A 72,089-nucleotide genomic window follows, 5' to 3' on the forward strand; every position below is an offset into this window, starting at 1 on the left:
TGATTTTTCCCAGGGGTTTGGGCTTGTTGTATGGGTTGCCTTCCCACGGGTTTGGATTTACACAGAGCATGAGAGCATGGGTTGCAGTAAAATTAACAAGATAAACAAGGAAAAAAACACAGCAAATATATCACAAGACATGCCATTATAACAACAGAAAAATAAAAAAGATGAAAAACATATAAGATAAAACATTTGAGGAAAAAAAATTACCTGAAAGAAAGCTGTGAGAGATGCTTCCAATTGATCTGGGTAAATTATTTGGGAGAGAATGAGAGTTTAGGGATTTGTTGTATTTTAGGAGAGTGCACGTGTTGTTAAAGAGAAAGGAAAGTGTTTTCCTTAGAATAAGGAAAGGAAAACACTTTCCTGGCATAAAGGCTTTTGTTTTCCTTTGACCAGAATTGAGTTTCCTTTGACCAATTTTCTTTTGTGCACCAAACATGGGAAAGTGGGGAAAATAGTTTCCAGGAATTCATTTTCCTGGAAACAAACAAGGCATTAGGCTTTTTTTATTTGCACTCGATACGTGATTTTGATAGATGTGCGTGTTGGTTTCCTTTTTGGCTAAACTGTTCAATCATTCCTATTATAACAAAAGTTAAATATTATGAGAAAATAATTGTAGATCACGAAAAAAAATTATTATGAATGGTAATAATAGTTTTATTTTTCATTTTTATTTTAATTTTTTTGTGATAAGTTTCTTTGGTTTTTTTTTCTTCCCTAGCTACTGGATGGCAACTACACCATTAAAAATGCATGGATCAAAATAACGTGAGTTTGGTAATGTGTTAAACTCAAGTAACGAATTTATAATATTTATCAAATTTAAATAATACATAAATATCATACCCAAGTTTAATTGGATCTAGCAATAATGTCTGACTCAAAATTATTTTGGATTAGATATGGTTGTCAGACTCGACTAAACTTTGGGTCAGACATAGTTATTATTGTTGTTGGTATTGTTGTTGTTATTGTTGTTGTTGTATTATGATTATTTTTATTTTTATTTATTGTTGTTGTTGTTACTTTTATTTTTATTATTAGTATGATTATTATTATTGTTATTATTTTTAGTGTTGTTGTTGTTGTTAGTAGTAGTAATAGTAGCAGTAGTAGTAGTTTTATTCTTATTATTAGTTTTATTATTATTATTCTTATTTTTATTATTATTGTTGTTGTTGTTTTTGTTGTTGTTGTTGTTGTGATTATTGAAGTAAACTTGAGTCATACATATTTGTCAGACAAAAGTAAGGTGGGTCTGATATATTTTCAGATACAAGCATATTGGATCTGGGATGTTGCCAGACCCAACTAAACTTGGGGCAGACATGTTGTCAAACCCAAATATTTTGGGTTTGACAACCATGTTTGATATAACATTTAGTTGGGCCTAGCAAACATGTTTGATCTAATGTTTAGTTGGGTCTGATGATCATGTTTAACCCAAAGTTTAATTGGGTCTGACAACTATGCCTGACCCAACTAAACTTTCGATCAGGCATGATTGTCAAACTCAAACACCTTGAGTCTGACATGATTTGTCAGATGTTGTTATTGTTATGATTATGATTATGATTATTATTTGTTTTTATTATTATTTTTAATTAGTATGATTATAATTGTAGTTGTTGTTGCTAGTATGATTATTGTTATTTTTATTATTATTCTTGTTGTTGTTATAATTATTGAAGTAAACTTGGGTCAAATATTTTTGTCAGATCCAAGTAACGTGGATCTGGCATGTTGATGTCTGGCCTAAGTTTAGTTGGGTCAGACATGAATATCAAATCTAAACGCCTTGGATCTGGCATTATTGTTATTATTATTATTGTTGTTGTTGTTGTTGTTGTTGTTGTTGTTAGTATGATGATGATTATTATTATTATTGTTGTTATTGTTATTGTTGTTGTTGTTGTTGAAATAAACATGGGTCAGGCATGTTTCAAGACCCAAGTAGACATGTTTGTCAACCTAAACAATCGCATGGACCTGACAAGGCTGTCAAACTCAAGGCGCCTTGGTCTGGCATGGCTATATGATACTATTAATATTTTTTAAAAAAAATATTGACTCATTACGGAGCGCGGGTCACTGTCATAGTTATAATTTAAATTTAGTTTTACACTTCCTGTTGATATATTAAAAATCTAAATCTCTTGAATTGATTTTTTCAGAATTTCATCCATATTTTATTTAAAATTAATAATAAATTAAAACTTAAGCATCCTTAACTTCAATAACTCTTAACTTAATTGATCAAATTTAGTTGTTTTGATATAATTAATTTTAGATTTTGAAAATAAACTATAATACCATAATTTTTAATTTTCTATCTAGAAATTTTTATTATAAATTAAAAAAGAGAGAGAGAGAGAGAGATTTTAAGGGAGAAAGGTTATTTAGGTTACTGTTTTCTTTATATAAAATCTTTAAAATGAAATCTTTTAGATAAAGATGTGAAATTAAGCTGGAGATTATTAATATTGAGAATATTTAAATCATTTCATTAGATTTTATATGTATAATATGGACAAAATCTTAAAAAAAATAACATGAAGACTTGATTTCAGATATATACTACATTAAATTATAAGAAGATTAAAACTAAAATTGAGAATATAGAGATTAATTCTATGACTTTAAGTTCAAGGAAGGTTTCATCAATTTAGGTTTTTTTATTAAAAGAATTAGCATATCATAGATAAAAACTCATATTAAACTGTATACTACAAGTACAAAACATTACAATTATTTAGTTTAACACATAAAGATAAAATATTAAATAGATATAAAAAACTAATCTTGGTATGATCCATAAGAAAATTCACATAAAATATACTATACTGAAATCAATCAACTTACATGAGCTTAGATCTATAAAATCATGTAATTTCTATAGTGATTATAGTTTTGTCACACAATATTTTTTTTTCTACCCAGATATTCTCACACCCTTTTTAAAAAGTGAGACTAATCTCGTTTGGGGTTCGTGGCTGCCCCTCCTAATAAGTGTGTTTCCTGGAAATCGAACTTGTGTTCTCACCCTTGCAGGTATATAACGGTGCCTTAACCGCTAGACCAACACTTCGTTGGTACGCAATATCTTTAATTCCTCTAGTAGTTTCAAAAACTCAAATTATTTAGGAAGCTATTTAGAAACATTTTATTTATTGTCTTCTTCTCCATCAAAATACCTCAATATACTCAAGTTATGGTATCTTATCTTCAAAAACAATATTTGTAAATAACAAAAGATCAAACTCATAATAAACATCTAGATCTAAGATCTATATTTAAGAAAAAATAACTAAAATTTGTTTGAAACCAATTCTATATTAGAATTTATTTTAATTAAGTAGATTAAATTAATTTGATTTGCTAATTGAATTCTTATGTTTGAAGTAATTTTCAAAATTATAGGATTCATTTTATCTAAGTTAGTGAAAATACATCATTTTGTAACTTTACCTCATCATATTTATAAAAATCTCTGGTTTTAATTGGTTATGAAATTAATTTTTGTTGTTTAAAGATTTCTAAACATTGAAATTGGGTGAATGATGTTAAATAGATTTAATTTATATCCAATTCTTAACTTTCAACGAACTATAAAGGAAAAATAAGGCAATTAAGAGCTGGAAATCTTGTGCTAGCTTTAAAAAGAGAGTATGTATTTAATTGCTAGTGCTGGAATGTGACTATTTGTGCTTGATATAAAATGAAAATTCAAATTAATTTAGATAAAAAAAATAATTGAGATAAAAAAAAAACTAACTTAAAGAGTAAGTTATGATCTAATATGAAAATATAAAGACTTAACATTAGATATTTTAAAACAAAGGGATTGATTAATTATTTTATCAAGAACACAAGGTTCAAATAACAATTTACTCTAAAATAAACTAACATATTAGAAAAATATTAAAAGAAGAGATGAATTTATTGTCCAAGAGTACTATTCATTAGAACCGTACTTGGGTGTTTCTTTTTTTATTTTTTTATTTTTATTTAGTTTATTTTTTCTTCTATTTTATCCTTTAAGAAATAGTAATTTGTTTCTTTTAATTTAGTATTTATTTCATTATATTTTTTAATATTATATTTATTGGAGATTGGTCATTATGATCTGTTTTTATTTATTTTCTATTGGATTATCTTGATCTCATGATCTAGTTTATAATTTGGCGTGTTAACATAAATTGACTTGGGTTTTATTTGTCTTTATTTTAATTGATTTTTTTTAATTTCAGCTTTCAACATTAGGTTGATTAAAAATTGAGTTTCATAATTTGTTTTGATTTGTTTTTTATAAGGTTATCTTGACCACATGACTCGAGTCACGGATTTGACAACTTAACCCGGGTTGACCGATGTCATTTCTTTTATGGTCATTTTTTAATTTATTTTTTTTCAATTTCATCATTCAATGTTGAGTTGATTGAGAATTTTACGTTATAACTTGTTTTAATTTATTTTTTATAGGGTTATCATGGTCTCATGACTCGAATCACAGATTTAATTGATTAATCTAGGTTTACTTAGATCGATCCAATATATTGTCTTCTCAATGTTTAAAAAATTATTGTCTTGAAATATTTTTTAGTTAAACTATGTTTTTACAAATCATTTGGGTTATCTCTAGACTTGTCAAGTTAACCGAATCATATTGGATTAACCCCCCCCCACATACGCACATACACAGTTTCAATTTGTTTTCTGTTATGTTGTTAAAAAGGAATAAATATTTATTTATGTTCAAAAAACTTTTTATCCGACCCACAATATAGCTCATTACAACAATCTAGTATCTACTAAACAAATAAAAAACCATATTATATTAATGATTTTGATATTATGCTTAAAGCACTCTTTGTTATTATAAGTAAAAATAAATGTATTTTTAATTTTCACATATGCATGAATGTATGCGGGCACTTTTTTATATATATATATATATATAGAGAGAGAGAGAGAGAGAGAGACACACACACTGGATATTTGACTTGTGTTTCATAGCAGGACATAAAAACTTATTTAAAAAATAAATAAATTGGGTATGCAAGCTATTTTGATGTGTTTTTTTACATAAAAAAATTCAAACTATAAATAAAAAAGCTTATGCAAGCATCTAATTAAATAAATCGATAATTATCTTTGTAAATAAATGAAAACAAAATTGTTAACAATAACTAAAAGAGAAATTGAAAAAATTAAAAGATGGATGTAAATCAAGATATTTAATCATGCAAAATGAAACATTTACCATGTTATGCGTACTTAATTTATTTTTTTAAATCAATAAAAATAATAAAAATAAAAACAAATATGAAAATAATTGAATAAAATAAAAGGAAATAAATATTATGTAAGGCCGAACACATTAGAAATATTATTTAAAAATAAATATTTTTATTTAAAAAAATAAATTTCATTTGTATAATAAAAATATTGATAAAAAAATATCTTCAAAAATTTAAAAACAAATTAAATCATGAGACTAAGATAAACTAATAGAAAAAAAAATTAAAGATAATAACAAAACCAATTTTATTTTAAAAAAACTATTATAGAATGATTAAATTGAAAAAGAAAATGAGAAAACAAATATTGACCCACATTAACTTTTCAAAACTCTAACTCAAGTTATTAGATCAAAATCACTATAAATAAAAACAAAATCACGAAACTCAATCGCTAATAAATCAAACGTCAAATGATAAAACTAGGAAAAAAATAAATTACACAAAAAGATCTAAAAATATATAATTAAAGGAATGAGGGTAAAAAATGAAATAAAAAATAAATTAGAGGGCAACAAAAAAAATTTCAATTAGAGGGTTAAATTAAAAAGAAAAATAATTTTAACAAAATTAGAAACAAATCAAAAGAATAAAGCCAAATTAAAAAAAAATAAAATAAAACAACATAAACTTTGATTGAAGGATAACATTGAAAACCAATAATACTTTAACAGAAGGACTAAGGAAAAAAATTAGAAATCTATAGAATAAGGATCTGAATGAAAAAAATAATATATGACAAATTGTAATTGAAGGATTAAATTGAAAACAAATAAAATTTTTATAAAAGGGATAAGAACAAAATTAGAATAAGGACTGAAATTGAAAAACTAAAAAAAAAGGACAACTATATACTTTTTTGGGTTGGAGAGAGAAAAGAAAAAAAAATAACAACCGCTACCGATAAACCGCCCATCATCTATTGCCACACGCAACACCAGGAGGAAGAAGAAAATATCAAAATGCCTTCCATGACCCTGGTAATTACAAAAAATATGAAATATGTTTTTTTTTGTTTTTTCATTATTCATTTACAGTAAAATTATGTTTTTGGCCTTAGATAAGAAAAACAAATTAGGTTTGTATTTTTTTTGGTATTTGTGTACTTTCACACGGTTTGTTTTTGGTAATTACTAGGGTCATGAGGGGCGTTTTGATATTTTCATGTTGACTTTTTAATTAGAAAAGTTGTTAGCGCGTGTCATCTTGTCCTCTCCTATATGGTGTGACGCGTCACGATGTATGATGGTTGGATTGTCGTCGATGATCATTTCTTCTCTTTTTTTCCCTTTTTTTCTCTCTCTTGCCAAGTAAAGTGCATGATTGTCCTTGTTTTTGGTTTTTCAATTTCAATCTTCATTCTTTTAATTTCTTATTTTGTTCTTATTCCTTTTGTAGAAGTTTTTTTTTTCATTTTGGTCCTTCAATTACAATATTTCATATGTTTTGTTTTTCATTTCGATCCTTATTATTTTGATTTTTGATTTTTTTTGTTTTTCATTTTATTAAAGTTTTATTAACTTTCAATTTCATTCTTCAATTAAAGTTTTTGTTGATTTATTTTTTCTAATTTGACCCTCATTTTTTTTATTTATTTTTTCTTTTGTTAAAGCTATTTTCAATTCAATTTAACCCTCCAATTAAAAATTTTTGTTTGCTCTTTGATAATTTTTTTTTTATTTTCACCCTTATTTTTTTAGATCCTTTTGTGTGATTGATATTTTTTCTTGGTTTTATCTTTCAACGTTTGATTTGTTAGGGATTTGACTTCATATGATCTTATTTTTCTGAATTAGTTTTTTTTAATATTAATTTTGTGATTTATTTTCAATTTCTTTTCTATTAATTTATCTCGGTCTTATAATTTAGATAATGAGTTTTGCATGTCTTTTTAGAATATAAGTTTTTTTTTTAATTTTTTGTTTATGTTTGATTTTTCAAGATATTATTCTAATTCATCTATATTTTCTTTTTTATTTTATACAAATGAACTTTATTTTTTAAAATAAAAAAATATTTTTTTAAAATAATATTTCTGATGTCGGCTCTATGTAATATTTGTTTTAGCGTGTAAGTTTATTCAGTCAGTTTCATTCGTGTTTATCTTTTAAGACATAATGTTTTTACAATATGAATTTATCTTTTATTAATTTAAATAAATAAGTTCAGTGAACACTTTCAGTTGAATATCTCATTTTGTGTGATTGAATATCTTGATTTACATTCATCTCTTAAATTTTTTAAATTTTCTTTTGGTTATTATTAATGATTTTTTTTGTTTATTTACATAGATTATTATTGATTTATTTAATTTAATACTTGCATAAAATTTTTAATTTATACTTTGATTTTTTTTATGTAAAAACACATCGAAGTAGTTTATATATCCATTATTTTTAAAAAAATATTTATAATCCGCAGTGATAACTAATATATATATATTACAGGTAACCCGGAACCTACCAGTGAACCATCAATTGAACAAAAGAACTAATGAACCAGCGCTTGTTCAATTTATGGTTCGGTTTTGACGTCAGGAACACTGATATGGAAGGCAAATGTACATTCGACCAAGAGGTCAGACAGTTAAAAGACAGTTAGGATGGATGTGTCTTACATTAAAAAATAGTCGGTGTAGGTTAAGTGCAGATCGTTTTTGCAGTTGAGAGGGAAGTTAAAAGTGAGAAAAAATCGGCCGGTATATAATAAGCCATACGCCAAAGCCTAAATTTTAGAGAGAGAAGAGAGAGGGGAGGGGAGATAAAGAGCAAGAAAATTTGAGATTTCTGGGTTGAATGGGGCATTATTGAGCGAGAATCAGAGAGAGAGAGAGAGCCACGGCCATGGCTGAGTCAAACGATTCCGTTTTCGTCGATGTGGAAAAGATCTACCTCGGTGGAAAGGTTTTTTGCTTTTCCTTTGGATTTGTCTTTTTTTTTTTCCTTGTTCAATTTGGAGTTGTTTTGCCTTCTGTTTCGATGGGCACCATTCCAAATTCAATATTTTTTTTATGAAGGTTGGTTTTGATTTCATTTGGGATTCTGGTTTTGTTTTATATTTTAAAAAGAAAATAACGAGACCCATTTGGATATTTGTGTTTCATTTTTTTCACAAATGGAATGACAAATATGGGCTAGAAATTCTTCTTGTTCTTCTTCTTCTTCTTTTTTTTTCTCCCTTTAGCTGGGCTTTTTTTCATATTTGGAGATTTGAGTGTGTCTATAGATCTGTGCTTTTATTGTTTCTATAAATTCATTTGTTTGTTTACTACATTCATGTACTGATGGGAATTTTGTATTTTTAACCACTGGTTGTGCTGCACCTGTTCTTGACATTTTCTTGTTTTCTCCTCCTCCTTATTGAAAATGGTATCGTTTTCTGTTCTTGTGCAAGGTTGTAGCTTTCAATGTTTTCCGGATCTGAAGTTCTGTCGAGAAGTTGTTTTTGGATCGTTTATATTTCATTGGAATAAGTTTTTGGAAATTCTGCTGACGCTGTCAATATGTAAAAGAATTAGGCTTTCTTTTTTCTTTTCTTTTTTTATACTTTTTATATTCCTTCCTTGTTGTTTGATGATTTTGATGTCAATGTTCATTGCTTGTGTTTTAGTCAAAGTCTGTTGCAATTCATTGAAGAAACCTTAGCTATACTTTGGCTTGTCTTACACTTAATTATTATTTTAATGTGTAGCTGTCAATTTTATAAATCAGTTTTGTTTCTTCAATCATTCTTGGTGAATAACACACAAGTTATTAGAATATCATGGTAGTGAAGCACTTTCTAATTTTATCCTCTTGTAGTTAATGGATTGATGGTCATTGAAAACTTTCTTTCGTCTGTTCATGATTTGCCTTGTTTGAACCTATTTCAGGAACATCATGTAAGAACTGGTTGTGGTTCCGTGTCTGTTATAGTGTATGGAGACCAAGACAAGCCAGCACTAATTACTTATCCTGATTTAGCTCTAAACTGTAAGTGCATAATGTCATATCTCTTGTGCTGTTTCTGCATGTTATTATATAACTATTAAGAATGTATCTGGCATAGGCCTTTGGATTTCAGTTCATATTTACTGAGTGGTTTATCATCATGTGTTTTATTTATCAGTTTTTTCTCAGTTAGCATAATTCAGCGTTCTAACAATGTTTGGATTCCTTTTTGTTTATACTTGTTTATCAGATATGTCTTGTTTCCAAGGCCTATTCTTTTGTCCTGAAGCGGCATCTTTACTGGTACACAACTTCTGCATTTACCACATTAGTCCTCCAGGTCATGAGGTCAGTTAGCTAGTTGACTTGAGTGCATCTACATAATGTATCCCTTATTTCCATGAATCATTTTGTTTTTAGCCAACATTTTGCATTACCAACAAATTGTTCACAGAGTTTCTTTTCTGGCACTTTCACAAGAGTTCTTGCAGTTGGGAGCTGCTCCAATTAGTCCTGATGATCCTTTGCCTTCCGTAGATGACCTTGCAGATCAGATCATTGAGGTTCTCAACTATTTCGGGTAAAGTTTGATGCTTCAATGTTTTCTTTGTTAGTTAACTCATTGTGTTTTGAACTCTTCCATCAATTGGTTTTCAGAATGAAATGCAAGCAATTTATCATCCTTGTATGCAGTTGATGCTAATTTAGTTTCTTGTTCCTTTTTCAGGCTTGGTGCAGTGATGTGCATGGGGGTGACTGCTGGTGCCTACATCCTAACCCTATTTGCTGTATGTTCCCTTCTGGAATGTTATAATATTTTCAAATTCACTCCCACCTTTTTTACTGATCAAGGTTTTGAACTACAGATGAAATATAGACAGCGTGTTCTTGGTTTGATACTTGTGTCCCCTTTATGCAAAACACCCTCTTGGACTGAATGGTTATATAACAAGGTTATTTCCGCAAATCCTTCCATAATTCTTTTACGGAGATTTCCTATAATTTTTATAAGCATGTTTGAGTTCATTTATATTTTTCAGGTGATGTCAAATTTGCTATATTTCTATGGCATGTGTGGTTTACTTAAGGAGTTTTTGCTTCAGCGGTACTTCAGCAAGGTATTGTAATGCTCCATGTCCTAGCCATTTATGTAAAATGTTTTACATTCCATATCCCATCATTAGTTAGGTTGAATGATGAGAATAGCTATTAATTTTAACAGGATGTTCGCGGTAGTGCAGAAGTTCCTGAGTCGGACATAGCTCAAGCATGTAGAGGAGTTAGTGCTCAACCTTTCATTTGTTTATTTATTTTTCCCTGAATCACATTAGCTTTAATCTGACGTTGCTTCGTTTAATAGGGTCACACTGTTTTGATTCTTGTGACTTGTTTGTTTCTTCAGTTGCTTGATGAGAGGCAGGGTATAAATGTTTTGCGGTTTCTTCAAGCAATTAATCAGTATGAAATTGTCTTGTGGTTATTCTCTGCTCTTCTTCTGCACATAATTTTCTACTTGTGCACTTCAATTTAGATACTTGAAGTTGAAATTCTTGCTTGTAAACCTGCAGGAGACCCGACATTACTAGTGGGTTGAAGAAACTAAGATGCCGCACTCTTGTATTTGTCGGAGATAACTCTCCTTTCCACTCAGAGGCTCTCCACATGATCACGAAGTTGGATCGAAGATATAGTGCCTTGGTCGAGGTGCGTGGTTTAGAGTCTTTAGAATGTTCTATAAGAATTTGTAGACAAAAGGAGTTAACTCTATTTTACCGATGATATTTCTCAAGTAATTGGTGAATTTCATTCCATGTCATTGCGTTGACTGCAGCAGCTGAGCTTGAAACTAGTCACTATGTGCAAAACTAGCTCTACATGTTACAAACAAACTTGATGGTACTTGAAAGAAAGTGAAAATGGTTTTCATGCTTGCTGTGCAGGTCCAGGCTTGTGGATCTATGGTAACAGAAGAACAACCACATGCAATGTTGATACCTATGGAGTACTTCTTCATGGGGTATGGGTTGTACAGGCCATGCCAACTCAGCGACAGTCCAAGGAGCCCACTCAGCCCCTCTTGTATCTCACCAGAGCTTCTCTCTCCTGAAAGCATGGGTTTGAAGCTTAAACCAATAAAAACCCGTGTTTCGCTTGAAGGTTGAGTTGGAGAGGATTATTATTCGACTTATTTATTCACCTTTTTGATTGAAAAGCTGCCCAATAATTTCTTGTTTCTTTATGAATCCTCCTTAAAGAGTAGAAGCTGTTGGAAGAGGTGTAGATAGAGGAAGAATTGTCAATGGCATAGGAAGATGACCTGCATTTATTCATTCTTTCGGTTTCAGTCATAAAAGAGTCCTTGAGCTGTCTGTAAATTCTGAAGAGGGCTGGCATTTATTTTATGCTGACGATGATTTAATAATAGAGACAAACTCGACTGTTACATGCTCTCATATTTTAGCACCCCTCTCTTCCTTTTGGCCATCCCATGATCTGTTAACCTATAATTTTAATAAATCCCACGGAAAACTTTTCCTTTTATTTTAAATAGAAAAAAAAAAACTCCCTCCATTCCAAAACTCAATTTCAATCACCAAACAGGTAATTCAGAGGGTCAAGAACTAGCGTGGGAAGATCTTCAGCCTGTTTGTTCACGAGACAGAGCTTGTTCTTCCTTTTCATTCTCTACCGAACAAGATTTTTCTCGAGCTCCAACTGCTAGTCAAGCATGGCTTTCTTGTGATGCCCAGAATAGATTTGAATAAAAAATTGAAGACAATACCGGTGCAGGAGGGCTTTTAATGATTTTTAAAGTACCTTTAGAGCATCTATAATCATATCCTAGAAAGTGATTTCAGCCAACTCCTTACAAATTATCATTACATTCATGCTTTCTAAAATTATCCCGTGTTTGAAGATAGTTCTCATGAAGTTCTTGCCCAACACATCTGTTATTATAGGTTCTACCAACAGTCTTATGTTCTTAACAATATCTCTGACATTGCTAGACCATGCATAGCCACTTCTAATTAAGTTTTTACTCGTAAAAACATGTATAGTTTTTATCTAAAGACTTGATAGCCCATTAAACTCAGACATAATGAAGGCTAACCTTTGCAAGTGTAAGAGTACAGGACGAGTCCAGCTTAACTGCATGGTTCTGCAACAGTTTTAAGTGAAGATTCTCTAGTAGTAAAAAGGCAATTAACAACATCATCATCGTAAGAACAGGTAATATTCCAGTCTGTAACCACATTTACACACACAATTACTTTGTTTATGCTTCTGTTATTGAGAATGTTAGAATAACCTTTTTTTAACGTATTACAAGTGCACAACCGTAAGGTTTATATTCTTTCTATTTGTTTGTGTTGGAGTTCTTGTCTTCTACGCTTCGAGCTATCTCCCACTTGAGGGAACTTATAATCTGACTCTGAGTTGCATGGTGATAGAGTTCACTATGCCGAGAGCAGGTTTTTAAGGTTTTTTTTCCAATTGTAACCTCATGGTTTAAAGACCTTTCTTTTGGTTTTCTGACATGTTTTGTGGCTGTTGTGGATTTTGCATTCTTAGAACTAATTCTTAATCCTCACTTCTTGTCCTATGGATTATAGATCTGCATGTTTATACAGACTCACTGTACCAGCCCAAAAATATCTTTGAACTCTTAACACTAAAAACACAACTAGATCTTCATGTTAGATTCTAGGTTTTACAATTGCACCTTTAAATTGTCATGTATTTCTTAATCCTCACTCTCTGTTGCTTCGTTTCATATATACTTGTGGGTTTTATTAAAATCTATAAGATTATTTCTAGAGGTTTATCTTAAGGCAAAAACATTTAATTTCTCTTTTTTTACCAAATATTTTGCTGATATGAATAATAAATCACAGACAGAGTGTGTCCAGAGAGAATATGATGCGGAACAATAAATAAAAAGAATTAAAGCAGGAAAATAAAAAAGCTTTTAGAGAAGAAGTTAAGAATTAAAAGCAAAGAAAGAGCAGAATGGGGGATTGGAAAATATGTAACTTTGCGATTCTTATTTCATTCATCAAAAGCTACATAACGTTTAGAAAAATAGAATATAAATATTAAAACCCTAACTAGAACTAGCGATTGGGTTTATGGCCCGCTAAATAAAATACCCAATAATAATTAAATCAAACCCGACAAATAAAATATAATTAATAAACATCAACTAAAAGTTCATCTAAATTAACCTAAAACATAAGCTAAAGCTCAATCTCTCAATGATTTGAGTTATCCTCCATTGTCTATGATTATATGCTTGCGTAAACAATGTTTCAAATTCGGTGTCTCCACCAGAATATTAGTTCATTCAACAAGTTTCTATGCAAGAAGTTTATGCCTTTTGATTTGTGGTTGCTGCAACAAGATTGGTTCCTTTATTTGTTGCAACATTTTTGTGTCCATCTTAGCAATTCTTTTTAGACTTTTGGGTGGCATTCTTGCAATAAATTTTATTTTTTGAATTGTAAATATTTTGAATATAGATTTCTATTCTATTAGGCTTATTGTATTACGCCAATGCACATTACATAACCATTTATATTGCGTTAGTACTTAAAACAATTCATTGTAGACTAAAATGTTTCCTAAATAGATCACATCATCACTAGAATTGCAAGTAAGAAAATAAATAAATAAAAACTATTCTCTTCTATTTAAATATAAGCCATTAAACAATTAAGATCAACTATCATGATAAAGCATGAATAACAAATCTAGTAATCCCTATAGTCTAAAGAAACAATTGAGTTCTTGGGACCTTATGGTTAATTATGATTGAAGTGAAATAAATGAGGGGCATGTACTACCATGGACCAACTTGTATTTATTTCCCACATACTTACACCGAATGAAATAGTTAAAAGATTTATACTACAATTGAGTCACTTTTATCCATCACCCATACACATATATATGTTATTGCATCATCCTAGAAGGCTACTATTGTAAACCCCCCACATAAATATAGAATTGAAGATAGTAAGATCTCGACGAGTAAGAGAAAACTCGAAATAAAAAGAGATAGAAAAAAGAGGGAAATAAAAATAAATGTGATGTATAATGGGGGGGGACAAACTATATAAATAAATTTAAAGGTATATTAAAGTTAAAATGAGAAATAAAAATAACGATATTGCAAGACGATAATAAGTCTGTAGATAAAATAAATGATATGATTCTACTTACACCATTGATTGGGCTTAATAAAAGGTCTAAATTGAAGAGGATCCAATAAGAAGAAAATGAGCTAAGTTCAGAGGTTTGGGTTAAAAAGGGGCAAATCTATCACATTAGACCTTTGGATGTTGTTGGGTTTATATCTCGAGCTTTAGAGGGAGTTTCATTTCATTGCTAGTTAGGTTGGAAAGTAGACATTTGTACATTCCTAGTAATATATGGTAGGCTCAATAATTCATTCATACAAGAGAAAATGACGTGTTTGAAGTTGGGTCTGGAATCAGATTTGGGCTGTAATTCCAATGCCGTCCAGTTTTGCCATTTCTAATCCTTTGCTTGAAATTGGGTAGAATTGTGTGTTTAGAGGGGCAAAGTATTATGTGAGTAAGCATGACAAATAGATTCTTAAATGAAAGATGGGGTGGAACTTAAGGAATGATTAATACTTTGATACGTTTGATTTTTCATGGAACTCTGACAATCTATTTGTTAATTAACTTAAAAATATGAATTGAATAGAAATTAGAATGAGATTCTTATAGTAGTTGATATCTTATAATGAAGATATTCCTGTTGGTATTGGAATGCCAGTCAAGATAAGATAATAGCAGTGAGCATCAGATATACAAGCTTCAGATAGGTGTTTAATACCTCATTGCATATTTAAAGTCTTAAATATTATAATTGTAATGTCTTTCTATGCATGGTTTGAGTTTGGATAATAAAAATATTGTAAAAAGAGAAAAAAAGCAAGAAAATAATGAAATTAAATATTGGACGGAATGTTGGTAACCTAAAGGGTAGTTGGAGTTGTTGGCAGTCCGTAAGGAAATTCCCAGAATGATTAGCAACCAAAAAGTAGCTTGAGTTGACATTCCGTAAGGGAATTTCCAAAATGATTGGCAACTAATAGGGTAGTCGGAGTTATTAGCATTCCATAAGGGAATTGCTAAATTAAGGAAATTGAAAAGGTAGCCTGAGTTATTAGCATTCTGTAAGGGAATTGCTAGATTAATTGGAAACTAAAGGAGTTAGTTGGAGTTATTGGCATCCATGAGGGATTACTAGATTTATAGGTATCCATAAGGATTAACTTGAGATGGGAATATCCGTAAATGATGGTTTAGTTTGAATTGATTTTTTAAATAATTGGATTAATGATTAATTGTGAAATGGAGAAACCGTTTGAATAAAAAGAAAAAGAAAAGAAATAAAAGGGAAAATTGAATGGTATATTGAAAGATGCTTTGTATATATGAATCACTACTGATAATGGTGATAAGTCCTTGTGCGGATAGTCGGTGTCATAACCCAAATTTGGATTCATAGAAACTATCATTTTCTTTTAAATAAAAATAAAAAACAAAAGGGGAAAAGGGTTGGAAAAAAAAAAACAGGACGACAAGCGACTTGGTTGACAAGAACATATTAAAAAATGATCTACATGCATAAATGAGAGATGAAAGGACCAAATTGGATTTTCATTTATAAATTTACTACATAAAGCCTATGAAAGTATTTTTTCATAGTATTTTATGTTGTAAGCAATAAAGAGAGGGCAATTGTCATAACAAATCAACGAATTAAAGGATCAATGACTATGATTTTCAATTTGACATGATTTAGGAGGTTCTATTAATCCAATCAATGACTTAATTGAATAAACATTTTACTTTATAACTGGTTCTGACTTCAATTAAAAGGGTTTTGGAATCCAATGGTCTTTTTGAAAGGTGAGAAAAATTAAAGGATTATTTTTAAATTAGATTAGGAACCCAATCAAAATGTTTTCTTTGTTTGGTTTCAATTATAGGCTCATTTAAAAAAAATACAAATTTAAGAATATTAACTTTAGAAAGGCATTAATTAATAAGGTTTATTTTGAAGTTTATCATGCCTATACAATGCTATTTTTGGTAGCTCATATATAACCGCCTCTTCATTTATTTGCCTTCTTTCAATAAAACATTTATAACCATAGTTACGCCTATTATCTAATTCTGAACCTAGCCTTATCGCTATCATCATTTTTCCCAATTTCAATGTCACCTTGATCAATTTAAAATTCATCCTCTTTAAACTTTGGCATCGTTTATTCTTACATTGAGTGAGTCTCTAAGTTGTGCATCTGTTTATGGTTTTAGTGTTCTTGTCACGATTTATCGTTATACTTTAGTTTTGGCCAAGAGTATTTTGCTCACATATTGACCTAGCTAACTTTGTATGTTCTTTTCTTATCTTTATTTTATGGACAACCATATTTGGTTGTGGATAATCCTATAAGGTTGTGTTTTTTCTTTGACTCGTAGGTTAAGTTAGTCTCTATCACACAATAAATAGACCAGAGTTTTTATAGTGGAAGAGAAAAATAGATGGATCTATAGTGAGATTAGGAATTAAGAGAGGATAATATGAGAGAGGAATTCTTATAGAGAAATACATGAAAAACTAATTTAAAAAAAATTGGGTCTTTGTGAATCTACGGTTCTAAGGGTGAGAGATTTTTGAAGATTTTAGTGTGGGAAATTGAGAAATTTAGGTTTCAAAGCAAGAAACCTAGGAGTCCTAATTCACATTTCAGTTCGATTCAACCATTAGTTGCGTCTAGTTTAGGTATATTTCCTTTGTGTTTCTCTTTTTTTTATTTACTTTTTTTCTAAATGTTTTAGTTTGCATGTTTGTAATAATATCTTATGTAATATATAATTGTTTGTGTGGCCTATTATGACGTGAAGTTATTTGTGTTCATGAATCTTATAATGTCATTGAAAAAGATGTCATTGATATGGTTAGAAGAAAATATTTATAAACTTTTAGACTATTGAGTTGGATTCTAAGCTATTATGAGTTATTATTTTGGTGTGGATGGTTTCATTCACCTTGTACATGCTTATAACAATAGAAATTTTGAATTAGGTATATGTTAGCTTTAATAGTTGCTTGTGATAAACAATTATTAAATGATAAAGTCTATCGACAATAAAAAATAAGGGCTCGAAAGTATCTTGGAATTTCATATTGCTTGAAAAGATTGTTTTGTGTTTGTTTATCTCTTGTTTTTAACTATATGCAATTGTGGAGGAGCTTGTGGTTTTTCTATTGATATTTCTTACATTGTAGATTCAGTCTAGTTTTATTCTTGTTCTTTAGAGTTAGTGTAAGCCAACCAAAGTAGATTTTTAAAAAGATCTATATATTTCTCGAGTCCTATGTTTTATAAATTGCTTTCTTTTGTTTTTTAAGATAATTTTTTCATCGGGACTCATTAATTTTTTTTTCATATTGCATTTGGTGTGTCTTTGGTCATTTATATATTTTTACAACGTTAAGCTTCTATTTAAAATGGAATTTTCATAAAAACAATGCCATTTTTCGATTTGTTTGCTCTTAGTTTCAGTTCAAAACATATCAAAGTAACTCATTCCTACATCATTAGACATTGGAACAAATTGGCAAGGTCCATTAGGTTTTGACCGACGACATTAATAGATCTAATGAGCCGACATTCAAATTTTTCAAAACAATCCATCTTTGTTTAAAAAAATCATAAATCACATCTAAAATATTTTGCTGTTCACTCTTAGTGTTTAGGGTAAATGGACTCAACATAGATTATTGCTTTAGATATAAAAGGAATGGCTCATTCCTTTTATTTTAAAAATAAATCTTAGAAATGTTTAAGTCCAATATTCACTAAACAATTGAGAGTATTGATCTTTTTAATAAATTCTCAGATTTGTCTGTTGATAATCAATTGTTCACTTGCTATAAATGTATATACGCGAGTCATAGACCGATGTATACAAACACTAATGAGGGGCAACCAATAAAAAACTAAATCATAAGAAGGTGATTATTAAATGACATACCTTAAACACAAATGAACCCAAAATGGTCATTTGTCAAAATTTAATCCATAAGAGACCTTCATGTCACTAGATCGTATTCCAAAACTCATAATGGTCACTATTTGGGTAGGACCAGGGCATAAAATCTTCGTTTATTTAGCAAATATTGTGAGTGAATCTTGAGTGCTATAAGAATAATTAACCTTAACAATGCATTATCCATTGACCCTTTTTAGGATCTAGGTTATGTTCACTGAGCCCAACATAAACTCATTGATTTTTCATTGACATAGCTTGATATACTACTATTGGTTAACTGGGAGTGACAAAGATAAAATAGATATTAGGACGGTTAGGCTTAAACCAATCATCCAAGGTTTAACTCATAACAATAGAGTCATTATTATCCATGTAGATAGACCACTATATATAGATAGACATAATAAATTGCTATGAATAAAAGACAATAATAGCAATGCAATATTTTAGATATGGTATTTTAGGGTGGTAATATTTTTTTTTTAACCTAATCAGTCTCTTACAAACTCTGCATATGGATAAAAAGAAGATTGTAGTTTTCGTTAACTTTATGAACATAAATATACAGTAAATAAATAAATTTAAGATTAAGCAGAGGTTGTTTTTCAGATTGGGTAAAGTGATTTTCATTACCGGTTTGGAACTTGACTTTATCCTTTCAAGTTTCACCCAAACCTAACCTAGAAAATAATTATTTATAAAATATCTAACTCATTCAAATCAGTTTGAGCGGGTATCCACTAGGTTCAGGTGAAACTATCGTTTCTATATGTTACCAAATATAACTAGATATAAATAATTGTATTAGGGTCTCATATATAATTATAGAATCTAGTCTTGCTTGACAAATTAACTAAAAAAACTGAGACATAGAGCCCGATCTATGTTAGGTTTCTAGTTAAACCATGCAAAAAAATAACTTGATAAAATTTAATTGGCTTGATTAAATTTCTCAATGATGACCCGAGTGAGTTAATATATAAAAAAACATTGTTATTTTAATAAAAATAATAGCTTGATTTGATTAAAAACTAAGAGTTGAATTCAATGATCTAAATGTTTTTCCTAGTTAATTTTTAAATCGAGGACAATGGTTGTTGGTGATTTAGGGAGCGTTTGGAAACGCGAGCTAACTTGTGTTTTCAAAAAAATTCAAAAATTTATTTTTTTGTTAAAAATTAATTTTTTTTATATGTTTCGAATCGTTTTGATGCGCTGATTTCAAAAATAATTTTTTTAAAATAAAAAAAATCATTTTAATGCATTTCAACAACACTTTAAAAAACAACTCAACCACACTCTCAAACAGACCCTTAGAAGGTGTTTGGAAGTGTGGTTGTGGTTGCTTTTGCAAATATTTTTCACTTGAAAAATATATCAAAATAATATATTTTTTATTTTTTTAAAATTATTTTTTACATCAATGCATTAAAATAATAATAAAAATTTAAAAATTTTCAATTTTTTTTTAAATATTTTTGAAAATATAGGGCTGGTCCAGGCAATAAATAAAGCTTCACGGTCTCATGGCGACATATAAAAAGCGAGCCCACGATTAGGTTTTTCCAAGTAGAGGGGAGAGAGAGGATTAGAAACGCAAGGCCACGCCACTCTCTCTCAACCAGTTTTTTTTTTTTTTCTTTACCCTCTTCCCTCTCTTTCTCATAACCCATCTAGGGTTTTAGCTCTTCGCTTCTCTCAAATCCCCCCCTCTCTCTCACTCACCTCACTCTTTTCTGTTTACTCTTTCAACATGAGCAACGACAAGGATAACTTCAACATGGCTGATCTCAGCGCCGGTGGTTACCAAAACCCTAATTCTTCCTCTCTGTCACTTTCCACTCTCTTTCGATTTTGATTTTCGTCACTATTGCTTTCGACTTCTTATAATAAAAGTTGTTTTGCGTTTTCTTTTTTGCCTGCAGCTCTTAATGACGAGGATCGAGCTGGCCTTGTTAATGCTCTCAAGGTTGTTTTGTAACTGACTTTGTACTTCTGTGTTGGCTTTTATTTTGTTGGGTTCCTTTTATGGTTCGACTATGGAGAATATGAAAAAAGGATATTTGATGTTTCTCTTCCTTAAGTAGCCACTCGTTAAATTTTATGTTTGTGATTGGTGGTTGGACTTTGATTAACCTCTATCTGGTCACTCTTTGACTATGCTTTCTTTTTCTTTTTCTTTTTGTCTCTCTCAATGTTGTTTCTGTTTTACTTTTCCTATTATGATTTAGGATATTGTAATGGCTGATTGGATGAAGTTTTTTTGCTCTTTGTCCAGAATAAGCTACAGAGTTTGACTGGACAGCACTCTGAATTGCTCGAGAACCTGTCTCCAACTGTTAGGAAGCGTGTTGAGGATCTCAGAGGGATCCAGGCATGTTCTTTTTGTTGTCAAACCTGATTTTATGTGGTGTAATTGAGAGCTGTGCTCTTCTAGCCTGTGGTTTATTGATTTTCTATATTTGTGTTTTGGCAGCTTGCAGTTTATTGATTTTGTTTTTGAGGTTGTGTTGTTTCTAAGTCTCTGTTATTGTTCCAGAAAGTTGCCATTGTGTGATAATGCAGTTTTTGTACTTTAGATTGCGTGAATTGGAATGTAAATAATCTTACCCATCAATCCAGCTTTGATATAGTTTCTTCTGATAGCTGTTCAGAATTAATTTTATATTGGAATGAAATTTATTGAATTAATTTTCATTTGTACGATGATTCACTTAAGTCAAATTTATGTGCTTGGAATAAAATTTGAAAAGATAGAATTATGTTGAAGTTACTGTGTGGAATTGAGTTATTTTTTCCCATATCATTACTCGTCTTTGATAATTCTATGCAAACAAGAAACGGAGGATGAGGTCAGCTTTGGGAGAATGTGTTGAGCTCTATTTCATTGAGGTTTCCAAACATGGTAATTGGACCGAATAGAATTTAATTGAGTTAAATTAAATACTTAAAACAGAACTTTTGGATGGTATATTTTAAGATTTTCTTTCTGTAAGATGGCAAGAATGCAGAGAGGTTTGATGACTAGCAGAAGTTGTACCATCTCGCAAAGGTTATTTTACTGTAAAGCTACCTTTGAGGTCGTGGATGGAAGAATTTTGAGGCAGCCCATCCCTTTTTAACAATTTTGCATGAAATTGCTACTTTCGAGACTTGAATTTGCCCTTGTGTTTGCTTCATTCTCAGTCTTTGGAAAATTGAATATGCTGCTTAGGAGGTGTTTGGAATTGTGGTGCAAGGTGCTTTTTGAAATAGCTTTTCGCTTGAAAATGTATCAAAATGAATTTTTTTTTTCAGATTTGTTTTTCATTTTTGACATCAGCATATCAAAACCATAAAAAACAACTAAAAAAAATCAATTTAATGCCTTTTCAAACCAAAAGCAATTTTGAAAAGCATCTGAAAGCAGAAGTTGTGCCAAACACCCCTTTATTTTGGGCAGTTGAGGAAAGTTTGTTAGCTGTGGTTTTTCTCTATTTCATGTCTTTGCATTAAATTACTTAATGTTCATCTTTGTTCTCATTCTTGCATGATTAACCGGTGGCTTTAGTCTTTTATTTATGAGGTTATTCAATGTTCAGAGTCAACATGATGAGTTAGAGGCAAAATTCTTTGAGGAGAGAGCAGCCCTTGAAGCGAAGTATCAGAAATTGTACCAACCATTATACACTAAGGTAAGATATACTTGGAGCCCATTATTGTTTTGTTCTAATACACTTGTCATCTAAATTATCCTATGAAAGGATGTTTTTAATTCTTCTTCTCTGCCAACTTACAGCGATATGAGATTGTGAATGGTGTTGCTGAATTTGAAACTAAAAATGAAGCGGCAATGGACCAAGAGGGTGAAAAGGCTGCTGAAGGTACTGGCATTCTGCTTATTTTTCATTGGTCATTTCTTTTACTGACAAGTATGTGTAGCTTGATATTTAAATACATCTGATGTAGAGAAAGGTGTTCCTGATTTTTGGCTTGTCGCAATGAAGAACAATGAAGTGCTAGCTGAGGAGGTTTGTGTTTTTTGTTTGCTTGTATCATGTCTTGATTTCAATGCTTCTGATGATATGGTTTCAATTATTTTTTATGGTACTGTCATCAGATTACTGAGCGTGATGAAGGAGCTCTCAAGTACCTTAAAGATATTAAGTGGCATAGGATAGAGGATCCCAAGGGATTTAAGCTTGAGTTTTTCTTTGATTCCAACCCTTATTTCAAGAACTATGTTTTGACAAAGACATACCACATGATTGATGAAGATGAGCCCATTCTTGAGAAAGCAATAGGGTAAGTTCTATTTTTCTATCTCATGATTATGCTGACAAGCTCTGACCATTTTTTTTGTTGTAATACCAACATTGGAGAAGGCTTGGTCTCGAACTGAAATAATTTTGTTACCTGGTGTGTTGTAGGACTGAGATTGAATGGTATCCAGGGAAATGCTTGACCCAGAAGCTTCTTAAGAAGAAGCCCAAGAAAGGATCAAAGAATGCCAAGCCAATTACCAAAACTGAAGAATGTGAAAGTTTTTTCAACTTCTTCAGTCCACCACAAGTTCCTGAGGATGATGAAGATATTGATGAAGATACAGTAATGACAAGTTTTATTACATCTATTGAAATGATTAATGATAACTCATTGCTTGTTTTTAATTCTGGTTGTTTTTTTTGTCATCTTCTTGAACAGGCTGAGGAACTTCAAAATCAGATGGAGCAAGATTATGACATTGGGTGAGGGTTTTTTTTTTTTCAACTATTCACTTCACGTCATGGACTGGGTTTCCAAGTGGCAATCAGCTAAACTTTATTTTTAAATGTTAAAGAGTCCCAAATCTGCTAGCCACGGTTTCCCTTTCTTTTTTACTTGAACTTTTTTCATACATGTCTATGATCAAGGTCAACCATTCGAGACAAGATCATCCCCCATGCTGTGTCATGGTTTACTGGGGAGGCAGTTCAGGGGGATGAGCTTGGATTGGATGATGATGATGGCGAGGATGATGATGAGGATGAGGAGGATGAGGATGAGGATGATATTGACGAGGATGAGGATGAGGAGGATGATGATGATATTGATGAGGATGAGGATGAGGTTGATGAAAGCAAGACCAAAAAGAAGGTTTGATTGTCTTGAAATTTGAGTTCACATTATATTGTTTTTCTCCTGTTCATCTGTTTGAAGTTTGGTACGATACTAATTTTTTCTTGTTATTTGGGCTGAAATTTTGCGGCAGTCATCTGCTGGGAACAAGGTATTGCTTCTATTCAATAGACTCTTTGGCTTTCGATTATGTCACTTTTCCAATTGCAAGTTAGGTGAATTTAACATATTTTTTCACCTATGATTTTACAGCAGAAAAGTGGAAAGGGACAAGCTGGGGATGGTCAGCAGGGTGAGCGGCCTCCAGAATGCAAGCAGCAGTGAAGTTTGATTGCTGCAGCATACTTGTCAAGTGTTGATGCCATGTTTGGAAGAGGAGATAGGAAGGGGCGTTGAATTTTTGGATGTTCATTCATTTCTTTTCTTTCTTTTTTTATCTTTTTTTTTTTCACTTTTACATTAGTATGCCATATTCTGAACGAATGGTCTGGACTTCTATTTATCCCCTGTTGGTTTGGAGGGGAATGTGGTGAAATAGGTTATAAGAGGTTTTTATGCTTTTGATTTTGTTTTCCTAGTGGGATTTCCTTCTACTATTAAATTAACTCTTCTCCCCTTGCTTTTATTTTCTGAATTTTGCAATTTGTTTGGTGCCTTTTCTCTTTAATCCATTATTGCGAGCCCTCTTCCCAGCCCAATGCCATTTTTTATGATAAATTATTAGATTGATGATAAATTATTTTTTATATTTTTTATTATATAATAAAAAAATTAAATTGATTAAGTGGAGTCTATAACCTGAATCGCGAGTTTGACGAGTAGATAAAATATTAATCGAAGAGTTAGATTGAGATTTTTTCGAACTTTATTTTATATGTTTTTTTTTTAACCAATTCCATCATTTAATGTGAGATTTTTATTGAATTTTATAATTTAATATTGAGTTGATGATAATTAATCTTGGTGTTCTCTATCATATAATAAAATAAAAAAATAATTTGACCTAGTGGATTCCATAACTCAGGTTGCAAGGTTAACAAACTAACTAAATATCAATCAAAAAGTTGGGTTGAGATTTTTCAAGTTTAACCGTTGTACCAAGTTTAATGACAATACCAAAAAAAATTAGCAATCTAAATGTGTTTTTTTTTTTTACAATTTAAGAAATTTGTGTCTAACCCGTAACGAAAGTGCAGGCAAATAAACTAGTCTCATCTGATCGATTTAGGGATTCGAGTATGATATTGCACTGTGTTGGCTTGAGCCTCTCCATTTTGCATTAGCTCTTAACGTGTCCCTTTAATGCAAGTACAAGATTAGTTTTTTTTTTTTTTTTTTACCCAATACAGCTTTTGGAGATGGGATAGTGTTCTTTTAGTTTGGATAGTGAAGTTTGAAAAAACTTTAAATTGAATTCGGTATTTCCACACCTAATATGATGGGTTTTGAAGGTATTTTTATTATGTTGGACCAGACTAGTCCATAAACTCCTGCCAAAACAAACTTCTTATCATAATAGAAGACCCTTTGATATTTAAATAAATCATATGAGGAAAATAATGTCAAGTGAAGAGGACTAAAATGAGAGCATGGGAGAGTTTATGTTGTGATTGTCATGTGTTGTTATATTTCATGTGGCCCCATGTGTTTATTATTACTCGGTGACCTAAGGTATTTATATACTTTGGTCACATGAAATTACCTCATGGAGCATGGAGTTGCAGACATACTGTGTAAGAGTGATCATGAAAAATAATTACCCTTATCGTGCAAGTAACTTGTAAAACAAGTCATCAGGTGTAATGGAAGTACTGGATATGGTAGTGTCGTACTGGCTATTGGTGAGAAAGATAGGCATCTATTGGCGAGACAAGCAAGCATTCATAGGTGACTGTGTGACATTATACTGACAAGGCGTGCACCCGTAACTTCTACAAGTGCATAAGTAGTTGTTTGGCACTTGAGCTCATTATTTTTTGTTCTTTTCCTTTCTTCCCCCTTCATTTGCATGTTGTTCGGAAAAATAACTTAGAGGATTGAAATGAAAATTTTTAGAAGAATTAAGGACTGAACTAAAGGAGAAGGGAAAATTGTCTAGCATGTCTATTATATGAGCTAGCACGCAGGACAACCTGTTGTCTTTAGAAGACGTATGTGGATTCTTCCCACCTTTGATGGTGGTGTTCTTTGGTGTCATTGGACTTATTCTTCAAGCTCTTTCTGGTGGTAGGGCACTTGTACATGGTATAGGTATAACGGTGCTTTAATGGCTTCTTCCTCTCTTTTTTTTCTTTTTTTTTCTCTCTCCTCATTGAAAAATAAGTCGATCTTATTTTTCCTTCATCTATTTGGTCTTTTTTCTTTTTTCTATTACTGTAGCTAGCCATTCTTCATTGGGCTATTGTAGCTAACTCTTCTCCCTTATTGGCCATGCTTTTTTATTCAATTAGGTAATTGGGCCTTTGGCCCAAACTAGAAGACCAGACAATAGTTGCCTGGTCTTTAGCTATTAGGCCTCTAGCCTAAATAGATTGACCGAACAATATTATTCGGTCTTTTTTAAAAAAAGTTGCTGGCCTTTTGGCCCATTTATTTTCATATTTAGTCTTTGAAATTATATGTAAATCTAATGACTCATGAATTTTTTCATCAAGCTTAACAATGTAGCATGTTACAACAACTAGGCACATAAAAGCATATGTTGTAAGAGTTGAGTCAAGATAGTATAGGACACAATACATTTCTTTAATTGCCCCTTTTTTAAAAAAAAAGATAGCTAAGAGAATGCTTATGAAAGTGGAGAACTTTCGGGTTACCATAACTAGTTTTAACATTTAAGCGGAATAAAGAGTTTATTTAGGCGGAGAAGACCACTTTCAAGTGAGGTAAAAAATGTTTTATGATCACAAAAGTCATAAGGATTGTGCAAATGACAATGAAGAATCAATGTAGAAATTTACATGATGAATGTTTATGGAGATCATTATAAAAGACATGAAGATTTCATTAGAGACATGAAGATTTCATTAGAATATTTTATTTAGAGAGATAAGAGATTTTGTTGGAGACATTAAGATTTTACTTGGAGACATGAAGATAAGCAATACCATTGAAAAAAAATATATACAAAGACTATTTGAATATAAAATATTCCTTTTTTAATTGAAAAGTTTAAAATATTTTTTTTTATCCCGGGTAGCACATTATAGGACACACCAACTTATTTTCTTTTTTGTTCAGGTTGCATTTCTTTCTTTACAAATTGTTGGAGGTAACCCTTGGTGATCAACCTTTTTATCTTTGTTTTAGGGCATAATATATCATGATAGTTGTTATGATGAAAGAAACAAATTTTATTAGGGTTTTGTGTGCTTACAATGTTTTTTTATGGGAGGCGGATATTGTATAAATTCCGTTGAAAGCCAACTCCTCGATGCAAGTGATGATCAAAGTTATAGTCACGAGCTCAAGAAACACTAGTTGATCAAGAATAGATTCATTTGTGTTGTTTTTAGATATATTAAGACTGCTAGAAAATCGATAATGTTTGGGGGATTCTGTTCTCTGTTGTTAGAATTGAAGGTGTCTTTGTCTGGTCAAGCTCTCTTATTCTACTCAAATAATGTTTTTCATTGCCTATTTCACTTTGAGGAGAGTTTGGTTAGGAAAAATGTATAGTTATTTCTATAGAGAATAGTTGTAAACTCTACTAATTAGGGCTTTAGTGGTAATAAGTTTGAGTAGATTTTCCACATTTATCATTTTCTTATTAAGCTTTTAAATATATGCTCTGGGCTATCATCTTCTCGTTATGTGATGACAAAGAGCTTAATTGTATTCTTTTTAGCTAATACATTTGCGTTGAAGTGAGATATGAGTTTGGCTCAGATATTGTTAAAGTCAAGGATAGAGTTAGGCTTTAAGCTATGGTGTCATGCCTGGGCAAATCATTAAAGTCAAGGATTTTACTTATATCATCATTGTTTTATATTACAAGCTCTAAGTTGTTTCATAAATAAAAGGTACAAGAGCAAGATTTGAAGGGAGATTAATCATGGTAATCATTCTTGTAGATAAGACTTATTGACGCTTTACTTTTAGATCTTTAAAGTTCAAGTATAAAGCATCCAATTTGAGAAAGCTCTTTATGGAAAAAAAACAACTTATTCAGAGGGTTAGAGTACAAGTGTTCCCATGTTTGCTTTCCTGTATGTTGTTCTACCTTATTTGTTCAGGAAAATAGAGTTGTCTACATGTACTTAGGGTGCATGCATTAGAGCTAGTTATTGTGTCACTCGTTTCTTGTGTAACAAGAAAAACTTTAGCTAACACTTTCATTTAATGTACGATTTGTTGAAAATCTAGAGGAGCTAGTGTACTTATTGTGAAAAGGTTGGTTACTCTCTCGTGTTTTAGCATTTCTAAGTTGTTAACTATAAAAAAAAACACTTTTAATGATGTAAGAAATGAGATTGAACTAGCTTTTATTTAGGTACGCATAGATAGTGTTACTAATGAAGTTGAAAAAACTTCAAATTGGTTTTTGACCTTTCTTCTACTGAGTTTTTTTAAACATGTAAACACAAAAAAATAATAATTTAAAAATCTTTATTCTTGTAATCCCTTGTATTAGTTACATTTTATTCTTCAATTTCTAAAACTTATTCACAATCAACTCACACTTGATTAATTATCCTAATTTAATTTTTTACCTATGATTTTTAATGTGTGTGACCCATTGAGTTTCTAATAAGGTGACTCAAATATAAATCATAATCCTATATAAACTAGGATTAAATATATTAAACAATTTAATTTATTATTAATTTAACATTTGATTGATTTATATTTGAAGATAAAGTGTACCTTCTAGCAACGTATCATGATCCCTCAAATATTAGAAAAGTCATATGTAGTTTGACTTAACCTTTTATTAAGCAGTTTCTTAATGTAGTTATTATTCATTCACCAAGAATATTTTGATTTAGATATTATAAAATGAAGTGTATATACTTTGTTGAATCATGCTTGTTCTTAACAATATAGTCGTTGATCCTTTAGGTAAATTTTAAAACTCTTTTTAAATCTCATTCCACTTTGCGTAAGGATTTCACAATCATTACTATTTGAGAATATGTGAAGAGTTTTTTCTAATTCACCTGGGGTGATGAACCATCTCTTGATTACTCAAATATCTTTATATAGTTCAAGTTATAATACCCAATATATGTTTGTTTGTTATTCTTGATTGATAATAATTTTAATAATAGTAGTAGTGATAATAATAATAATAGTTGTGATATTAATGGTAATAATTATAAAAATAGTAAAAATTGTATTACTGATGATAGTTTTTTATGCAAATATCGTCATCACGTGGTCACGTAACCTACAATAAAATTAGAAATCAATCCAAGAAAGCTGAATATCAGGTTTGAAACCCAAGTCAGAGGTAAACCTATACCTACAAACTAAAGGTATTGGAAAAAAAAACTTGGACCTAAAGATAACCTTATACTTAAGAACCCGAAGTATGTGAATGACGTCACAAAACTAGTTAATCTTTAATGAGTTGGTGTACAATCTTCGTCCCTACAAAAAAAGATTTTTTGCAACATGCAAAATAAAAGGAAAATTTTGTTTATTCAAATCATCATAGTTGCCGAAAATTACAGTCATAAAAGTAATATTAGTCCATTCTAAATAACCATAATGAACTTGTTTTGGGTTGCAAGTCAATGAGTCATATATAGTAACCTACTATTACATGTCTAGTACTGAAACAAACCCTAAAACAATGTTTAATAGGCCAAACCAAACCCAATTTAGAATAAAGTCCAAAGCTAATACTATTCAACACTAAAATAAATTAAAAAAAATCATAAAACAAATTCTTGCAAACTATGGATAATAGTTGTTGCCATAAATGTCTTCTTGTTTGATATGAAATCCTTGTAAAATATGTAAAGAAATAGTTGCCACACATGTGGTGGTGGTGGTAATGACGTCTCCTTATTTGACATGAAATCCTTATAAAATAGATAAATCAACAGTTGCCACATATGTGGTGATGATGGTGGCGATGCTAATAGCAGTAACAACAAGAATAATAATAATAATAATAATAATTCATCCTCAGCGTTAGATTTGTTGTGGATTGAATTTCACTATTGTTTCATCTATGATACTTCTGGTGATACGATCCAAGAAATTATTAAATAAGAAAATTCGGATTCTAGTGTAATTGTGCCTATTGTCCAGTTTTAAATCAACAATAATAATTCTCAATTTGACCATTGGATCAGGTTGAAAACTTACCTAGACTTTTCCAATATATTTTCTATGTTGGGGTAAAATTTCAGGTCAACCGGAGTTCAGGAAAGCTACAATTAATATAGCATGTTCTGACATATATCGCAAGACCTTCCCGAACTCTGATTGACTTGAAATTTTATCCCAATATAGAATAATATTCTGGAAAACTCTGGGTAAATTTTTAGCCATATCCAATTATCTTATTGAGCATTATAATTATTGTTGTAAAGCTCGACAATAACATAATTACGCTAAAATATGAATCTCCTTATTCAACCCTTTATTGGATCGAATCATCTGGTTTAATGACTCGAGTTATGAGTTTGAAAAGTTGATGTGGCCTAAAATTCTCTTTTTTTTTTCCTTATTATTATTTTTTTTTGCAATTCCATCGTTCAACATTAGTTTTTTAAATAAAAAAGGCTTTATGGTTTTCTTTAATTTCTTTTCTATCGAGTTAACTTGATCTCATAACCTAGGCCACGAGTTTTGCAGACTAATCCAATTACATACTTTTAATGGTTTTTTCTAGGTTATCATGCTTCTTTTTTTGTTTACTATCGTTGTCCAATTGTTTTTCATCAAATTAAAATAAAATGTACCTATTAAAGCTAGTGGGCATATAACTTAAGTCATTTATTTTTTATTTTTTTAAAGCCTGCTTCCGGTATTTAGACATTGTTTTTTTTTTTTTTTTGCAAAGAAAAATACAAACCAGCAACATAGCATGCATATCCATATCTAGTTATAATATAACCTAAAAGAGATAGAGGTTTTATTGTGGTTATTTTACTATTTATCCTCTCATATATCACTGTGAATTTCAACAGTTAATTCTTTTTAAAAATTTAATTTGGTCCTTAAACTTTATTTTGGATAATTGAGCTCTTTTGAACCCAAATTAGCATCCAATTGCATGTTTTATTTGGAGGGAAGGTTGAATTGAAAGATAAATGATTTAAATGAAAAGGGCGGGTAAAATAGATGGTTGCTTTGAAATTTATTTTAAAAATACACTTTACACCCCTATCTTTTTTAGCTATTAGGTAACCGGTCCTCCTAAATTTCAAAAATTCAATTTTGGTATCAAATTTTATTTTTTCTTTTTTCATTCCTTTTTTGGTAGAGGAGAGAGAGGGGTTACCGAATTCCGGTGTAGAGAGAGAAATTTTCCAATGGTGATGATTTCAGCCACTAAAATGATTAACTTTTGTATCAAATGACTCCATATGATAATGAGAGTAAAGATTAAATGTTTTTTTTTTTTTTACCTTGAAAGCACTTAAAAAACATATTTGAGCTTGAAAAGATTTTTTATTTTGAGTTTATTGTTTGTTTTTGGTTGAGTTTTTGTGTTTTTTGAGGCCATGAATTGGTTTAACAAGATTTCAAAGGTGTTTTCTAGGTGTTTTGGGTAAAACAAAATAGATTACAAATGGTTTCGGGGTGAAGAAAACAAGAACCCTGTTTTTCCGGCCACCTTAATAGTTGAAATCTAAGGAATTCTAGATGACGCGTTGACTGCAAAGACATAAGACACGTCATCTCTATTTTTTGTCCAAGAATGGGGCAAACAACATATGACGGACGACATGTCATGCACCCCATTAACTTAAAAAAAAAGTCAGTGCGTGTGGACTTTTCTTGGCAGGGCAAGTGCTTGGCCTCATTCTTTTTTTAAAAAAAAAAGTTAATTTTTTATTAATACCTTTTTATATGTTTTTTTTAATTTATATTTTAATTAATACCTCTTCTCTATGATTTATTTGGCTTTTTCATCATTTTTTAAATAGCAATTATTTTTCTAATTATATTCGGTGTGTTTAATTTCTTAAAAGGTTAATATGATTCACCTGTAATTTTTCTATATTTTATATAGATTAAATATTTAGTGTTTTATGATATTTTTAATATGTGTAGCTTTACATATTTTTTTTTCTTTTAGTTTAGCCAATAAATTTTGTGTGTGTCGATTTTTATTACAAATTGATTTTAATAAACAAATTCATTAAATACAACTAGTAAATGACCCGTCTTTTTTTTTTCAATGTTATCATGATCACTTTATATATATATATATATATATATATATATATATATATATATATATATATATATATTGCTATCATTGCTTCTTCTTCTTTTAATATGATTCAAATAAAGCCAACTTATTTAGTTGGTCGGGACAATAGCCCAGGTTATTGGATTTCTCTTTTTTTTTAAAAAAAAAAATGCTCTTGCAACACCTAAATATTTTACTGGAAAAATAAGACGGACCTGCAGTTTAGCGTGAATACCAGTCAAGTTCTAAACCAAAAGATAACAGATTCGATCAAATCAAATGTAAATTCCCAGCTAGAATTTTTCCAGGTTAGTAAAATATAAAAAAATTAACCCGATAATAAAATGGGTTAAATTAAATTAAAGAAACTTAAGCAAGGTAAATGGGGTGAACATAATGAAATGAAGAGTGAATATAATACTAAATTGTTTGAAAGAAAAACTTCACGAGGACAAAATATAATAGGTAATACCAATAAGAGTCAATATATAAATACAAAAAGGTGAGGATCAATGTGTATTTAACAAGAAGATGACACTATTGTTCTTCTTATTTCTTTTTTGATTATTTGTTATTTCAAAGTAAGAACAACTTCTATTGAGTTTGATCGTGGAAACTTAATATATTTAGATTTATTAGATGTTTTGAGTATTATGGACTTGGATGAATCCTTATGTATATGATGGTTGTATGAGTATATATTGTTAGAAACAAGTTTTGAAGCATGAATAAAGATTGTGTAAGTAGGAAATTATATGAATTTGAAGGAAAAAACTAATACCCCTTTCATAATGGTGCATTCGGCTATAGAGAGAAAGAAGATAAAAAATTTCCAGAATCAGAAATGGTCTATCCATTTTGAGAAATGATTAGACTGATTTAAGAAATGATCGGAGCATTTTTCAAAATCGTTATACCATTTTGGCTACTGTCCAGTTTTTGCATGATTTTGTATTTTGGTATTTTCTTAGTTTCCTTTGGTTCTTTTGGGTTTGCTTAAGGGAGATGAAAATTGTTTGATGTAATTTAGCATGATATGTATGTTTATCGATTATGACTGAAACACTTAATGTGAGGTTGAGGATCAAATTGTAAAAACAAAGAAATGGATATTTATACATGATGAGAATTTGGAATTTTCGATGCGATTAAATTGAGAATTCAAAATCTATATGGAGAATGAAATTGATCTTTATGGTGATGAGTAGCAAATGATATATTGATTCTACTAGTACAGGAGAGGCCGCAAGACTTTATCAATAGCAGGGGATCATTTCACGCGCTCAGATATTATGTGGGTGCTCGACACCTTAAAACTACAATATTAGTTAAATTATAATTGTAATTTTCTTTAGTTGTATCTTGATTTTTATTTGGAAAATATTAAAAAATTAGAGAAATTAATTCCCTGGTTAATGAGATTAATATCCTAGTTAATGAGCGATTATAGAAACTAATTCTCAAGTTAATGGTATTAATATTGTGGTTAGTGGGTAATTGAAGAAACAAATTCCATAGTTAATGAGATTAATGCCCTGGATAATGGATGATATGAGAAATTAATTTTCTAGTTAATAAGATTAGTACCTTGGTTAATGAGTGATTGTAGAAACTAATTCCTAGATTAATAAGATTAATGCTTTAGTTAATGGACAATTAGAGAAACTAATTCCTTGATTAATATGATTAGTACCCTGAATAATAGGCTATAGGAGAAACTAATTCCCTAGTTAATGAGCGATTGTAGAAACTTATTCTCAGGTTAATGAAATTAGTGTTCTAGTTAATGGACAATTAGAGAAACTAATCCTCTAATTAATGGGATTAGTACCCTGAATAGTGGATGATATGAGAAACTAATTCCCTAGTTAATGAGATTAGTGCCTTGGTTAATGGGTAATTGAAGAAACTAATTCTCTGGTGTGCCTTGGTTAATGGGTAATTGAAAAAACTAATTCTTTGGTCAATGAGAATAGTGCCCTGATTAATGGGCAATTAGAGAAACTAATTGATTTAGAAATATAATAAATGTCTGCTTGAGGCTAAAGATGATTTGGTATGTCCTTTAAATTTTGCTAATGACATTGATATGCAAAGATAAGGGTATATTAAGAAATTAATTATTTGATAAATGATTCTGCGAAATAATATTAAATTATTATTGAGTATAAAATTAATTGTATTAGGTATTAAATAAAGTTTTAGGTGGCTTGCAGCACGAGTAGTAGATTCATTAGTTTTTTTTTTGTTTAGTCAAATTGATAGTTTAGTGTAATTGAAGAAATTGTTAAACAATAGAATGAGGAAAATTAATGGTTACTAAAAAAGAAAAATATGTTTTTTTCTTAGGGCTGACTGAGAATAATGAAAGAATAGTTGAATTAATCATGTTTTTTAAGTTAGTATGGAGATTTCTTTCAAGATATGATATATTGTGTAATAAGAATATAAATGAACAAGGGAAGATAGAAATGAAAGTATGATGAAATGATTATATATGGTTAATTATTTAGATTTTTAGTAAGAAATTTAAATGATGAAGTTATATGTAAAATACAGCTAATTACGTTGGAAATTGAAATGGAACTTTGAGAATAAAAAATTAAACATAATAGTGACTTTTTATATTATTGAGTTTGTTAAGGGTTGTGCTGATCAATGTGAAAAAAATTGATTCGCAAGGGATATTTTGATAGCAGTGCCACTTACTCGAGTCGGAAGAGAAGCTTCTAACATAACAGGTAAGTGCCTAATAGCTCTATAGCTTTGTTATGTTATATTAATGTTGTTATTGGGAAATTTATTCATTTACTATGATATTATTGTATCAGTAAGTGCATAAAAGAATGATATATTAAAAAAGAGAAGAAAGGGAGCACTTGAAAGAAATAATTGATTAGCTACTCCTGAATGAAGGCTAATGATGTCAAAGGATTCTTAGCATCCGTATTAGAAAGGGACACAATTAAGGTATTCAAAAGAACCTAATTAGCTATTTTGGGTATTTAGATAACTAATAATGTCAATGGATTATATAGACATCGACATTTCCAATAAAACTTGATTAGCTGCTCCCAAAGGGAGTCTAATGATGTCAAAAGGTTTTCTTAACATCAATATTTTCAAATAATGAACTTAAAATACCTGGAGAGAGATTGATTAGTTATTCCGGACTAGGATAACTAATGATATCAATAGGGCTTATTGATATCAACATAAATTTCTAGTTCTAATTAGTCGATTCCGGGTAAGGGAGACTAATAATGTTGGTAAGATTATCAGCATCAGTAAGGTCTTAAATACAAAGAAAAAAAAGGAGGTTATAATGATTAAATAGAAATAAAACAAGGATGTATAACTGATAATTTAAAAGATGAAACACTATTACTTTTAATGCATTTTTATAATAATTATATTTGTCTTGTAGGGCCTTCTTAATTATACCAGTAGTCTTTTGTTTATTCTGTTTTATTATTATAGACTAGAAGTAATTAACAATACTCTAAATTGTGTGGGGGAATCACTGTTCCCCCACACCAAAATCACTTGAATTACAACAGTAATCCACAGTGCATTTTTTTTTTGTATTTTTTCATTTTTTTTTCAACTTTCCCTTTTTTTTTTCAATTTTCCTCTGTTTTTTTTTTGCATTTATTTTTTCTGTTTTTTTTCCAAAATTAGTTTTTTTTTATTTTACTTTTTAAATAATGAGTTGTTAAAAATTTCGCTTTGTAATTTTTTTCCTTTAAAATACTGTGGATTGTTGCAGTGTTTTCCTATATAATTTTTCTATTTTATTTTTTTATTTTTTAAAATTATATTTGTTGATTTTTCTAATATTGAGCTGGTTAAAAATTTCGCTTTGTAATTTTTTTCCTTTAAAATACTTTGGATTGCTACGGTGTTTTCCCACATAGTTTTTCTATTTTATTTTTTTATTTTTCAAAATTATATTTGTCGATTTTTTTAATATTAAGCTGATTAAGAATTTAGTTTTGTAATTTTTCTTCTTTAAAACATTGTTGATTGCTACAGTGTTTCTCCGCATGATTTTTTTTATGACACTAAATGGTGTGGGGAAATCACTGTTTCCCCACACCCAAAATCACTGTGGATTGTAATCCACAGTGCATTGCTTTTTCTTTTTTTTTTGCATTTTTTCATTTTTTTCCAACTTTCCCCTTTTTTATTTCTTTTTTTTTTTCAACTTTCCTCTGTTTTTTTTTTGCATTTATTTTTTTTTCAAAAATATATTTGTTGATTTTACTTTTTAAATATTGAGCTGGTTAAAAATTTCGCTTTGTAATTTTTTTCCTTTAAAATACTGTGGATTGCTGCGGTGTTTTCCCACATAGTTTCCCTATTTTATTTTTTTATTTTTCAAAATTATATTTGTCGATTTTTTTTTTAATATTGAGTTGATTAAGAATTTAGTTTTGTAATTTTTTTTCTTTAAAACATTGTTGATTGCTACAGTGTTTCTCCCCATGGTTTTTTTTTTATTTTCTCCGAAATTATCTTTTTTGATTTTATTTTTTTAATATTAAGCTGGTTAAAAATTACAGTTACAATATATGAGGAAAGCACTGTAACTTTCTTCGCAAATTACTGTGGATTGCTACAATGTTTTTTTTCCACATGGTTTTTTTTTTCTGTTTTGTTATGTTTTTCTCGAAAATTGTCTTTGTCAATTTTATTTTTTAAATATTAAGCTGGTTAAGAATTGCAATTACAAGTAAATACAAGTTTTTCCTCACAAAACACTATGGATTGATACAGTTTTTCCTCACATGGTGTTTTTCCAATTTCTTTTGTGTTTTTTTTTGTAATATTTTTTTTTCAGAATTATCTTCGTTGACTTTTTTTTTTCATATTGAGTTGGTTAGAATTTAACTTTGTAATAAAGTTTAATTATGTGGGGAAAACACTTTAGCTTTCCTCACAAAACATTGTGGATTGCTACAGTGTCTCTCCACATGATTTTTTTTTCTTATAATTTTTTTCCAAATTATCTTTGTCAATTTTATTTTTTAATATTGAGTTGTTTGAGAATTACAATTACAAGTCATTACAAATAAGGCTAAATCATATGGGGAAGCACTGTAGCTTTCATCATAAAACACTGTGAATTGCTACAGTGTTTCCAACATGATTTTTTCCCCTTTTTTGTGGTGTTTTTTTTTGTTATTTTTTTCTAAAATTATCTCTGTTGATGTTTTTTTAATATTGAGCTAATTAAGAATTTAGCTTTGTATTTTTTTTCTTTAAAACACTGTGAATTGTTGCAGTGTTTTTCCATATGATTTTTTTATGATTTTTTCCAAAATTATCTTTGTCGATTATTTTTTTTAATATTGAGTTGGTTAAGAATTATAATTACAATAAAGCTAAATCATATGAAGAAAGCATTGTAGTTTTTCTCACAAAACACTGTGGTGCTACAATATTTCTCTAAATGGTTTTTTATTTTATTTTATTGGGGAAAACACTGTAGTTTTCCTCACAAAACATTGTCAATTGCTACAACGTTTTTTCTCATGGGTTTTTTTCTCTCCAAAATTTTCTTTGTTGGTTTTTTTTTAATATTAAGTTGGTAGAGAATTTAGCTTTGTAATTTTTTTTGCTTTTTATTAATAGAAAAGCTAAATCATGTGGCGAAAGCACTGTATCTTTCTTCACAAAACACTGTAGATTGCTACAAATTATTTTGTTCAGTCTCTAAGTTTTTTATCACCAACACAACTTTTTTTTTCGTCATGAAATATTTGCTCCATCATATCTTTAGTTTCCATTACTTATCTAGCGCTGGTTCACAATTATAACATTATCAAGTGCATTTATTTTATAAACCCGCGGTAGCGCGCGGATATATCATCTCGTGTATTCTATTTTGAGATGGATTGTAATTTTATTTAATGAATTATAAACTCTATTTTTTTATGCATGATATAAACAAACAAATTATTAATATGATGCTTCTATGACTTGGATGATTATGTTTTAAATTTTATTTTTCTTAGGTTGCATAACTAGTTGTGAATATAATTATAAATGTTGAAGTGAAATGAAGAGTATTATTGATGTGGGGTAAGATCTAAGATGATTGGATCGTGTTTTAAAATTATATATAGAAATGCAACAGGATATAGCCGATAACTTAAAACTTTCAAGTATACGGAAAACTCTATCAAAATTTTAGTAGATTAAAAAAAATTTGGTTTGAATAAGCATAAATATGTTCTTTTATTTAATTATTTTGGGAATCTTACATTTACAAGTTTCCTCCCATGTCATCAAAAATATATTTTTTACACGATTTAAAATTTACAATGTAAACTTGGATAGTAAAAACAAATTTTAAAATCTTAAATAAATTATATATATAATTCAAAGTATATATTCCAAGTAAAAATACTAGTAGTTACAGCTGCTAGATTAGTTACCAAGTATTTCAATAGTAACAAAAACAACTCAAGTAGCAGCATTTGCAGCAGTAGCAGAAGTTAAGGAAAGCTATCACTCAAGTATTATCATGATTAATTACCAATCAGCAGCAACAATAACATTTTCACTTTGTTTTATTATGATGCCTTAACTTTTCTTATATCATGATGAGAAATAGATATATAGAATCATGGAAAGCTAAAGCAAAAATTGATTTCAAAAGGTCTACAAAATAAAACCCCATAATACCACGAAAAAAATGTTTAAGAATGTGGTAGTAATTATTTTTTAAAGTATAATTTTTTAAAAATATATTAAAATAATATTTTTTTTATTTTTTTAAAATTTTGATATCAATATATTAAAATGATCTGAAATCATTAAAAAAATAATTAATTTAAAATAAAAATATAAAATAAAAATAAAATATTTTTAAAACACAAAAATAAAATCTCATGATGCAGAAGTGTTACATAATGACATTGATAGTAACAACATATTAGTACGTTCAACAACTTTAATAACACAAGCAGATAATCTTAAGAAAAGTAACTTAATTGATAGGTTGTCGGTAAACAGATAATCTTAAGGTATGTAATTCAATTGATTAGATTTTAAGTTTGCTCTTTAAGAATTACTAGTTTGAGTCCTATAAATTTTAGAGCTACTAAAAATTTACATCATCATTAATTATAAATTATAAATTAATTAAAATATATATAAACTATTCTGTATAGTCTATGATAAAAAAAAAAAAAAAAAAAACACAAGCAGATTAAATAATTCTGTAGCAAAATAGACAACAATAGATACCCGACACCTTTTACTCGGAAAGAGAAGCATCGGTTAACTCGCGATTTTAATCCATCCGTTTACTCGGAGCTCACTGAAAATCAATGGCGGGAAATAAACCCTAAAACCCTAAAAATAGGGCACTGAGACAGAACTCAGAAGCCAGAACCTCAATCTTTCCATTTTCTAAAATTCTCTTAACTCTGTCTTATTTTTATTTTCTGGCGTGCAATAATAAGTAAGTATATTCCTAGTCTTCCTTTTCGCTTCTTTCTTTTTTCCATTACAATCCGCCAACAAAAAAAAAAAAAAGAAAAAAAGAAAAAATTAATTTCCATGGCGAGGCTTGTTACTCTGAGACGCGCTCTTTTTGTTCCCGAGGTACCTTATCTCTACATTTCTGTTTGATGTTTATTTAAGGTGCCTGATCATTTTTACTACTGTTCGTTTCACCTAGTTCAGTATTATCATCCATACGCTTGATTTTTTTGTTTTTTTGGTGAAACTCTCCATGTTTCATTCTATATTTGTTGTTTAAACAGGGTTGTTTTGCGTGTATTAATTAATGAATTATATATATATATAGCAGGGACTAAGGAGAGTTGTGCTGGGAACTTCTTCTCAGACACGCAATTTTGCTACAAAAGGTATTGAAATTCGATGAAATGGACAAGTTATACTGAAACTTAAGAGTTTATAGTTCATATGAGTAATTATGTAATTGTAATTAACAAGCCGTGTCACGCAGTAATGGCGTGGATTTATTTTTTTCATTTCTCAGGCAACATTGTGGATTTGTAACAAATGTCTACCTTTTTTTCTTATTAAAAACCAATATTGATAAGGTAAAAGAAAATCCAAGTCAGATGGAAGCGAGTCTGGTGAAGAAAATACGTCAAAGAAAGATTTGGCTTTACAACAAGCCCTTGATCAAATTACTAGTCAATTCGGAAAGGGATCTATCATGTGGTTTGGCCGCTCTGAAGCTCCCAAAAATGTTCCAGTCGTGTCTACAGGTTCCTTTGCTCTTGATATAGCACTTGGATGTGGTGGATTTCCAAAGGTATGACTGAACATTTTTCATTCAAGCATTTTGTTGCTTTGTTTTTGTTAACAATACTCTGTTTTGTACTGCATAAAGTTTCTTAAACAAAAAATGCTTTGACTGGTTACTGTTTTGCAATTTTTATCCCTTGAAATAGCTTAAAAGTGTATTAGTTTTGTGAGGAGATCTATTTTGAGTTTATTGTGCTTTAACTGAATGTTTAGGGTTGGAGTTGATAGTTCATTTCTTGTTCTGTGAATTCTGAACCTCCATATATTTAATGCAAACAAGAATCAAACCCCACAGTTTTGTGTTTTTTTTGGCTGTGTATTACATATCGAAATTGGATTTCAACAGGGTCGCGTGGTGGAGATTTTTGGTCCGGAGGCTTCTGGGAAAACCACTCTTGCTTTACATGTAATTGCTGAAGCACAAAAGCAAGGAGGTTACTTCTTAAATACCTACAAGATTTATTTTAATTCTTATGGCAGTAGTAGCTAATTGTTAGAGCATCTCCTATGCAAAATGCTAAATTAAAGAGTCAAATTGATAAAATGGCTTTTTGAATAGTATAAATATAGTTTTTTTGATTATATGCATTCCAATGGTAAAAAGCTATTTAGAAAAGCCAATAATATATTTCATGTTAAATTAATTTTAATATAATTATATAACTAATTTAGATATTTTATATATAATAAATTATGATGTTATTAATAATTAATATGAGTAATTTATAAAAGTAATATAAAATTAATGAAGTAATATGAAAGTTAAAAGATATAATTTAAAATTAAATTTAAAATTTATTTATATGAATATTTTTAATTTTCAGTTTTATATGTTACTGTTAAAAATTTATTTTTTTAAAAGTAAATTCAAATTCAAACTTTGAAAAAAACCATCACAAATATCAAATTAACAACAAAAGGTCTAAAAAATCAACAAATATAAAAGAGAAAATAGAAAAAACTTTTAAATAAACATACCTTTTAATTTCAGCTAATTAACACAACCGATGTTATTAATTAACCGGAGAATAATTGATTCTTGTTTTTTTAAATTTGAGAGAAGGGTGAGACACAATACAAGATTTTAAAATTTACAAGTTTTTTTCCATTTGCTTTTTAAAGGAAAAAAAACTGTTGGCCAACGGCTATAAAAATAGCCGTTAGCAACGGTAATTTTATTTGGCCATTTCTATAGAAACATGTAGAAATGGCTTTGCACAGGTTGAATAGCTATTTTAGCTATTCATTTACCTGCACCGTTGGAATTGTTAAAAGAAGAAACAAAAGTTAAAAGGACGCTTTTTTGAATTTAGCTCTTCAATTAGCTCTCCGGCTGGAGATGCTCTAACAATTCCAACGGCGCAGGTAAATGAATAGCAAAAATAGCTATTCAACCTGTGCAAAGTCATTTCTACATGTTTATGTAAAAATGGCCAAATAGAAGTACCGTTGCGAACATCTATTTTTATAGCTGTTGGCCAACAATTTTTTTTTTCTTTAAAAGCAAATGGAAAGAAACTTGTAAATTTTAAAAGCCTCACCCTTCTCTCAAATTTATATTACTTTTATAAATTACTCATATTAATTATATAATTAATAACATCATAATTATATAATTAATAACATCATAATTATATAAAATATCCAAATTAGTTATATAATTATATTAAAATTAACTTAACATGAAATATATTAAAATATAATTGGCTTTTCTAAATAGCTTTTTACCATTGAAATGCACATAATAAAAAAAACTATATTTATACTATTCAAAAAGCCATTTTATCAATTTGGCTCTTTAATTTAGCATTTTGCATTGGAGATGCTCTTAAAAGAAGAAACAAAAGTTAAAAGGATGTTTTTTTGAATTTAGCTCTTCATTTAGCTCTCCGGTTGGAGATGCTCTTAGGACTAACAAGGCCATCATTTCCTCAAACTGGGCTGTTAGGAGGTGTACACCTGCCCTGGTTTGAATCCCACAAATACATTATTTATAATGAAAATATAAGGTAAGGACATGATATGTCAATTTTTGTACCATTCGTCATTAAGTTGTCAAGCTATTTTATTAGTAAGTTCAGAAAAAGATTCAAGTATTAATCTTTCTCTAGTAACATATTGGATACTGTAAATTGTTTCAGAGGATTTTAAGTCAGAATTTTGCTGAATTGTCAAGGACTCGATTTCAATTCTTCCATGGCATTAACATGTCTACTTCTTTGCAGGTTACTGTGTTTTTATGGACGCTGAGCATGCCCTTGATTCATCATTAGCTAAGGCTATTGGGGTGAACACTGAGAACTTGCTTCTTTCGCAACCTGATTGTGGCGAACAAGCTCTCAGTCTTGTGGACACTCTAATCCGGAGTGGTTCTGTTGATGTCGTTGTTGTTGATAGTGTAAGTAAGGTGCTTTATTGGCTCGTAATCTTACATGTTATCAAGTCCTCTCTTAGTTATAGTTTCTTGTATTCAATGGATGAGGCTTTGTAGTTATAGTTTCTTGTATTCAATGAATCAGTGTTTGTATAATGTAATACTTGGTAAGATAATTCATTCACTTTACCATCCCCCTCTTACTCACCTTCTCATATGTCCTATTTAATGGTTATCATCTTAGCAGAGTTGTGTTAACCGTTATGCCTGCAGCTTTTGCTGCAGATAGCGCGAGCGCACATGTATTAGACATCAATGCTTGGTTAAAGTTTATTTGTTTAGAATTATCCATACCATTGAATTTCAGACTACAGTTTGGAATTAAGTCTTGTTTTTATTTTTCTATTGTGAATAATGACAGGTAGCTGCACTTGTGCCTAAAAGTGAACTTGATGGAGAGATGGGTGATGCTCATATGGCAATGCAAGCCAGATTAATGAGCCAGGCACTTCGCAAACTGAGCCACTCTTTATCACAGTCACAGACTGTTCTGATCTTTATCAATCAGGTGCTATTTTGAAGTATTCCTATCATTATAGGTTTAGGAGATCTGTACTGATTTACCGTGAAACTATAAAGATGTATTTGCACATTCATTTTAGGTACTGGCTTAAAAGACCCAGCAGTTATTTGCATTCAAAACTAACTAAAGATTGGTCATTTACCAAATCTGGTCCAGATGTCATGCCAAATGGATTTTTGTCCCAATCAAAGAAACTTCTCATATGAGTTTTCATTCAGGCTGTCAATTTGGCTCAGTAGAGTAAAATAATTGCATGCCAGGATTGTAATTGAGTTGAGTATTATACTGTTCAGGCTTGGTTTGTTCAAATTAAAATCAAGTGAGTTGGACTCAAGTTTATTATCCTGCCAAAAAAATTTAGAAGCTTCGTTTACTACCTCCTTGAATGAATTTGAGCTTGTACATGAATGTAATGATTAACTAATGTAAACAATCCCCATATATATATATATATATATATATATAAGTATCTTTGGTTTATTTAGTAGTCCTAATTGATGCTTGTGGTGGCTGACCTACATTAGAGCTTGTTCAAGGTTTTGGCCAGAACTTGTGTGTAATGGCTGTCAAATTGAGATTTGACTCGTGAATCAAAAGGTCAATTTTTGGGATTGTGAATCTTATAAAATTGTGAATCATAAAATTTAGTAACAAATGATAATGACATTAATAAAATATAAATAACATAGTAAATCTTGTCATTTAAATTTTTAGTTCTTTGTCATTTCATTACTTAAGTCTCAAAATTCAACATATTGTTCATTGCTACTTGATTATTCTAAAGACTCAATGATCTTGTTCTTCCCCAAAATTGATGTAATCTTTGTAGTTCCTTGTCTTTGACACTCTTGCTTTCTTTCACTGTTTTCTTTTTTTGTGAAAATTTAATTTATAATTCATTTAAGTTTCTAGTAGAAATATTTATTGAAGAAGATTGTTTACATGTTGACATACATGATTGTTTACATGTTGACATACATGACCTCTTGACTTAGCATTCCTATTCTTACCACCTCTCTTAAAATTATGCATTTTATTTCAATTTTCTATTCGAGAGGACTTGTAAAGCTCAATGAATTGTATTGAATCAAATCAAATCCTTACTGAATTGTAAGATTCAACAGAACAAGGAGATCTAGAGAAAATAGAACTAACATAAAACTAAACAATCTAGCTACCATTGAAACAGTAGAGTGAAAGTAGGATGAGGCGTGCCTTTACCCTTCGTGTTAGTAGGAGTGGATTAGTTAGAATGGGTTCGTGTGAAGAAGAGGTATTAGTCAGCACCTTTGGGCTTGTGCCAGGTAAGTTAAGAAATGACACACCAGCAGGTAACAAAGGAGATTTCTGTGATCTTCACTGTATCTGTGTTGAAGATGCGACAAAGTGTTTGAATCATTGTGGATTGTCCAAATCAAATGCCTAGTGGCATGATCAAAGCCAATAGTCATAAGCTATGTCCTTCATCATGATGTCAAACAAAACTATCCATGGAATTGTTATAATGTACCCAAGCAAGGAGTAAATCAATTGAAAGCCATGTTCTTTCTAGTAAGCAAATCAAAGGAGTTGTCAAGCCTGGGCAAGCTAATTTTCAGTGGTGTATCAAAGAGTTGCAGCTGGGGCACTAGTTAAAAGGCAGTTAGGCTCAAGTTCAGTTTCTTAACAAGATATCAGACAAGGTTGGGAAAACTAGTGAATTAGTTGAAGTTCAACCATCTCTTGTTTGTGAAAGGATAATTGCTTTCTGTCTATCCAATTGCATAAGCACATCCGGTTCTAGCGTCGAATGGGAGTCCTCTTTATTTTTGTCTCTTCCATCTTTAGAGTTTCTTATTGTGTTTAAGAAGCCCCTAATCTTTTCTATCAGTACTATTAGTGAGCTAACATGCTAACAGTAGTTATAAACTAGTCTTTATTAAGCTTTCCTTTTTACCTAGCATGATAACAAAATAACTAATAAGCTTAGAAGACTAGTAGTAGTTCTACTAATAGGACAAGACTGAGTTGGATTTTCTTGTCCTTTGCATTTCTTCCCCTGATCTGATTGTGCTCATTTAGAAGGGCCTAAAGAATGTTACTAGTTATCTGAGGCACGCGCATAAGAGAGCAAGCTTGTATTAGAGAGGACCAAGAATAAGAAAGGTTCAACTCGTACTAAATCTATTGGCACTTTAAAAAAATTTCTAAATGGAAAAACGTATCTACTGTGTTGACCCTTTCTAACTGAAAGACCAACACTCCCTTTAGTCTAAATAGCTAGATAAACTCCCAGCCAATAGGCAAGGACAAGCTATTTGTCTTTCAAGCAAGCTATGGATAAGAGGGATAGGTCAAAGGTAAAGGACCCAAGTTATTTGATTTGAGACTCTAAGCTAGTTCAATTCCTTTTCACATTGATGCCCTCATTGAAAAACTAGTTGTCGAGTGTAAAGAGAACATGAAAGTTGCTCAACAAAAGAAATACAATGATTTAAACTATGTTGGTTCTTTTGATTACACGTTTGATATCATCACAAAGGTAGAATTGTACAAAGGATACATGGATACAACACATACTGATGAAGCAAGTTAACCTTTGCTATTCATTACTCTGGAAATTGATGGAAGAGGAAAAAAAATTGCCAGTAGATGTTTCTGGTGCAAGGTTTTTTATGGAGGAACTTAAGCTAATTTCTAGAATTGTTGTACACTTGGGAGTGAAGAAAGAAAATGGGTTGGCGATTCTTGATTGGACACATGAGATCGAGGCAAGAATGGTTTTGGTCCAAGGATGGGTTTCCTCCTACTCACAAAGAATGATACAGGAGTTGTGTTTATAATTTATTTTATTTTGCTTATGATATTGAGGATGTTTAATTAATCTAGGGTCGTGTGATTAGCATCTGACTTTTAAAGTATTTCCTTGGAGGTTAAGTTATTTTAATTGGAGCCCAAGACTAGAAATCCTATTCCTACAAGGATCTAGGGCTTTAACTATGTATAAATAAGGGTGCTAGGGTTATTATATAGACTTTCTTTGTTATTTTATCAATCTATTCAGATTTTAGAGTATTCTTCTCTTCTTTTTTTTTCGTTATGTATTCTTTCTTGTATCTTTTTCTTTGACGTGTAATTTAATTCCTTCCCTTTTGTTGCCCTGGCAGCATAGTCAAAAGTAAGCAGTCAATATCGAGCTTACCCTTTTCTGATATTAATGCCTCCATGATTCTGGATATGAATTTTGGATCCATGTATAAATTAGTGTGCTGATCATGAGTCCATTGTAATTGGAATTGAGACTGGCTGTGCTTGTAATGGCATGAAATTATACAGGCACCGTCAGAATTTATTGCAATATGATGTGTGTGTGTGTGTGTGTGTGTGTATAATGCTTGGTTCGTTTATCTGTCAACAGGTGAGAGCTAAGCTTTCAACTTTCGGATTTGGTGGGCCCACTGAAGTAACCTGTGGTGGTAATGCTCTGAAGTTCTATGCTTCTGTACGCCTAAACATAAGAAGGGTAGGGTTTATCAAGAAGGGAGAAGAGGTATGGCTGTTTATCTTTTTCTCAACCAACCGTGTCAAGATGAGGAACTTTTGTGATACTTAATTACCACACTAGGTGGAATAGACTAAATTTGCATTAGCTCCACCCTGCTTTGGGCTCCTTTAGACAATATATTCTTGGCTTTGATTCTGGTCTTGTTCATTGTTTTTCAAACAAGGTGCCAGACATGCAACAAAGCTTAAGACACTTGCTGGTGTAAGCTTTTGCTTGAACAGGATACAGGCTTGATCTATGATGGCAGAAAAAAATAGGGTTGACAAAGGAATTGAAAAGGGAGGGATGGATTCCTCTATTTTGCAAATCAGTGTATCTTTTTGCAGAGAGTTTTCTGGAAGTGACTGTTAGTTCCCTCACTGTTTCTTGGCTTGAGATCTGTTTGTTTTAACCACCTCTGCATGCTTAGTCGCCCATGAAGACATTTAGAAGATTGTTGTTGACAATTGGTTTATGTCTCATTCAAGATGAGTAAACAAGTGAAATGAATGACCTCGGATCTCGTGACTTTTGACTATACATTGTCTTCGTTTGGATTGAAGCTGGTTTACTCTTTGTTTTTTTGTTCAGAAATGGTGAAGGGATGGGGTGGGGGAAGCAAGAAGTGCAGATTGTAGATTATTAGGTTTAAATCTCAACAATTATACATTTTTGGTTACAGAGGTTCGTATTACTTTGTCTTCTTTGTGTCAAAGTGTTGATTCTTACTTTTGTTTTTCTTTTGCAGACAACAGGAACTCAAGTTCAAGTGAAGATAGCGAAGAATAAGCTTGCCCCTCCATTTAAAACTGTTCAATTTGAGCTTGAGTTTGGCAAGGGAATAAGTCGTGAATCGGAGATCATAGAATTGGCAGTGAAACACAAATTCATCAAGAAAAATGGTGCATTTTATGACTGTAATGGTCGCAAGTACCATGGCAAGGAAGCATTGAGGGAGTTTCTAGCTCATAATGATGATGTCCAGGAAGAGCTTATGATGAAGCTCAGGGAGAAGCTACTTGAAGCTGAGACTGATCAGGAACTGAAAGATGAGACTACAGATGGAGAACCAACCCAAGAAAGCATCCCACCTGATTCTACCGATGAAGAAGTAATTGCCGCAGCTGAAGCATATACGTGAACGACCTCAGAACTGTAGATGGAGGTTTATTCTGCTAAAAACCATGGCATCGCCCAGTTTTCTATGGAGTCCTGCCATCCCATCTCCTGCTCATCAACAGCACCAGGATTGCCAGTGGGCACAAATTGAGGATTCGGAAGGCATCAGGTTTATTATAACTAAAAACTGCCCTAGCTTGTGACAGGACACATGGTTTATGATTGTGCCGCAGCTGAGATTTTTTAATCGTCAGTGTAGGTTTTGGTTCTAGAATGGATCAAAGTTTTGCGGGTCTAGATGAGCTACTGCTGAAAATGCAGGGCGATTGCCATATTTCATGAAATGTACACCTAAATTATGTCTGTGAATGGGGCCAATTTTTTTTTTATTTAGTAATTAAAAATCCAGCGCAGTATCCTATTCAATGCATCCCTGTCATTGTGTTTTATGTGGGTACTTTTTGGTGAACTGTTAAGAGGCTAGGGCATCAGAGTTGGTCGGAACAGATGAAAATGGCGTCCATGCTAGTAAATAAATCCTTTTCCTCGTGGTTTCTGCTCCATACTGTCGGCTATAAATATCGGTGATCGCACAATCCGGTTTTGCCCTAAGCTCTTAAATTATATCTCAACTTTGTTCCTTTAAATTCATTTCATAGAAATCCGACTTGGAAACAAATTCAGCTACACGTCTTAAAATACAATACCTTATACGGTTCTAATACTTGTTTGATAATATATTCAAGCTATCTGTATTTCTGTTGATAAATTAATCAAGCTGTATATACAATTTAGAACATTATACTATACTTTAAAATTGAGAAAAACACTATATATGTATTGTGAACATAGATTCATTGCATCGTGAACTATTCTGTAGAAATAAAGTATTTACACTATCGATGACATTTTAATGTTTGGAGAACGTTGTCTTTTCTGTTTATTAGTAAAAACATATGTTAATTAAAGAGACAAGTTGATAGGAGATAGTCATTGACAAGAGGTTAACGTTCACAGATAATTGGTGAAAAAAATAGTGTTAATTAAAGAGACAAGTTGATAGGAGATAGTCATTGACGAGAGGTTAACGTTCACAGATAATTGGTGAAAAAAATAGTGTTAATTAAAGAGACAAGTTGATAGGAGATAGTCATTGACGAGAGGTTAACACTCACAAATGGTTAATAGAAAAAAATGGTGTTAATTAAAGAGACAAGTTGATAGGAGATAGCTATTAATGAGAGATTAACGCTCATGAATGAATGATTGATAAAAATAATAATATTAATTAGAGAGAAAAGTTAATAAAAGCAGATTAACACTCAAAATTCATTTATAAATACAAGAAATTACAATATTATATTAACTTCGTTGAAGGTCATAATATTGCATTGTGGTGTGTGCAAATCAATGGTCTTTCTAGGAATTTGCATGGGATTGGGATTCGGTTCTAGAGTGGTTGGGACGAGGCTCAGTTGTTGAGGGCCCAAAGAACAAGAGAAGGCTTTCTGTTTGGGCTTGGTCCAGACAGAATGCTATTTTAAACGGACAATCACCCTGCCGTTTGGGACTGGCCCAAACGGCTGGGCTGTCAATTTTCAATTTTCTTTTTTCTTTTTCCTGCTGTACTATCTTCTTCACTTGTATTTCTCCTTTTCCGCTCTTAGCTGACGATGCTTTGATGCACATGGGAAATAACTGAGTTAAGAAATGATCTTCTCCTGCTTCAATGCAAAGGGTAGGGTAGCCATAGTGGGCTGGAACTACATGTAATAATCATGCTAGAATCTTGCACTATTGATATAATTTATGCGATTCTTGCTCATGCGAGCTTATAAGATCTGTTTCTATTTCCATGAAAAATTATGTAATAAAAATTGCTTGAGGCTTCGTTACTGACCATCCACAGCAAATAGAATGCACGAGTTCATCTTTTAAGGCCGGCACACGACCAAAATAGCACCGTCACTGTCCTCGTCCGCATGATTCATCAGATCACGCATGCAAGCATTTTGTCCTATCATTGATTTCAAAATCTAAATATTGAAAAACTCTGATATTCCACTTCTTTTTTGTCTCGACTAAAAATCTGTAATGAAAAAGATACCAAACGCCAATGAAATAATCGGATTCGAAATTTTCATACTCGGACGTGTAGTTGCTTCATCACCAATTGTTTTTTGGATGCCGAACACCATGGTGAGCTGACTATCAGCAAATTGTTTCCAAGTCAAATTATCACCATGATGTGCTACAAGTGATGTTTACGATTTCAATACAATCTAGAATCTTGACGCGCACCACTACCTAGCTGGGTTTACCCTTAGTCCTGCTGTAAGGTTGCCTTCATTAACTTCAAAACAACAGCTGCTAATTCAGTTTGATGTGAAGTGTAGCTATGATTTGCTCCTTCTATGATGTGTAGACTGTGATTTGGTATGATCTTGGCAAACTCTAATGCGTCCTCCACTGGGATGATTTCATCAGCAGATCCATGAATAGTGAAGACCCTGCATGCAGAATTGTGGTAATGAAGGCACAAACAATGCACAGACAGAGGCACACCAGAGTAAAATGCATTATAAAGCATTGAGAGAAATTGAAAATAGATTAAACAGAACAAGAAGCGAGCAATTGGCTATAACAAAGAAATTGCCAATCTAGGAACTAAAGAGATGCAGCAGCACTTCTTTGGATACAAAATGTGTCATCGCCTGAATTATGCTTCAAGCAACATCATCAAAATGGATTTCCAGCAGCGAAAAACAAGGAGAAGACCAAATTGTTTATTTGTACAATAAAATAGCATGGTGCATTTTCACAAGATAATCACTCTCTCGTTCATCACAATTAGAAACTTCTTGTTTCCTTCTTGTGCTTTGAGAGCATCCGTGGGGTTGCCTGTCATTAGTGTGTTAATTTCATTTCATCAAGTCTAGGGATCTCATTTTGCTTATTAGCATCTAGTTTATGGATAGATTTTCACAAAAACATTACAACTGGAACTAAGTTTGACACACTAGACATGCTTGTCAAGCAAAAGCAAAGATAACAAGCTACTTAAAAGATGAAAGCGCTCACCTGCATTCCTTATTGATTACAAGGCATGCTTTATGAATATCAGTATTCAGGCGATCCATCAAACTTTCCTCAGTCACACGATAAATAACACTTCCTGCAGAAGGTTATGTCAGGCAGCTTGCAAAATCTTTCATTTAAGAAATTAATTTACATATATTCTGGAAACAAAAATGGATTACCTGTTCTATTCTTAACATTGATGAATCCATCTTGTTTGATCTTTTCCATAAAGTCTTTTCCGATCCGTTCTTCAATGCCTCTCTTCAGATCATAACGGCCAGAAACATTGAATACTGTAGTGATATCCTGATATTTGGAAGCATATAGGAGCACCACATCGCCTCCTGCAATTACATTGTTGGCATGACAGCTTTCAAAGAGAGGATTATAATTTACATAAACTTATTATTTATCATAGTAGACTTTGCACACTAGACTTCCAAAACAGATGAGTTGAATAGAACGTGAAATTGACACAGCTAATCATGAGAAGCATTATTACTAAACTGCCCTTCATTTCCACTCAAAAAAAGGGGCCCACTTTTTCCATGCATTATATTACTGAAACCCTTCATATTCTGGGCTTCTTTCTTTAGAATTCCCATCTGAGTCTCCACATTAGATTAGGCACAGAAGACGAGCAGGCATCTTTAGAAGTATTTGTATGACATTCTGCATGGAGAGTTAATATGAAGACTTTGGACTATAAGCTTGTCATTTAAAAGGTTCCATCCCAAAATTCACATTCGATAGATAATAATACCCCTACACCATGTCTCTTTGGAGCTTAAAACATATATCAGAAGTAAATAAATTAACGACATTCATGGCAGTGTTGACTGCCCGCCAACATTGCTGAGAGCCAAAAGTAGAGAATGTTCCAGGCAAGCAGTAGCCAAGAGCACTACCTGGAGCATCCGTTGCCACCTCAAATGACTTCTCACTTCTGCCACTAGGGCAACAGCATCAGCACACACATTTCCAAGGGAAAACTTATCTCCAGCTCTCTATCAGCATTGCCACCCAGCAGTCACCCTTTTACTACATACCAATGCATCATAAGTGCTGTGTCATCATCAATGGTATGTATGCCACAGCCAATTTGCCATCGCCTCATCAACCGAGTGTTATTACATTCAGAACAACCTCAATACCTTTCACGCCTTATTCCTAATCACTCTTTTCTACCATCACATGATTCACTACATCAACTATGCATGTCAACTTCTATTGCCTCCATCTTACTACAGCAATGGAAATTCAACAACAGTGGTATTATCTGCATTAACATTGTAGGCTTAAAAAACTTAACTTCATCTTGGCAGTGGCGTCTACACAATTTAGATGTTGAATAATCATATGCACACCTTTACTGTGCCCAAGAATTGCACTTATGGCACGGCTTGCTCCACGGAAGTGTTCCATTACAGAACGTAAATCATCAGCCTCTCTCCAATAACTACCATACGCAAATGAACCTTCACTTTCCCTGGTAAAAAATATTACAACAAAATCAGCATGAAACTAAATGCTTATTGTTTGCAGCAAGAATTGAACTGTGTGCCAACGATTCAGGCAATTGGAATCTACCACGGTAAACACAGATTTAATTCTTCCAGTTTGAGAACAAACGACCACTAACTGATCTGAAAATATTTCCACACTATAACTGATATCTAAACAATTCAATTATAAACATGAAAGTCCTGGAAGAAATCAAGCATGATAATATTTGGTAAAATATCAAATTGATCTTGGATTCTTTTTAAAGGAGACCCCTACGGATCACAGAAATAACAATAAGAAATCAACCCACAATTCTCTTTGCTTTGATTGATTCTAAAGCGTTGGAAAAATAGAAAGGTCCTTCGACATCAAATTGGTCATCAGCTTCCACAAAAAGAACAAAGCAAGTAGCAGATTGTAAGACCAAAAAGAGGAGAATTTTGATCATTCTTTCCATGGCATCTAGATACGTTATCTGCCACAATTACTCCCTTTCATGATTGATGATGCCAACTAAAAAGGTTGCATTACCTATTAAGACAAACTACATGATCAGCAATCTCCTCTGCTGCAATTATCAAGTCATTTTTTGTTCGAGTTCTAAGCAATTATATACATATGGGAAAAAAGTGGCGAGCAAAAAAATAAAATATCCTGTACATATCAGTAAAAACAAACAAAAAACAACTTACCCATTTCCAGCAAAGTCGAAGCGGAAGGAAGAGGTTCCTTCCTTTTCTAATGCCTTGGCAAGATTCACCATAGTATCGTTTCCCTTGAGATAGAGAGAAAATACAACAAACCCAAGTCAGCTTTCACTTCTTTTCTTGTTTTTGTAAGGGAAAAAAATCAAATATGAAAGCAGACAACCTTTGTGGAACGAAAACCATGACACAATATAACAATCTCGTTGGATCCAGTGTCATGTAATAAGCCCACCAGTTTTTCACCATGTTTGTTTGATATGATCACTTTCTGCTGCTCAACAACTGTAAGCAAACCCGCCAACAATGTACATATTTGACATCATCCATAAACAAATGCTAATACACGCACATGTATAAGTATATTACCTGGGTTTTGGCCAGAGGGAGGGAGAGCCATCCTTAATGTCACGCTGCGATTGAACAAGGATGAGAAGGAGCGTAGATGGCGAAGAGGAGATTTAGGTGAAGAGGGGGGCTTTTTTGAGATTAATGAATTTTTTACTACCACTGGACAATTATTACAGACAACAAGATTTTCCATTTATTTTGTACTTACTATTAAACCAGCGATTGGGTTTGCTGCTCTATGCTTTGAGCTCTCGCTTGTGACTTGTGAGTGAATGATTTTGTCCGTTGCTTCGATCCAATTACATTACTTTGTATTATTATTATTATTATTATTATTAATCCACTTTTTTTTTTTTTTTCCCCTCTACTCTTTTTATTAAACGTGGTTACATGCACTTCATTGCTTTCTTTTTCTCTTCTTTCCCTACTCACAGTAGTCAGCAGAACAATATTTTTCCTTCACGTGCCTTTTCTACACTCCTTGTCATTCCTCTCCTTCACTGGAAGCCTAACTACCACCCATCTCAATCATCGATCACAAACCAATATGTTGTTTCATTGATCTCCGATCAACCAGCCGACAAAGACCGAAAACCTTGGGTGGGTGGTGAGCTTATTTCTCTGTATTTATTCTTTTAATGTAGCATTTCTTTTGTTGCTTGCTAGGTTTTTCCTATTGCTTGGATCCCACAAATTTGATCAATTTCTTTGTTTTGTTTGTTTGCTACAGATTTTGTTGTTTCTTCTTTCATTGTTTTTGGTTACTTCATCACAGCCTGCATTGTCTCTTCTTTTTTGTTTGCTTTTTTTTTTTGTGTGTTTGATTACTGTTGTGTGGTGTATGTTTTCTATCGGTGCTCTAATTGGTTCAAGCCTACTCACTCTATTAATTTTTCTCATTTCCTTTCTATTCAACTATTGAAGTTGTGCTTGAGTTTGATTAGTTTTAGTCTTTGCTTCGTTTTATCTTGGTTGATTCTTCAACTTTTCCTTTGGTTTTGTCCATGTATTTTTATAGGATTAGATTTCATCGACGACTTAATAGTTCTTCTTGCTTTTTGAGGCTTCGATCAATTTTAATTTTGATTGTTTTTGTTCGTGACTGTTGTATGTGTTGGTTGTTTTTATTTTTAGTAAAATTCTTTACTCCTGCGTCAATTTCCATTTAATAATTCTCTTATTTTTAAAAAAAAGCTTTATCATGGATTTTTTAAAACAAAATAACAAAAAATGGTGTTTGCTTGGTGAGTAGTAAATGAATGAGTGTGTCACGGGGTAATTTTTCGCTACGCGAATAAACCCGTACGGCAGCCTAGTGCCTCACTAGACTCAGCCTTCCCTCGCCAATCCCACTCGTGTTTGCCTAGTAACTAAGCAAGCGGAATACACAAGTAGAATAAGATAATCAAAGTGCACAACAAGCTTTACAGGAACTCTTTCCCAACCTTTATTGATCTCGTACACAAAGGAGACTATACACAAATCCGTATGTGTGCTATGCACAAAGATTGCATGCTACACCAAGCTATCTCTAACTAGTGCTCTACATGTTCTTGCAAGCCCCTACATGCTGAACATTCCCCACGCATGCTGCTACATGCCCATACATGCCGCCCCCTCAACCAAAAGCTACAACAAGTATTTATAGACAAACATTTACAAGGCACACCCTTCATTCCTACTTTTAAGGAAGTGTTCACCCATGAACATAGTGGCCCCATTATCTACCAAGTAGTGGGAAGTTTTCCCCCATGATCTCTCATGATCTTAGTGGGTTGAGAGCAACCCCTGGTCAGCCCCCACGTTTTCAGCCCCCATGATCTCATGATCTTGGATATCCATAACTGCCACTAACCCACATTTTGCATGTCCACCTGACAACCCCAACTGCCAGCTTTTGCTGCGTCATCTGTTGAGTCACTCACATGCCTTGGACAGTCCTTCGTCCAAGTTTCAGATCGTGCCAAGTCGAGCCCCTGACTTGCACAAGCTGTTGCGCGCTGCTGAATTCGCATCTGCGTGCAGGCCTTCGCTGCCGAATTCCTCGACAACCCCTGTTCTCGTCAACCTATGCCCCTGACGAGTTTTCCTGCCTAGCTTGGACATTCCATCGTCAAGCCCATGTTCGTCAACAATCTGCGCTGCCGATTTTCCTTTGACGAACCTACAGCCGCATAAATCTGCGCTGCCGATTTATCCCACTGTTGGCATGGCTGCCAACACCCTTAGGCACTGTTTTGGACAACCTGCCGAAGTGTGCATCTCATACACGTTTAACACTGTTACAAATCACCCCCACCAAAAGAACTTCATCAACCTGTTTCAAAGCCAAGCTGTGACACATTCTGTTTTGGCTCGTTAGTTTTCCACAAATGTCAAACATATCATACTCGCAAGCATGTTTTCGTAAAGTTTAGATGCCACACCTAGCACCCAAGGAATCCGTCCCTTTCTTTACAAAAATACAGGCATACAAAAACCCCCATCAAAGAATCATATGAACTCCTATATGAACCCACAATTCCTTAACAGTTCCGCATTCCACCTGTAAGTAATAAAATGAGACGGTGCTGCTGGCCCCAGCACCAACCCAGTTTCGGTGATCAACTTCATCTCATGTCGAAGTCTTTCGGCAAGGTCCTCTAAGTCCATCTATAACCTGTCATAGCACAAATACATAGCATCCCAACCTCAAATTCTGTCTGACCTGGTTCCCCCATGCGCTACTGTCATGCCCCAGAAACTTCGTCACCCATACAAGATTTCGCTGACGCAAAACAACCCCTACTATTTTCAACCTTCGCTACATGTTTCGTCCACCGAAAACTCTCAACACTTTATCCCAACAAAGGTCATTAGCATTCTGCTTCCATCATTGCAAACCATCCATCGTCACAATGCACAGAATAGCCACTCGTACTGCCTCCAAGACAGCACACAAAATCATCTTCGTCGACGATTTTGGCTTCCCAGCCGAGCCCACTGAATCGGCTGCTGAATTCTTCACCTCAATCTGTCCTCATCGTCAAGGTGCCTCGAATTCCCAATTTCTGCCCCCACAAGGCAACAAGGCTAGACAACATCCTCACCGATATGCTAGCCCATGACGACTGAATTCCATCTCGGTCATTAAGCAAACGCATAACATTTATGTATGCCATATCCCCAACACCATCTTCCACACTGACAGCGTCAAGTTTTCCTCTCCTTGGGCAACAATCCCACACAAAGAAATTCCATCGCAAGAGAAAAACAGTGTAAATTTAAACCCTTACCGATTTAACTTCTCGTCTGACCTTCCATTGTCAGCAGCAAGTTTGGGCTCTCTTCCACTGAATTGCTTCTTCTATTTCGCCCCAACCTTCCCATTTAGGCTTCGATGAAAACTTAGAAACTCCTAGCAGTCCCTTCGATGGCCCCTGCTCTCAAGTCTGCCATTCCATCAACAATTTTGATGGCCAAATCAGCACCCATTTTGATCTGATTCCTTTGTCATCACTTTGCGTCGCCCATAGATTAGTTAAGCCACCAAACTTCGCAGGCCTTTGAACACCATCACTGCCCAAAACACTGGCAAGTTTTCCCCAAATGGCTTCGAACAAATCAGCCCTTCGATCTGCCCTACAACTATCCATCGTCTGTGCTACGAAACAGCCCATCGTTTCGTCATGAACGCAAACTGCGTTCTGCTTCAAAGTTTCTGCCAGTCCATCGGCAGCAGCAATGCTTCTCCCAAATTAGTCCCTTCGATTTGTCCAGAGAAACATCAGCATTCTCGTCGCTGATCATTGTGCTGAAATATGCCAGTCCATCGGCAGAAGCAGTAGCTCTCCCAAATCAATCTGTTGATTTGGCCACAGAATCATTCTCGTCGTCCTGCCAAGAAAGCAACCACGCTCTGATACCACAGTTCATATGATTCTTTGATGGGGGTTTTTGTATGCCTGTATTTTGTGAAGAAAGGGACGGATTCCTTGGGTGCTAGGTGTGGCATCTAAACTTTGCGAAAACATGCTTGCGAGTATGATATGTTTGACATTTGTGGAAAACTAACGAGCCAAAATAGAATGTGTCATAGCTTGGCTTTGAAACAGGTTGATGAAGATTCGATGGATTGAATTTATTGTTGAATGTGGGCAAAGCTAGAGGTTTCGTGGGGAGAAACATGGATTGTGACGAGGAACAAATGCGGTGCAAGGGTACTTCGAATCTGTCCGACGAGGGCGTTGGGTTCTTTTGGTGGGGGTGGTTTGTAATAGTGTTAAACGTGCATGAGGTGCATACTTCAGCAGGTTGTCCAAAACAGTGCCTAAGGGTGTTGGCAGCCATGCCAACAGTGGGATAAATCGGCAGCGCAGATTTATGCGGCTGTAGGTTCATCAAAGGAAAATCGGCAGCGCAGATTGTTGACGAACATGGGCTTGACGATGGAATGTCCAAGCCAGGCAGGAAAACTCGTCAGGGGCATAGGCTGACGAGAACAAGGGCTGTCGAGGAATTCGGCAGCACAGGAATTGGCAACCTGCACGCAGATGCGAATTCGACAGCGCGCAACAGCTTGTGCAAGTCAGGGGCTCGATTTGGCACGATCTAAAACTTGGACGAAGGACTGTCCAAGACATGTGAGTGACTCAACAGATGACGCAGCAAGAGCTAGCAGTTGGGGCTGCCAGGTGGACATGCAGAATGTGGGTTAGTGGTAGTTATGGATATCCAAGATCATGGGGGAAAACTTCCTACTACTTGGTAGATAATGGGGCCACTATGTTCATGGGTGAACACTTCCTTAAAAGTAGGAATGAAGGGTGTGCCTTGTAAATGCTTGTCTATAAATACTTGTTGTAGCTTTTGGTTGAGGGGGCGACATGTATGGGCATGCAGCAGTATGCATGGGGAATGTTCAGCATGTAGGGGCATGCAAGAACATGTAGAGCACTAGTTAGAGATAGCTTGGTGTAGCATGCAATCTTTGTGCATAGCACACATACGGATTTGTGTATAGTCTCCTTTGTGTACGAGATCAAAAAAGGTTGGGAAAGAGCTCCTGTAAAGCTTGTTGTGCACTTTGATTATCTTATTCTACTTGTGTATTCCGCTTGCTTAGTTACTTAGCAAACACGAGTGGGATTGGCGAGGGAAGGCTGAGTCTAGTGAGGCACTAGGCTGCCGCACGGGTTTATTCGCGTAGCGAAAAATAACCCCGTGACAGAGTGCTTCCTTTGTGTTTTTGTTCTTCGTGTTTTTCTGGCTTTTAGCTTGGAGATGCTGCCACATGATATTGTCTTTGGCTATGTTGTTTTCATTTTTTATTTTTTTTCCCATTCATTGAGTGGGAGAGCTTTTTATAGGAACTGCCAATTTCATTTCTTTGCTTAAGTTCTTGCATTGCCTTATGTTTTATGAGCTCTCAATATTGTTTGTTCTTCTTGAACAGTTTTATAGTTGGGTGTTTGATTTTGCTATTATTGTACTTAGGGTTTGTTGGTGTTTTGCTATGGATTTTTGCTTTATTTAAGTGTGTGTTTTTGTCTTCTTTATCAATATTTTCCATAGCATGGTAAGCCTATTAAAGGCATTTTACAAAGAAATTTCCTTGAGCATCATTTTTAAGAGGCTTATGAATATTTTTTTTTATTTTTATTGGTTTAATTTGGCTTTTATCTTGTATATACTATGGGTTGTACCTATTATGGGTGCAAGCCTTCACAATAAAAATACAAAAAATATAAAAGCAAAAACAATAAATTCATGTTTTTACTGCTGTGCTTTTTGCCTTTTGTGGTGAGCTCCATCACTAAAAGCAAACATAACATCAAAAAGTGGGTATAAGCTTCAAATGTGTTTTGGCCTTTATCATCTCTTTAGTTTTTCTTTCTTTCTTTCTTTCTTTATATTGGTTTATTTTAAACATGAGAGGAAATAGATAAATTATGACACACTAAAATACTAAAATACTTGGCAAAACAAGTCTATTCCAAGTTCTACATCAAATCGTTTAGGATTGGGATAAATGAATGGATTTTTCACAACCATAAGCATATTAATCAACATGTTAATGAACATATCTAGCTCCCTATTACGAGGTGCAGTTACCAACACTAAGTATAAGTCAGATAACCGACCCTTTGATTTTGACCACGACAACCTTAAAATTTTGTTATAAAAGTTTTCTTAGAGAGAAATTATTGTAAACTCCCGGTTTTATATTCTCTTTTACAAACATAGTCTGAGGTCTTTTTTTAAAAAAAAAACTTAGAGAGGAGTATAATATCCAGTGTCTTGAATAGTTTTTTTCAGCTCATCCCAAAATCTTACCATTCATTTTTTATCCAATTCTCCAAATAAATTAGGCGAGAGAAAACAAATATCGAAGCGAATTTGATTATAGCTTAGACTAACAAACATAACCAAATATAAATGACATCAATCCTAGATACTTTCCTTTAATAAAATCACCTTTTAAAAGGGTGTTTTTGTCAATGAATTGTAGCAGAATTGATATTAGTATCCCCTTTCTTTTAAATTAAATTTCTTAGACTAGATAGTTGGTAAGGCTGCCAAGCACAAAGCTATTGCCTTATGTTTCTTGCAGCCCTGCACAAGGCACTACCCTTGTATTGTTGGTGTGTAGCGGCAGCCTCGGGTGCCACTACTATGGCTATTGTCGGCATAGGTAGTGTGCCCATGTCCCCAACATCAAAAGGTAAAAGATGATATTAGGGGTAAAATTATAATTTTATCCTTAAAACATATTTTTAGGGTTTTGAGCAATATTACAATTATGCTCCTGCAACTTATACCTTATTATAATAAAGTATTTTGTGCATAATTATAAAATTTATCCCTACATGTATAAAATTTTGATTTTATATTAAAATTTAAATATTAAATTAAATTAATTTTTCTGATTGGATTATGACTAAATTAAAGTGTTTAATTCAAAATGTCTTGATTTGAAATATCCTAATTGGATTAGGATTTGGTTAAAATATTTAACTAAACTATTTTAGAAAAATAGTTTTTCTAAATAAAGCGAGTTTTAAGTAAAAAAAAACATTATTTAAGTAATTCCAAAATAGCTTAGGATGTTAAAAATATTTTAACATGATTAATTTTCTTATTAAATTTAAAAAATATTTTTTAAAGAAACTTTGTATTAAATAAATTTTTTTATTAAGATTGGGAAATTATCAAATTGGATTTGATTTAATATTTTTTAAGAATTAATATATTTTTTTTAAAAAATCCACATAAAGACAATAAATATAATTTGAGCATACAATATATTTAATTGTGTATATTAATGTGTTTTTATGCATGATGGATGATTATTGTAACAACCTCAATATATACACACGCAGTTTCCACATAATTTACTTATTATTATACCATTTATTAGGTGCTTATATATATAATTGAAGTATTATACATTTTCAATTATGAAAATCTGCTAAAATTTCAGCAAAGTCTTCATTACACCAGAAGATCTCAAGTTATCAACTAGAACCTCTTTTATTTCCATATTCATCAAAACACAACTCAAACATTGTCCAATCATCCTGAACATTATCGCATCAACGGATTAGAATAACTTCTAATCCCATCCTCCAACATTTCCACCATCATAATTCCTTTATTACAAGTATATAAATATACAATTTATATTAAAGCATCATAGATTAATTACATTCATTCATAATTCTATAGTAATAAAAGAGTATAATATCATAAAAGTTTATTAACATATTCTAATTTAAATAGCGTAGTAAATTTAAAGTGTCTTATTGTTTACATGTTAGAAATTACATTATAAAAGAAATACAGTTTACATATTCATTTAATTTAACATAAGGGTTCCTAACATTTATCATTTTGCCCATGGTTGTGAGATACATGTAATTGAATTCATTGTATAAAAAGATAAAGTTACTTAATATGTTAATCAAACAAGAGAAATAACATTAATATTACATTTCAATTTTATTATGTCATTGACCACAACTTCTCTTACAAACCAATTGATCTTAAATAACACATTATGAATTCGAGTAATCATTAACCCAGTGTTACTAACCCATTTTTTTGATATACTTTCACCCTTTTTTGGGTGTTTACTTTCCATTTTTCATTTTCAGGAAACAACTCATCACCAAGCAATTAAGTTTCCCTTCCCATTTCTCGATCACTAGTTTCTTCACTGGATAACTAATTTTCCCGTCCATTACCGAGCACTAGTTCTATTACCGGGAAACTAATTCCTTCACCCATTGTCAGGCACTAATTCTATTATCGGGAAGCTAGTTCCTTCTTTTTATTTTTTTTCGCATGAAATCAAAACACTTTTCTACATTGACCATTGATTTACTCTTTAAAACTTAATAAATAAAAGGATTGAGGTATTAAACATTTATCTGTTACGAAGCTCTCGTTGTACCTCCTTGTTGTTGTACAACTCTCGAGGCCTCTCCTGCATCAATAGGTATACCACATTATTATTATTTAATTCTTGTTTATAGCTTCATGATAAATTAACATTCTTATTCGACTTCTCCCCATTCAAAACAACCATAGTCATGTTATTTACATTGCAACATCACATATACAACCTTCTAAAACCAATAAACCCAACTCACATTTATTTCAAAATAGTCAAAACTATTTCAAAGGAAACATACTTATTATGGGAATTCACACATGTACTATTTTTCATAAATATTAGCATAATCGTATACACTTTCAATTCATCACAAACATTTATCACACTTCACACTAACAATAACATAAATGAGATAAAAATGTATATTTTCCATTATAAACCTTCATCTATACATTAACACCCACCAATCATTTACAAGATCAACAACCTCATTAAATTAGACAAATTTCTCTTTTCAAGCATAATATAGCCGACATCATAACTTTCTTATACCATGATTTATTCAAAAACTCTTTTCCATTTATTCCTCCTTTACATGAAAAATCAACACATCACAATAATTTTCACCTTTAAGTTCAATAACCCATCCTTAAATTTCCAATTCACAACAACATGACCTATTCAATCATGTTATATAATATAACTAAACTTATCTAAAATCATCTCCACACAAAATCATAGATTGATAAATCTTAATTCATTTAAGAAAATACATCTCTATTACACATTAATTGGTTCCCTCTTGGCTAACTATAAATACCTTTAGGGTCACCGTGTTTTCTTTATTATTTGTTCTTAATTGCATTTCCCTCGAACTTCTATCATGAACCCTAATACAAAATTGATTTTAGCATCAATTCTTAATCGAATGTTTTGAGGTTTTCCTTTTAAGCTTAGTGCCCCTTACCTGATGATAATTTGAGTTTTGAAATGCAACCAATTGAGATTTGTAGCACCCTCTTTCTTTCTCCTTTGGATTCTTATTATAGTCTCTCTAAAACCCTCATTCTAAATCATTTGCTTAAGTGTTTTCTCTCCTGTTAAGCTTCTCTACATTCTATTCACACTTGATTTTCATGAGATTTTTCTAAGAAGAAGGCAAAGACAAGGAAACAAAAGAGGAAATCATGGTCTCCACTTACTACTAGCCCTCATGTAAATAATCTGTGCAATAACAAATAACAAAAATGATCTGATTGTTTTGAAAAATGGTCTCTCCATTTTATTTTAATCGGTCTAGCCATTTCTTAAAATGGCTAGACTGTTTCTGGTTTTGAACCATTGTATCACTTTGGCTATAAACCTTTCATCTTTCATCTTTTTAATTGTTTTCCATTTTTTATATTCAATTTATTGCACCATAATTTTCTATCACCCAAAATCATTCTGTAAATTTATATTGAAACACCCCTAATATCTTTATCTTTTATTCACCTAGACATATTATAATAATCATCTATCCCATTTATTTTACATTTCTAGAAAATTTTAGCCGGGAGTTTACAATTATGGACATTAGAAGACCAATATAATTGTGTTTTTTATGGTTAAATGTTGTAATATTAAATAAATATAACACGTGTGTCCTCTTTTTATCTCTTTATTCTTTTTTTTTTTCTTATGAGTTATAAAATTCTTTTCTCATCTAATTTCCTTCAAATGTAATTTGATATTTCTAATATAATTATGTAAATGTTATGTAATTTAGAGAGAGAAAAAATATTTTATGATTCAAGATTAAGAAAGAACAACGATAAAGGCTACAACTATGGTGCTCGCAAAGGACTTATATAGATTTGTTGCAACTATATAGGTTTTAACCTCCTAATTCCTTTGGATGGCTCAAGGGAGTTCATTTAGATGTATCAATAATCATTCAATTAAAATGACATGTGTTGCGATGTCGTGGTCGCACAAATTAATTACCCTAGCTTAAAACACACAAGATAGTATAGAGCAAGTAAGGGGTCGATCCCACGAGGAAGTTTCAAGTCAGATTTTTATGTTGTATGTTATGTAATTGGGGGGATTTGGTTTGTGATTATCTAAACTATGGCAGCAATTAAACTAGCAAACAAAATCAATTAAAACCGAAACTTATCAAGAAAACAAACCTTGGTCGCAAGCACACATCCACCAATGGAAATTAGAACCGATCCTTGAAACGAAAATTGCAGTTTATGTTCTGAAATTTTATCTTTTCTTAACGTTGATTAATTAACGGATCCGCCGTATAACTAATCCTAACCAACAAACAATCAAAGTGTCCGCACTAATGATTCAATTTAATGGTAGCTTTAAGAACTAGATAATTTCATCAAGCTGTCTGCAGCTTGTGTCACTTTGTTCAAATGTTCTCCCTAAGTTCAATAACGTAGTTCCGCCACAATTATCAAGCTTAGTTGCTTCACAAGTTCATATATCACAACTCCGGTTTTGATATTAAACTTAGCAATAGATTGTTCACAACAATAACTTAGAGTCCGCTCTAGCAATCATCAACAACAATCATAGGAAATATGCATAGGAAAACAATCATACTCATTCATAACATAAACTGAAAATAAAAGGAAGAATAAATCTCACGGTTCTTGAAATCCGAAGGTTTGTTGTGTCCTTGCAACCAAGAAAAGAGCTTAGCGTTGCATAACTATTGAACAACTACTTCTAAAGAATGAAAAGAGCATGATTTTTGGGTTTGTAGAGGAGAGAATTTGTGTTTATTCTCTGTTGGCTGCTGCCTCCTTCTGCTCTCCCTCTTTTCTGCTGGCTGCTAGCCCCTTCTCTCTTTCTTTTTATATGCTAAGAAACCCTAGTCTCTATTTTACAAAATAGTCCTCCCTTAAGTTGCAGTTTATATTTAAGTACTTCAATAACTATTTTCCCTAAAAAGGAGAAATAGCCTTGCATGAAATCTTCAAGCTCTGACTTAGAGGAGCTAAATTGCTGATATAAAAACTTGGATGTCGGTTTAGATGCTTCGGAATGTAATTTGGACTTGTTTCTTCACGAAACCTGTTTGCTGGCAGAATTCAGTTGTCCTCTTTGAAAACTCATATCTCCCTCATATGATATCTTTTTTGGCTGAAATTTGGAGCGTGGATAGGTCTTTGAATTAGGCATCCAAGAAAATTGAGTTTGCATCAATTGGACTTCTTTAGCTCCAGATATTAAATTTTGAATGGCCAAAGGTCAACATTGGCAGAATGCGAGATTTGACTTTGCAGGATGTGATTTCCATAATATTTCTCTTTTTATTTTTCTTGCATTACACTTCCAGAAAGGTATGGATGTTAGCTTTTTAGTGCCACTGGAATCACTTCATTTCGATCTCTAGAACTCACGCTCTGCACAAAACATCGACTGAACGTCAAATCTGCCAATTATCTCCAATTTACTCCTTTTTGCATCTTTCATCCAAAAGTACCTTCAAAACATAAAACAAAGAATATCAAGACATTTTATATATAAAACATGGACAAAACATTAGGTAGATGTGGGTGAAACTATCAAATAATATGGTTGCATCAACATGCTTGAGGTGTATGTTTATATGTAATTGTTATGTATGATATATAATTCATGCCATGAAATGAGACTTGAATAAAATAACAAATCCCTCGTTAATATATTAAGTACATGTTGAGAACATGATTGATTTTCTTCCAATTTTATATGCATAAAACCAGAGTTTCATTCATAGATAACTTATTGAGTCACTCAAGGTTACTATTAATCAAATATGTTTAATGTTATAGAATTATGTCCTATTTAACTAAATTTATATGATTTGGATGAGTCTCTCGTGATTATATAAGATTAGAGACAATAGCTAGGCAAAACATATATGATATGTTTAGACAAAAAAGTTGTCACTTAACTGATCTAAAAGACACATAAAGATGTGATTGATAAGTTATGTTATCTATATAATTTAATTTATTTTGATTTTTTAAGTCACTTAAGGTTAGATAAATTAAATGGGATCCTAACCCATAGAAGATCTAAATAAGATTTTTTGAATTAATAAAGAGGTCTATTAATTTGTATGAAATTAATGGGAGATCAGATTATGATCAAAGACCTTATTTAAATTTGGTTTTAAATATGTATGCATGAAACTAATAATCTATATCTTTACATGAATAGGTTAATTAATTAAAAAAAAGTAATATATCCATACATGTTACTAACAAATTGATTAGACCAAACTTTTTGAATTGATACCGCAATGTGATAGTTTTTCTCAAGTAAGAAAGAAAGTTATATATTCTTGAAAATACAATTCCTCCTACCCTTGATGAGGACACTAGTGATAAAATTAAGACTAAACATTAATGTCATATTGATGATGACAATGACGATGGTGATGAGCATGATACATCTGACGTTAACCAGTATGCCACTTAAACTTTAAACACAATATAGTAGTTCTTGAGTATTGGATATTGGATGTGGTTTTTATATTTGCAATAATATGAATGAACTAAAAAAAATAAAAGATTGTATAAAAACAAAGTGGATCTATGAGCTGGTAATAGATCAAGGTTTGCTACATTAGTTCTGTCGCACGTCACCCGCGCGACGTCCGATGGCAATTTTAATTCATTTGCTTGATTTGGTTATTTGGGAGTCACCACCTAGTATTTGATTGAGGGTTACTAGGAAACCTAGATGTACTGGTCTTTGTCAGAAATTCAAGGGTAAGAGACTGGTTGTGGCTAGGGAAGGTATTAGCACCCTAGCACACCCTACCTGAGGTAAGCTGCTTCGTGATTTGATGTGATTTAAAAAATAAAATATTAGCCAAATTCTAAGGCTTTAATAAATCAGTTATTAAATCCCAAAATATATGTAGAAACATGTTCTTACATTTTCATGAAAAATACAACATGATTTTATTTGTCCTTGAGATATTCAACCATATTCAAATTAAACACTTAATTCTTTTTGTCTTTTTTATTTTTATAATTTAATAACATAAATAAAAATACAACCACACACACACACATCTCTTTTTATTATTATGATTTTCTCATATTCCATCTTTTACATGTTTACAAAATAAAATCAAATAAAATAAAAAAATTTAACCAAACAACACCTTAACATTCCAAAATTACAGCAGACACTCCTAAAAAATAACAGGAAACTGCAGGGAAGCCTTCTGAAATCTGCAGGAATAGTGGCGGCGCGTGGACCTCCACTACACCATTAAACAGTTTTACCGACTGACTCATTCCGTCAGTGACAGGAATGAACTCCGTCGGTGAAATAATTACCGACGGCCTCACCGACAGAACACGTCTGTCGGTATAATAGTCGTCGGTAATTCCCCTTTCCGTCACTAATTCTGTTGTAAATAAAAAAACAACCCACCGACGGAACACCGACGGTCTTACAGACGGATACGCTCGCCAAAAAAATTATTTTCGGCGGGAACATTACCGATGGAATCAATCCGTCTGAATTTTCAACGGTAATTACCGACGGACAATCCGTCGGTAATTATGGCATCGGTGGTAATTGTGTGGCAACTCTCTGTGAAATACCGACGGATAATATACGTCGGTAAAGTCGTCTGTATGTTATCACCGATGGATATTATCCGTTGGTAATGATGGCATGGCTGGTAATTCTTTGGCAACTCTCTGTGAATCACCGACGGATAATATCCGTCGGTAACGCCTCGGTATCTATTTAAAATATATATAAAAAATAATTTATTAATAGTAAAACTCTAATAAACAAATAAAATTGGATTAAACATTAAAAATATTAAAATAATGTTAAATAATATTCATTACAAATTTAATGTGTTTAAAAAACAAAATTAAACTAGGATAGCGGCGGAGCTGGAGGAGGAGGAGGAGGAAGCTGGTTGTTCTCGGGACCGTACGGCCAAAAAGACCCTGCACAAGTATCATCACCCATCTTTGATCTCATCTCCATGACTATGTGATGGAGCTCATTATAATTCGTCGAGAGTTGTTGATATTGTTGTTTCAAGGCAGTGAGCTCCTCAGACTGGGTGCTCGATACTGATGGAGTGCTCCCAACGGTGGAGACACTACGAGCCGAACACAAGTTTTCAGCCGTAGTGTTGGAGAGCCCATAGACCCGATTTTTATCGGGTCCACTAGACGATCCCACCTCCATCCACAAATCTGGATCAAAATCTGGATGGGTCGAAGGATTGTCCCCATATCTCTCCCTCAACCGGCTATTATAGGTCTCCTGAAAATTTTAAAAAAAATCATCATATGCAATTCAAGATACAATTTAAGAAAATAATAACTTACAAAATAAAATGAATGAACGAACATACCACAAAGTGTTGAGCACGGTTGTCCACAAACTGCTGCACCCCCTTTTGACGGTCTTGACTCCGCACATTCGTCTCTACAAACAGCTCCATTGGACTCGGCTCACGTCCAAGAGACGCAGCCTGTAAGGAAAAAATAGGTTGAAAGTTATTTAATAATGAACGACAAATTAATTAACGATATATTTCATTAAAATTAATCTTACCATCCGCTTTGCATGTGCGCTGAATGGGACAGATCCGCCAATGTGCGTGGTCACCGAACCATGAATTTGCCGGTTCCGGTTGTTGGCGCCAGACTGTGAGCGCCGTGAGAACCGCTTTGAGGTCACATGCTCAATATATGCCGTCCATATTTTCGCCGAGATGAATGGCGGTTTGAATTCCTGCCAAACCGCCACCTCATTCCATCCTTCAAGACCGTTATCCCTCGCGTTTCTTTTTTATTTTTTTTTGGTGTCATACCAAAAATTACGCAACCTAATTCCATAGTAACAAATTATAATTTAAAACATAAAATTATAAAACAAAAATAAATATTATTTTTGATGTTACCTAGTTGCCGCGTGATTCTCTCATACCCTCCTCACAACATTGTTGTTCGCCCTATCCCACTCAAATTTGTTCTGTGTATAGAAATAATTCATATAAAATAAAAATATTACAAGATATAAAATTATAAAAATTATTTATTAAAAATAAGCTGAAAATTAAAAACTAACACCAACCTGAAATCGCTTAAACCATGCATCGATATTAGGTTTTCACTCAGGATGTTTGGAAACCTAGCTCCATTGAAACAATGGAATCTCCATCGACGATTTAAACGCTAATGTTATAGCCCTTGCAGCCTCAATGTTTGTGAACCTGAAATTAAATAAAAGTAATAATATTAATTAGTTGTTCATAAATTATTTTATAAGTATGTATATAAAAAAAGTAAAACCTAAACAAACTTACATTGAGAGGTCATCCTTCCATTGTGCCTGGTACTTGCAGGTGAATTGACCCTGCTGTGAAGGCACACCGCTTCTGCGCTGTGAAACCGCGCTAGAAGAGGCAACATCACAAGTTGGCGTAGATTCCTTGCCGTGATCAGCACCTAAGGATACGTCCTCCTCGCTGCTAGAAGAACTAGATGCAACCGTCATCTGACGACGTGCTGTAGATTTCATTCTACGCATCTACACAAATTTATATGAATAATTACATAATTAACTTCGATTATTTAAAAAAAAAATTCGACAGAGTCTCCCATATACTGAGGGGTCCCAAGTTATTGACAAAATCATATTACACTTTCAATTTTATTTCACATCCCGATCCAATTATCCTGGATCTCAACCCAACTCATCATCAACACAAAACATCTTATTCAATAACATCATATAACAAAATTCAAGTAAAAGAATCAATTTCAACTATGAACATTCATTGTTAAATTGGTACTTAGAGTTACAGGCAATAACAATGATAGGTAAACAATAATATCCTAAATTAAGATAAACTAATTAAATGTAATTCTATATATAAATTAATATTTTTAACATAAATTCAACAATAACAATTATAGCAATACAAACAATAATATCATAAAATTAATAAATAAAATGAAAAAACTAAAAAACACTATACAAAACAACCTAAACACAAAACAAACAATACACAAACCTAAAAAACACTATATCAATTCAAAATAAATTTGGGAATAAAAAATGCTTACCTTAATAATGTGTTGAATTTAAGATTTTATCTATAAACAATACACAAAACAAAGAACACCAAAAAAAATAATCATGATTAAAATAAAAAAAAATACAAAGATAAAAAAAAAAGAAGAATACATACCTTTTAAAACTACCATGCACCAAATAGAGGTAAATCTCTTAAAAAAGCCAAATGCAACCAAACGAATGGAGAAGAAAAAATGAAGAAGAAACAGAGCCAGAGAAAAAATGAACCAAATGGGGGGGGTTTTATATGGCAATTTTTCCGACGGAATTACCGACGGACATTAATTGTTGTCGGTGGCATTAAATTTCGTCGGTAATACCGTCGGAAATTAATTGAAATGCGCACAAAAAATGTTCGAAAATCCCGCCAGACTTTTTGATCCGTCGGAAAATCCATCGGTATTTGTGCAGACGGACACGTGTCTGACATGCGTGCGCTTCGGGATGTGCGTAAGTCCGTCGATGATTCCGTCGGTGATTGTGGCACAATCCCGTAAATTTTTTGCAACTCTCTGTGAAATACCGACGGGTTTTAGTCCGTCGGTGAAAGTGGCACAATCCCATAATTTTTTTTCAACTCTCTGTGAAATACCGACGGGTTGTATTCCGTCGGTGTACCCGTCGGTGAAACCATAATTTTTCTTATTTTTTTCTGTAACCGTGTCACAAAATCTTGAATTGCAATCTTACAGCACACGTAGCACAATAACAAGAGCTGACCATTAAAGAAGAATAAATATTTCATGTTCCAAATTATTACATTATAAAAATAAGGCTTTAGAACATGTTTAGTTAGTCGGAATTTTTATCTTCGTCCTCAATTGAATTGTTATCATCAGTTTCATCGCACTCTTCAATTTTGTTATCATCTTCTTCAACAACATTCTTTTGTCCACTAGTAGAGCTTAGAACAACATTCAACTCCTCTACGTCAACATCAACAAGACTATCGTTGAAAACACGAAAATTCAAATTTTCTTCTAAGTCAATCGAAGGAGCAACTCGGTATGGTTCAACCAACTCACTAGCTTGAAAGACTTCATCTATCACACTTGTGTCTTCGTTCTCATCCTGAACAACCTCGACACAACCCTTGGGTTTTGTTTTTAAAACGGATAACCAATCAACTCTTGATCGGTCCTTTCTAAAGGAAGGGGTGTATATGTAATAAACTTGTTGGCATTGCTTTGTGAAAACAAAGACGTCGTTTACGTTACGGTGTCTAGCTTTTGAGTTGATTTCAACGAGACCACAGTGAGGATCTACTCTAATTCCTCTGTCAGTTGTGTCATACCAATAACATTTGAATAAAAACACTCTATTCTGCTCGCTATGATATTGCAGTTCGATGACCTCTTCCAATCTACCGTAGTAGTCAACTTCAAACTCACTAGAAGTCGATCCCTTAATACAAACATTGATGTTGTATGTCTTTCTTCCATGCCCGTATTCTTCAGTATGAAAGACATATCCATTGATAAAATACTCGTTATAGCACTTGACTTTTCTTTCAAGGCCCAGGCTTAGTAAAGACAGTGAAATAGCAGCACTACCTCCCATTTGATAAACCTTGTAAATTAAATACAACAATAATCAATAAACGGATATAATGTAAAATTGACATACAATTAATGACATTGCAAGAGATAATGAGTTTGTGATAGGACTTACATGTGTTCTAAACCATGTGGCAAATTGTTCATCTTGTAATTGAAAGATCTGAAATTCGGTCAGCTGTGAGTTATTGGATAGTAAGTATCGTTGATGTTGCCTGCAAGGTTGTTCCAAATTATATGAGTTTATGGTATCACACAACATAAATAATACACTCTTGACAAAGTTTAAGTCGAACATCTACTTACTTAATAAATGGTCTTAGCTCATCACAGTTAAATAGGACATAATTGTGTGCTTGTCTGAACTCTATTTCAAACAAATATCTTCCCCTCATGGCATTTTTAGGTGTGGGTCGTCCAGGATTGGAGAATATTGACAAGTTCCCACTTGAAGGCACTTCACCACCATCATCATGCCATGGAACACGGTTGATCCTCGATCTCAAATGAGGTTCGAAATAGTATGAGATAAATGTTGAGATCTCCTCAACAATATAGGCCTCACATATTGACGCCTCAACATGCGCCTTGTTCTTAACTTTTTTTTAAGATTGAACAAGTGCCTCTCGAATGGATACATCCATTTGTACTGGACCGGTCCTCCAACTTTTACCTCAAATGGTAAATGTACG

General features: G+C 32.2%; 4 protein-coding genes across 10 annotated transcripts; 3 read left to right on the forward strand and 1 right to left on the reverse strand.

Moving 5' to 3' along the window:
- The first annotated feature begins 7,799 nt into the window (after window positions 1-7,799).
- LOC18107680 (protein NDL1) lies at window positions 7,800-11,691 on the forward strand. 2 transcript variants are annotated; one of them, XM_024589882.2, is made up of 11 exons: window positions 7,800-8,212; window positions 9,181-9,280; window positions 9,489-9,586; window positions 9,730-9,818; window positions 9,966-10,026; window positions 10,105-10,191; window positions 10,279-10,356; window positions 10,461-10,517; window positions 10,641-10,714; window positions 10,807-10,942; window positions 11,179-11,691. In XM_024589882.2, the coding sequence occupies exons 1-11, from the start codon at window positions 8,153-8,155 to the stop codon at window positions 11,398-11,400; spliced, it is 1,062 nt and encodes a 353-aa protein (XP_024445650.1). In that variant the 5' UTR covers window positions 7,800-8,152; the 3' UTR covers window positions 11,401-11,691. The 2 variants fall into 2 exon arrangements, with proteins under 2 accessions (XP_024445650.1, XP_006371981.1); XM_006371919.3 differs by having other exon boundaries at window positions 7,803-8,212; window positions 10,641-10,696.
- An 8,206-nt stretch (window positions 11,692-19,897) lies between these two features.
- Window positions 19,898-24,061, forward strand: LOC18107679 (nucleosome assembly protein 1;2). 2 transcript variants are annotated; one of them, XM_006371917.3, is made up of 12 exons: window positions 19,898-20,138; window positions 20,265-20,308; window positions 20,618-20,713; window positions 21,921-22,013; window positions 22,118-22,202; window positions 22,288-22,349; window positions 22,439-22,623; window positions 22,749-22,926; window positions 23,023-23,066; window positions 23,232-23,454; window positions 23,570-23,587; window positions 23,692-24,061. In XM_006371917.3, exons 1-12 carry the CDS (start codon window positions 20,093-20,095, stop codon window positions 23,758-23,760), a joined length of 1,143 nt encoding a protein of 380 aa, XP_006371979.2. In that variant the 5' UTR covers window positions 19,898-20,092; the 3' UTR covers window positions 23,761-24,061. The 2 variants fall into 2 exon arrangements, with proteins under 2 accessions (XP_006371979.2, XP_006371980.2); XM_006371918.3 differs by having other exon boundaries at window positions 19,900-20,138; window positions 23,689-24,061.
- A 15,021-nt stretch (window positions 24,062-39,082) lies between these two features.
- On the forward strand, window positions 39,083-48,134 carry LOC18107678 (DNA repair protein recA homolog 3, mitochondrial). Of its 5 annotated transcripts, XR_008058122.1 has the most exons (9): window positions 39,083-39,430; window positions 39,636-39,696; window positions 39,895-40,112; window positions 40,452-40,539; window positions 42,331-42,503; window positions 42,901-43,047; window positions 46,460-46,591; window positions 46,770-47,231; window positions 47,334-47,483. XR_008058122.1 is itself a non-coding variant. In XM_024590682.2 (8 exons), exons 1-8 carry the CDS (start codon window positions 39,386-39,388, stop codon window positions 47,724-47,726), a joined length of 1,266 nt encoding a protein of 421 aa, XP_024446450.1. In that variant the 5' UTR covers window positions 39,086-39,385; the 3' UTR covers window positions 47,727-48,134. The 5 variants fall into 5 exon arrangements, 4 of the variants coding, with proteins under 4 accessions (XP_024446450.1, XP_024446451.1, XP_024446452.1 ...); XM_024590682.2 differs by lacking the exon at window positions 46,770-47,231 and having other exon boundaries at window positions 39,086-39,430; window positions 42,331-42,512; window positions 47,334-48,134; XM_024590683.2 differs by lacking the exon at window positions 46,770-47,231 and having other exon boundaries at window positions 39,086-39,430; window positions 39,639-39,696; window positions 42,331-42,512; window positions 47,334-48,134.
- Window positions 48,135-49,821: 1,687 nt separating this feature from the next.
- Window positions 49,822-53,633, reverse strand: LOC18107677 (uncharacterized). Its single transcript, XM_006371915.3, has 7 exons — window positions 53,365-53,633; window positions 53,162-53,280; window positions 52,984-53,066; window positions 52,153-52,274; window positions 50,965-51,129; window positions 50,786-50,879; window positions 49,822-50,214 (listed from the first exon to the last, which is right to left on the reverse strand). Exons 1-7 carry the CDS (start codon window positions 53,537-53,539, stop codon window positions 50,028-50,030), a joined length of 945 nt encoding a protein of 314 aa, XP_006371977.1. The 5' UTR covers window positions 53,540-53,633; the 3' UTR covers window positions 49,822-50,027.
- Window positions 53,634-72,089: the final 18,456 nt, after the last annotated feature.

This window comes from Populus trichocarpa, chromosome 18 (genome assembly GCF_000002775.5).
Source record: "Populus trichocarpa isolate Nisqually-1 chromosome 18, P.trichocarpa_v4.1, whole genome shotgun sequence".
Lineage (NCBI taxonomy): Eukaryota > Viridiplantae > Streptophyta > Magnoliopsida > Malpighiales > Salicaceae > Populus > Populus trichocarpa.

Excerpts from the sequence above, each read along its gene's own strand:
- LOC18107679 (XM_006371918.3), top strand. The coding sequence starts at position 20,093 with ATGAGCAACGACAAGGATAACTTCAACATGGCTGATCTCAGCGCCG. Across the intron at positions 20,139-20,264 it reads CATGGCTGATCTCAGCGCCG|CTCTTAATGACGAGGATCGA; the intron begins GTGGTTACCAAA and ends TTTTGCCTGCAG. Across the intron at positions 22,350-22,438 it reads ATGAAGTGCTAGCTGAGGAG|ATTACTGAGCGTGATGAAGG; the intron begins GTTTGTGTTTTT and ends TACTGTCATCAG.
- LOC18107680 (XM_024589882.2), top strand. The coding sequence starts at position 8,153 with ATGGCTGAGTCAAACGATTCCGTTTTCGTCGATGTGGAAAAGATCTAC. Across the intron at positions 9,281-9,488 it reads TCCTGATTTAGCTCTAAACT|ATATGTCTTGTTTCCAAGGC; the intron begins GTAAGTGCATAA and ends CTTGTTTATCAG. Across the intron at positions 10,715-10,806 it reads CAGTATGAAATTGTCTTGTG|GAGACCCGACATTACTAGTG; the intron begins GTTATTCTCTGC and ends GTAAACCTGCAG.
- LOC18107678 (XM_024590682.2), top strand. The coding sequence starts at position 39,386 with ATGGCGAGGCTTGTTACTCTGAGACGCGCTCTTTTTGTTCCCGAG. Across the intron at positions 39,697-39,894 it reads ACGCAATTTTGCTACAAAAG|GTAAAAGAAAATCCAAGTCA; the intron begins GTATTGAAATTC and ends AATATTGATAAG. Across the intron at positions 43,048-46,459 it reads TTCTGATCTTTATCAATCAG|GTGAGAGCTAAGCTTTCAAC; the intron begins GTGCTATTTTGA and ends ATCTGTCAACAG.
- LOC18107677 (XM_006371915.3), bottom strand. The coding sequence starts at position 53,539 with ATGGAAAATCTTGTTGTCTGTAATAATTGTCCAGTGGTAGTAAAAAAT. Across the intron at positions 53,067-53,161 it reads ATGGTTTTCGTTCCACAAAG|GGAAACGATACTATGGTGAA; the intron begins GTTGTCTGCTTT and ends CTCTATCTCAAG. Across the intron at positions 50,215-50,785 it reads GTAATCAATAAGGAATGCAG|GGTCTTCACTATTCATGGAT; the intron begins GTGAGCGCTTTC and ends TTCTGCATGCAG.